The sequence below is a fragment of the Sorex araneus genome, chromosome 4 (assembly GCF_027595985.1).
Source record: "Sorex araneus isolate mSorAra2 chromosome 4, mSorAra2.pri, whole genome shotgun sequence".
Classification (NCBI taxonomy): Eukaryota; Metazoa; Chordata; class Mammalia; order Eulipotyphla; family Soricidae; genus Sorex; species Sorex araneus.
The window spans coordinates 54,578,314-54,650,402 of NC_073305.1; the positions used below are offsets into that span (position 1 = coordinate 54,578,314).

The following is a 72,089-nucleotide window of genomic DNA, read 5'->3' on the forward strand; positions in this document are numbered from 1 at the left end:
GGCCTCCCGCCTTCTCCCGGGATCCCAGGCCCGCTCCTTCAGGCTCCAAGAAATCCACCGTGGCTGCAGCCTCCTTCCCGCCCAGCCCCTGGAGCTCAAGGTCTCCTTGGCCCGTTCTCAGCCTGCCAGGAATGACCCCACCTGGTCTGGCCCGTCCTTCCTCAAGGGAAAGCGCTTTGTGCTAAGAGGTCATGACATTCACCCAAATCAGCAAAAATAAGATTTACTTGTGCTCAGGGGCAGGAGGGTGGGGGGTGGGGACAGTGTGGCCTCTGTGGCCCTGACTGTCCCTGCAGGACAGCATGCCCTTCCCGCCTTGGCAGTCCTGCCCACCGCTTCTGGGGGCGCCGCCTTCTGGGGAGGGTTTTGGTTCCTGAGAGGGCAGCTGGCAGCGGCCAGGGGCTCGGCAAGGCCCCCTCTGCTGCCCTTCTCTCTTCTCTCGCCCCAGCTGTGGCCAGCCGGGAGCTCCGGCTCCGCTCGTCCACCAGGCGTGAGCTCTGCAGGACCCGGCCCAGGCCGAGCCATCAGTGGCCTAGAACAACTTTCGGGACACACAGCCCTCTATCTCCACCAGCTCGGGCCAGTCTGCGTATTTGTTCTCTTTCGGGTTGTTCTTTAAGAACTAGAGAGAGAAGAGAGAGAAATGCTGGTCACAGGAAGAAGGGCTGATGAGGAGTCACACCTGCATTACATGGGCATCCAAACTTAAATGTCTTCACCGCCGCCAGAGCCTGGTCCCTTGGGAAATGAGTTGGTGTGGGATATTACCAGCCCATTTCACAGAATGGGAAACTGAGGCTCCGAGGGGATGCAAGTTGCCCAAGATTTCAGATGGGATCAAGGCCTAGTCATGGGGGCTGGAGTGATAGCACAGCAGTTAGGGCGTTTTCCTTGCACGCGGCTGACCTGGGTTCGATTCCCAGCATCCCATATGGTTCCCCGAGCACCGCCAGGAGTAATTCCTGAGTATATGAGCCAGGAGAGTAACCCCTGTGCATCGCTGGGTGTGACCAAAAAAACAAAACAAAACAAAACAAAACAAAATAAAAACCCCAAAAACAAGGCCTACCTAGTCATGGCCTCCTTTGCCACGTGTGGGCGTGGTTTGGAGAACCAGCCCTCTCCTCAAACCCTAGCACCCCTCTAAGATAATGGAAACAACAGCAACAATAAGAGGAAAAATCCTAGCCATCACTATTATTTTTTTTCAGTACTAAGTACTTTACCTACAGAGTCTCCTGCCCCCGTGCCTGGCTGTCTTCACCAGGGCCCCTTGGAGGGGGCGGGTTGAGTTTCCCTCCCTGCCCTGAGCAGAGCCCTGACAACTGAAGACCTCCAGAACCCAGCCACAGCCATGCTCAAGGCCACTCTCCACATGCTCAGATGAGCCTCATGCGTGAAGGAACCGGCAGAGGAACCCAGGTGTGCGAGATCAGGGTTGAGACTTCCAAGCCTTCTTGGATCGGAACTGGGCCTCTTCTGCCCAGATCCCCTATTTTCCAGTAGCTAGGCGGTCACACCCACAACCTGCTCCCTGTGCCGTGTAATCCCATCATTGGCCAAGATCCAGAGATTATAAAACAAAGCTCCTGGAAGCGCACAGCCACAACCTCTTACTGTCTAGTTCTCCCTCTCAGAGAACCCTGCAAGCTACTGAGAGTATCCCACCTGCACGGCAGACCTGGCAAGCTCCCCGTGGCCAAAATAGTAACTTGTTTGATATGCCAAAAACAGTAACTATGATGGGTCTCATTCCCTTGACCCTGAAAGAGCCTCCAATATGGCACCGCTTGGAAGGGCGAGTAAGGAGAGGCTGCTAAAATCTCAGGGCTAGGACGAGTGGAGATGTTACTGGAGCAAATCGATGAACAATGGGAAGACAGTGACAGTGATACAGTGAAGTACTTTACCTAAATTCTCTTTTTAGGAGGTGGGGTGGGACAAGGCCAGATTTGGGTCATACCTAGCAGTGCTCAGGACTTACTCCTGGCTCTCTCTCAGGGGATCACTCCTGGCACTGCTTGGGGACAGCACATGGGGCTGGGATGAATGAGGCAAGTGCCTTAACTCTGGTGCTCTCTCTCAGGCCTGCCCAGCAATTCTTTTTTTTTTTTTTTTTTTTAATTTTTGGGTCACAACTGGTGATGCACAGGGGTCACTCCTGGCTCTGTACTCAGGAATTACCCCTGGTGGTGCTCAGGGGACCATATGGGATGCTGGGCATCAAACCCGGGTCGGCCGTATGCAAGGCAAACGCCCTACCCGCTGTGCTATCGCTCCAGCCCCCCAATAATTCTTGAGCAATGCTCATGTCTGTAGTTAAGCTTCACATTAAGTTCTAAGAAGTAGATACTCATCAAGTGATTTCACTGATGGGAGAACTGAGGCATGGAGGGCCCATATGATTGCCCATGACCCCTCAGCAAGTGGTGGAGCCGCTGTTCAATATTGTCTGATATTAGTCACCGCGTTACTCGAGCGGGCACCAGTAACATCTCCATTATGAGACTTGTTATTGTTTTTGGCATATCGAATACACCACGGGTAGCTGGCCAGGCTCTGCTCTGCGGTCGGGATACTCTCGGTACCTTGTCGGGCTCTCAGAGAGGGATGGACTACTCAAACCCGGGTTGGCCGCGTGCAAGGCAAACGCCCTACCCGCTGTGCTATCGCTCTAGTCCACAGAAAATACATTCAGGTACAATGAAAGGGCTCAGGCTCAGGGGTAAATGGCGAAACCGACTGTTGGAATAACTGGATCATGCGTAGGAGGGAAAACCACCTACACATGCAACTTCTTTACAGCCTGTCCCAGGGTCCAGGGCGAGCCACAGGCCGAGCACAGGCCCTTGCTCACTGGCCCTGAACACTGTTGGGAGTGACCCCAACGTCACCAGCGTCCCCCTGCAGAGCACCAGCCTCTGAGCATGGTAGGGTGTGGCCCCCCAACCAAAAAGCCCCCGATTCCCGTGAGTGGCTTTAATCACATCACGCTGCGTTTCGGGTGATGGGCCCCAGTTAGCGGATCTGGAACATCGCACCCGAGTGTGGTGCCGGCGTTCCCGGGAGTCTGCGTGCACAGTTGCAGGACGGGGCGCTCCGGGGAGGGGAGGCGGGCAGAGCTGATGAGAAGCACGCTGGCGTCTGCTCGCCCCGGGATACCCGGACCCGAGCGGGCCGGCTCCGCCCTCTCCGGACTGGGCTGTCGGGGGTGGGGGGGGGGGGGAATCCCGCGGGAGCCCGCCCGGCTGAGCCGGCCCAGAGCGCGCACCACCGCTCGTCCTCCCCTCCAACCCGCTCCTGCCAGGACCGAGCTGGCCTCCCCCTCCTCTCTGTCCCAACAGAGTCCGCCTCGGGGGCATGCTGAGTGCAACCATCACTCCGTTCCTTCCGGCCCATCTTCCTCCCGGGTGTCAGTCCTGCACCCAGCTGGGGAGCCTTCCCCGGCACCCCAACCCCACCCGGGGAAGCCAGCTGCTCCGGACAGAGAAGGGCCAGCACTGAGCTGGGGGCTCTGACCCTGCAGCAACCTCCTCCCCTCCCCCATCTTCTCCATCTCCCCTCTGAGCACCTCCCAGCCGCCTTGTCCTGGGTCATCACTGGGTTGTAAGCATGGACCCTCATCACTGCACCCGCTCCCACGCACTCCAGTGCAAGAAGTTCATCCTCTCCACAGTGAACTTGGAAGGGGCTTCAGGGCCCCCAAGGGAGATGGAGAACCCGAGGGAGAAGGGGCTTGACCAAGGTCGTAGTTGGAGCCAGAATCCTAGGCGCCCGATCTGCACCCCCTTCCTTGTCTCCCCTCCATCCTTCCTGTCACCTCCTCCTTTCCCTCCGCGCCTGTCTCTGCATTTCCATGGGACCCGCCTCCCTCGGTGCCCTGGTGGACCCGGTGCTCTGCCCTCTGGGCTCACCCCATGCAGCGGGGGATGGGGAGGCAGAGGTGGGCCCGAACCCACCTTCTCGTAGGGGCTTTTGCTCTTGCCATGCCTGGCGCCCATGAACACCCAGCTGTCCCGGAAGCCCAGCTGCTTTGCGTAGTTGCTGCCCAGGTCCGAGAAGAGCTGCCGGATGCTGTCGTCCATCCTGTGGAGGCGCCGAGAGCAGGTGAGAGGGATCTGGGCACCCAGCCCCTGCCCCGCGCGCGCGGCGGGGGGGGGGGGGGGGAGGCGCAGTGATGGGGAGGCGCGGTGGAGGTGGGCTGCGGGGTCACTTCTCAGAGGCCGCCGAGGGGGCGGCGGGGAACAGCTGCTCATGAGCAACTGGAAGTAGCTGAAAGGTGCAGTCTCAACCCTTGACATAATCATTGTAAAAACTCTTGCTTTGCGGACCGGGACCCCGCGGCGACTGGGGCTGTCCAGCCAGAGGCTCAGTGCTCAGTGCTAGATCCGGAGGTTGCCACCCTGGCTGGAGCCACAGTGCCTGGGATTACTGTGCCACCCGGCCGTGCCACGAGGTGCTGTATTGTCTCCTGCCCGGCAACAGTTTACTGATTGATTTTTGTTTGGGCGTCACACCTGGCAGTGCTCAGGGGCTACTCCTGGCTCTGCTGGCAGGAATGAGTCCCAGCGATGCTTGGGAGACCAGGAACTGAACCTGGTTGTACAGGTTTGCCATGTCAGGACAAGCGCCCCACCTGCTATGTATTATAGCTCCCTTCGCACAGCCCCCCCCCCCAATTTAAATCTATTTCCCCCATTTTAATCTATTTCCTCTCCCCATTTTAATCTGTTTCCTTCCTCGTTCTGCCCCATGGACTGAGGGGTCGTACCTACTTCTTCCCCTCTGCTCACTTCACCCCAAAGGGGTGAGCCTTCTGCATGTCTTCAGAGGAGGCCTGGCCTGTCACAGACCCATGACGTGTGCCACTGTCACTGTGAGGCCTAAGACCTGCTACACGCTGACCTAATGACCTAAGTGGACAGAGACACCGTTTCCAGCTTCCCATGCCTGAGAGTGAGTCTGTATGGAGCACCCCCCACCCCGAAAGTCACTTACTTGGTTCCAGGGTCATCGTAGGAGGCCACCAGCACCAGAGCATCCTCTGGGATTTCTTTAAGGAAGACCAGCAGGACCTTTGGGTCTGGGATGGGGGAGGAAGGCAGAAGGAGAGGTGGTCATGGAGAGGAGACCCTACTTTGCACGCTCGTTCAGGTCGGGGGATGGGGTTGGATGTGTCTCTTGTGCTGAGGAGCAGCTGAGGTGTGCCCTGGTCCACGGAAGGCCACATGCAGGGCTACAAAGGGACCCCCTCGGGCTCCTCCGGCCCTGTTGGAGGCTCCCGTGGTGGAGGGTGGTGGCCAGAGAGTGGCATAGTGAGATCAGCGCCACCCCATTAAGTTCTGAATGCTGCCCAAGGCGGCCCCTGGTCCCTGTCCCCATCCTTAGCTAGGCCTGCAGCAAGGAGACCCAGCCGGGCCAGCTTCAGCACAGGTAAGTCAGTGCCCCGTCACAGGATTGTGTGAAGGTGTGCCCACGTGACCAGAGCAGCTCAGGAGCACATGTGTGTGGAGGGGAAAGAACCAGAGAGCTTGTAAGCTCTCGGAACTGTCCTGTGTGGGCCCCTGGGGGCTTCTGTCTTTGGGCCGGCCAGAAAATACCTGTCCCTTCAAACAACCGGAGTACCGGAGAACAGACGACTGGTTAAAGAAACTTTGGTACATCTGCACAATGGAGTACTACGCAGCTGTTAGGAAAGATGAAGTCATGAAATTTGTTCCTAAGTGGATGGTTATAGAGAATCTGATGCTATGTGAAATGAGTCAGAAAGAGAGAGACAGACATAGAAGGACTGCACTCATTTGTGGAATATAAAATAACATAATGTGAGACTGACACCCAAGGACAGTAGACACAAGGGCCAGGAATATTGCCCCATAGTTGGAAGCATGTCTCATGAGCTGGGGGAGAAGGCAGCTGGAATAGAGAAGGAATCACTAAGACAATGATGGTTGGAGGGATTGTTCAGGATGGGAGATGTGTGCTGAAAATAGATAAAGGACCAAACGTGATAGCCTCTCAGTATCTATATTGCAAACCAAAATGCCCCAAAGTAGAGAGAGAGTGTGGGGAAAATTGTCTGCCATAGAGGCAGGGGGAGGGTTGGAAGATGGGGGGGGGGATACTGGGGACATTGGTGGTGGAAAATGTGCACTGGTGGAGGGATGGGTGATCGATCATTGTGTGACTGAAACTCAAACATAAAAGCTTTCTGTTTCTCACAGTGACTCAATAAAAAAAAAGCCACACACACACACACATACACACATACACACAAAACCACCCAATGACCTTTACCCCATGGGGAAAACCAGACTCCATGCCCTCATCCATAGCACTCTGATTCACACCTGCCCCGTCTCCACTGGCCATTGCTTTGCCTGAAGGTCTTTTTGGACCACCATATCCTGCTTTGCACTCAGGGACCATCAGACAGCTGGAGGATGCCCAGGGAAGAGGGTTAGGAGCACCCCAGCACCCCTGTGCCCCCGGAGTAGCTCCAAGGCATGCATTTGACATTGCTCCTGCGTCCTCAGCAGTCCATGGCTTGGTAGCTGATGGCCCCCAGAGCCACTCTGGACTTGAGCCCATTTCAGCATCTGTGCACTTGAACTTGAGCCCATCTCAGCCTCTGTGCACTTGAATGCGTTTATGTCTGGGAGAACCCAGGCAGCAGGATAACCTCAGCCCCCACAACCCTCCTCTTTCCTGCTGCTCTTCCATGGAACTAAAGGAAATAGCACAGTCCGCTCCTCAGCGTGCCTACCTCCAGAATACATATCAAAAGACTTGTACCTCAGCGTCATGCCTGTGGATCCTGGGGAGAAAGAGCACAATGATTATTTCCTGCCATGCATTGCTCCATCTGTCATTTTTGTGGAAAGAGGATCCTTTTTTAGTTTAAGGCATACGAATAGAACAATGATGGACTAAAGTCCGGTCTTGTGGAAAGAGCTCAGGAGTTAAGTAGATGCTCAGTAACTGTGGGGCTGATGGGAGAGGCCCAAGGCTGGAGCGAATGATGGTGGCTCTGGAATGGTATGGAACAAAATGGGATCTAACCAATCTGGGTATTCCTAGCATGAGAACCAATGATATTTATTTATGTACTGGGTTTTGGGGCCACACTTGGTGGTGGTCCAAGGCTGACTCCTACTTTCGCACTCAGGGATCACTCCTGGTGGTGCGTGGGGGACCATATGCAGGGCCATGGATGGAACCTGGGTCAGTTCTCATTCCCCAAGCAAGCGCCTTAATCTCTGGACTGTCTCTCTAGTGCCAAACGATATATATTTTCAATAGGTGAGCTATATAAAAATTTTTTATATAAAAATAATTTTTACTAGAATAATTGCAGTGAAAGTTTCCACACCATCGTCACGATTTCCACCTAATCATGGAACCTACAATTTGAGCCTTCCACTCTCTTGAAGGCAAAGGTACTTTCAGTGGGTCAGATTGTACTCAGTGTCCTGAGTTCAGCGATTGCAAGGAGTTTGTGGCCATTCTAGGTCCTAAAGAGAATCAAGTGTTCTAGAAGAAAGTCGCAGTTCCCACTTTCTACCACTAGATGGAGGTGTTGTAGAGGGGATGACGACGCTACCCGTCCCGTTTTCTGCCTTTCCCACCCCAGACTCTGGATTCCTTGAAGCAGGTGGGCATAGGGTCCTGGGCAGTGGCAGGCCTCTCCCTGCTGGTGGGTGGGGACAATGCTCACCTTGCAGCCCCCGCCCCCCCTGAGAACCACCAGTGTCTGAGCACCAGGGGCATTTTGTTTGGATCCCTAATAAATCTTGACCTTGTTTATTTGTGGCCTTTTCTGGAAGTGCTGGTGCAAACGCAGTTTGGGCAGTTTCAGGGACAGCTCTGTGCCTCTGATGAAGCAACTGTCTTCAGCAATCTTTTCAGATGAGACCCAGGTGTCCCCGAGTGGCAGCCGGGTGCCGTGTGCTTGCCTAGAAACACATCTAGTTGGGGAAGGTCGTTGAGCTGAAGGAGTGAGGCCTGGAGAGCCAGATCTAGGTCATCATCATGGCTGCGTATCCTTGGGCTCATGGCTCACCCTCTCTGAGTCTCCCTCCCCGTCTTCCCTGGAGCACAGGTGTACTGAGCATGGCTCCATTCCAGGTCACCCTGAGGCTGACACTAGCCGGGGCCCAGGAGATGCTTGGACAGTGCTGGCCATCAGCGTTCTGGATGGTTGTTTTCATCAGTGGCTTTTGTGCAGGGGAGCTCCCGCTCACTTCAGCCAGGTCAGCCCATTCCTGCACTCTCCCCTCCTCTCTCGGGGTGGGGGCGGGGGCGGGGAGGTGGGTATTGGGAGGGAAACAAAAGCTCCTCTCTAAGTGTCTGGTGTCCAGCCTGCCTCCGAGTGCTCTGAGCCCTGCTCCCCACAGGAAGGAGGACGTGGGCTTCTCCTCAAGGGTCCAGAGGACAGTGGCCCAGCTCAGCCGCCCTGCCTCCCAGCCCAGCTCCTCCCTGGCTCCCGGGAAGTCGGCCAGCTTGCCCTCGGGCCCATGAAGACAGGGCTGTGTGTGGGCTCCAGTCCTTGGGGAAGGGGAGGGCTCCTCGAGAAGCAAAGAGCAAGGCTACGATGCTGGCCAGGTTGTGGTTCACTTCCCAAGGGGGTTCACATCCTCTACAAAAGCACCTTGTTTCACCTGAGTATTCATGATCCACCCCCTCCCCTCTCTCCTGGGAGTCTCTGAGCTGCAGGAAATGGGGAAATGGTTCTTAATAGTGTTTAAAAGCCAAGGCAATGAGGCGAAGAAGGGGGGTGGGGTGGGGTGGGGGTGTGGAAGGATCTTGGGTCCTGAGCCTATGTTGATCCTGGTAGGTCACCCTGTCCCACATGGTGTCCCTGACCCCTCTGCTGATTACCGTGGGGACTCTGGGGCTCTCTCCTATGCTTCCCTACCTCCTGTGCCCTGGCCTGGGGAATGGAAGTTTCTGGAATGGGAGCTGGCCTTCAGGCCCCTCTCAGAGCCTTGTGAAGTCTTCCTACTACCCTGTTTTCCAGGTCTGTCTTCCCGGAGGGACATGCAGCCTTTTGTCTGCCAGCCCTGCTGCTACCCCAGGCCTGCTCTCACCCCTGCCAGCTTCTGTGCTTCGACCACTTGAACCCGTCTCTGCTCCATGCACAGGGCTGCCCTCGCCTGGAAGGAGCCCCTCCTGTTCCTCAGGCCTCAGCCTCCCCTAACTCCCTCTCACCCCAGCTCCCAGAGCCCAGTACATTATGGCTGTCAGGGAACTTCATGGACTCCCCTGGGTGCAGTGAAGCCGTGTGTGTTCTTCTGGCTCATGGCTGTTCCAAACCTGGCCCCCAGGAGCTGCTGTCACTACTGAATGACTGACTGACTGCATGAATGCATGCGCTGCTTGCCCTAAGCTGTCCTTGTGTATAGGTCTGAGCCGAGGCCCGAGGCTGCCGTCACATTTCAGGGTCCTGGGCTGGGACGGAAGCACATGCACGACCCGGGCCTGACCAGAGCTGCAGGCAGGACCCTTCCCAGGGACCCTCCCTAGGAGCACTGGGATCTTGGGGCACGCTGGGGGCCGGGGCTGGTGGGAACTGGCAGCTCACCATTCACCAGGGCAATGTTCAGGCCTCGGCCCACGTTGTTTTTCACAGGACTCATGATCCTGAGGAAGAAAGACAGAACACACGGGTGGGTCCTGGTGTGGAGTGGACGCTGACGGGGATTTGAACTTCCCAAGCTGTCGGGGCTACCCACTGGCTCCTGCAAGGGCGGCCTGGGCTGGGTTCTTGCGTGGGTCTCAGGCACATGTGGCTCTAGAATCACTCTGGGAGAGGGAAGGAGGTTTGGCCTGCAATGGCCCGGGGGTGGGACCGTCCACCTCCCCAGATGCTGCCTGAGAGGGCAGGGCCTAGAGAGTTGCTGCCATCCGTGCGTCTGGGCCCTCGCACCCCCACGGGCAGCCCGGGCCCTGCCCTCCCCCCCTCAGTCCCCCCGCCCTGCAGGCCGGCAGTCCTCAGGGCTGCACAGCAGAGCAGCCCGTGCCCCTGGCTCTGCACCTACGTGGGCGCATTCCAGTGGGTTCCATCCTGGGCGCTGTGCAGGGAGATCCAGAGAGCAAAGCTGTCTTCTCCGTGCTGAGTCTTTGTCCATGCAGCTAGTGGCCTCTCTTCATCATGTTTGTTTTTTTTTTCTCTTCCCAGCAGAGAAAACAGAGTTGAGTGGCAGAGGAAAGCAAAGCTGAAGCTGAGGTGTCAGGGAGTTCTTGTGTGAACTTCTGGATCCCGCTCATCCTGGAGCCCACTGCGAACCACCAAGCTTCTGGTTTTGCCTAAGTTGGTTGGTGTTAGGTTGAAAGGACGGAGACATTCATTTCTGCCTTTTCTTGTTGGATGAGCTTCTCTTGGGGCCTTTCGTGCGTGGGTTGGAGGATGGCGCAGTCTTTTTCAGGCCAAGCAGAAGCCCTGACACTTGGTTGTATCTCAAATTTGTTGCCTAGACCTGAAGCTTTTCCTTTCTTTTTAATTGTAGTTGAGGTAACATAGTTGCAATAGTATTAATGTGTGCACTTTTGGTGTGCCAAGTTATTGCGCCTCTACCAATATCTAAGTGCCCAACCCCCTCCACCACTGTCTAAGCTTATGTCACATCCAGTTGACTTTTTTTCTCCTTACCCAGGCCTCCTCCACCTTTGCCAGCTCGACTAGAAAACCTCAGTTCTGTAGTTAAGGTCCAAGGGTTTATTTTCATTGAAACTGTCAATTTCCTTGCTTTGTTTCTTTACATACTACAGATGAGGGAGATAATGTGGTATCCATTCTTCTTCTTAGGACTTATTTTGCTCAACATGATACCCTGTAGCTCCACACACATTTTAGCAAAAGGCAGGTTTCATCTTTCTATCGAGAGTATCCCACCCACATGGCAGAGCCTGGCAAGCTACCTGTGGAGTATTTGATATGCCAAAAACAGTAACAAGTCTCACAGTGGAGACGTTACTGGTGCTCACTCAAGCAAATCGATGAGCAATGGGATGACAGTGCTACAGTGCTATTTTTAAAAGTTCAGTACTACTCCACTGTGTGTATATGCCAAAGCTTTGTTACCCTCCCATCCAACGTTGGGCATTTGACTTGTTTCTGTATCTTATCTAGAGTAGGGTTCTTAGCCCTGCGAAGAACTTAAGTGTGTATCTCTTCAAGCTAATATTTTTGTATTCTTGTTATAGATGTCAGTGAGTGGAATTACCAGGTCATATGGGGGCACGGTTTTTAATTTGGGAGTCTCCATGGTGGTTTCCACAGAGGCTGAATCAGAAGACACTCCTACCAATAGTGATGTGGGTTCCTTTCCTATTCCATCTCCCACCACACCCCCAATGCTGGTTGTTTCCTTCCTTTTGGACATTGGCCATTCTTATTTGTATGAGATATCTCTTGGACTGGAGCAATAGCACAGCGGGTAGGGCGTTTGCCTTGCATGTGCTGACCTGGGTTTGATTCCTCTGTCCCTCTCAGAGAACCCGGCAAGCTACTGAGAGTATCCCGCCCGCATGGCAGAGCCTGACAAGCTACCCGTGGTATATTTGATATGTCAAAAACAGTAACAGCAAGTCTCACAGTGAAGACGTTACTGGTGCCCGATTTGCTCGAGCAAATCGATGAACAATAGTGCTATAGTGCTACATGAGATATCTCATTGTTTTGATTTGTTTCCTCCTGATAATAAGTGATGATTAACACCTTTTCATATTCCTATTGGTCATCCCTATATCTTCTTTAAGAATTTCCTGTTCATCTTCTCTCACTTTTTGGATGGGATGACTTTTTGTTGTTGCTATTGTTGAATTTTGTGAATGCTTTATTTCTCTTAGATGTTAGCTCTTTTTTTTTTTTTTTGGATTATGTTTTATTTTATTTTGTTTTGTTTTGGAGTCATATCCACCAGTGCTCAGGGGTGTCTCTTGGCCCTGCATTCAGGAGTCACTCCTGGTAGTGCTCAGGGGACCATCTGGGATACCTGCCGAAGATCAAACCTGGGCTGGCCATTTGCAAGGCAGACAGCCTATCCATTGTACTATGGCTCTGGCTCCGGATATTTATCCAGCTCTTTACCTGACGTGTGGTGTGCAAATATTTTTCTCCTATTCAGTTTATTTTATTCAGTTTATTTTAACCCGTTTCTTCTTTTCAGTACAAAAAAATGTCAGTTTGATGCAGTCCTATTTATTTTGTTGTTGTTGTTTTTTGTTATTGTTTCTGTGGTTCAAATCAAGTGGGTTCAAATCAAGACATATCTGAGGTCTATGTCCTCCCAATATCCTGGAGAGTTCTGCCTGGTATTTTCCCCCTACTATATCTTTTATGGGGTCCAGTCTACGATCAAGGTCTCTAGCCATTATGAAAGCCAGAGAGATAGTACAGTGGGCAGAGTACTTGATCCCTGGTGCTCCATATGGTCCCCTGATCCCTGGAACAGTGATCCCTGAGTGCAGGACCAAGAGTAAGCATGTAGCCCCAAAGCCAAAACAACAAAAAGACCAAAGACCATTATGAACTAACCTTTGTGTGCAGTGTGAGAGATGGGTCCAATTTCATCTCTCTCTCTCTCTCTCTCTCTCTCTCTCTCTCTCTCATGTCCCTATTTAGTTTTCCTAGCACCATTGTTGAAGAAGAGGTTTTCCTTGCTCCACTTCATGCACTTGACTCCTTTGTTATTGACGAACTGTCAGACATCTGAAGGCTTACTTCTGAGCTCTCAATTCTATTTCATTGTGGACCTTAATCTCGAGCATTCCGTGTGGGTAGACCCCTCCTTAGGAAACCCAGCAGCCTCGTCGTCAGCAGACCTGCTTTCCAATCTTGGCCATCACCAATTAGTGCGGTGGCTCTTGTCCTAGCTTCAATTTCTTCAGCTTTAGGAAAGAGATAATAACAGCCTGACTTCTGGAGTGCTGGGGGATTGAGGCAGTCAAGCATTTACCAAGGGCTTCACAGACGCAGAAGCTGGCAGGACGGGCCTTTCAAGAGCAAAGGAGGTCCACGGAAGGCACTGGCTTGTCTCTGTGACCAGCTTCCCCAGCCCCTGAATTTGCTACTGAGTGGCTAAAGGAGTGAATGAATGACAGAATCGAAACCCAGGACCCTCCCCAACACTTACATCTCATTTTCGAAGCAGATGGAGGGGCCCACCACATTGGCGGCCCCGCTTAAGACTTTGAATGCGAACTTGTTGCCTGGGCAGGGCTTGTTGAGGTCACACTTGTGTTTCACCATCTCTGGGGAGGAAACAGACCAACCTTGGTGGCTGCCACTGCAGAGGGAGCTCAGGGGATGAGGGCTGGGGAGACCCAGGGTGCAGGCAGAGGATCCCCGTTCCCAGGCCTCCTCCCCGAGCAGCTCTCTTGGACCATCTAAGATGGGAGAGGGGCCCCTTCCAGTGCGCTCACCCTGCCTCCAGCAACCCCGCCACACAGCTCTGTGGCTGCATAGCCAAAGCAACTTCCGGCTTCTGCATCTGGACTCCAGCCCCATGTGGCCTGGCTCTCACTGGCCCCAGGGTAATGGGAGGAGGAGGGTGGGGCAACCTCTGCCCCAGAGTTACTGTGATGAAAGGATTCTCTTAAGAACCTCCCTCTTGGGCCCTAGTAGCCTTTTGAGCTCCCAGAGGCCCCTCTGACAACCTCTTTGGGGGCGGGGGACAAGCAAGTGGGTGGGGTGTGGCATCAAGTGTTCAGCCACTTTGTACTTTAACTTCCTCATCTGAGAAATGGAACAATTACGGTGCCTTCCCTCTGGATTCTTGTGAGGGATAAAGGAGAACAGGCCAAGGCTGTTGCTATTCTCATCCATTTGCCCCTCACACCCTGGGCACTGCTGTGGCTGGACCTCAGGAGACAATAGGAGTGGCCAGTCCTGGCCCTCTTGCTTACACTTGAACCCCACTGAGAAACCCGTGTTGCCCCTCTGATTGTGGGAGCCTCTTTAAGACTCATGTTCTTTCCACGAGGCCCTCACAGGGCACACCCAGGAGGCCTGCTAATGAGACCCTCTCTGGATGGAAGCCCCAAACAGCCATGGGTCTGCATGTCCTGCTCAGGGTCTTGGCCAGCTGGGACCATCCCAGTGCACTCAGCCTGCCAGGTTTGCATTAATGTAAATGCATGTTTCCCACCCCCTCCACTGGAAGGCCCTGGGAGACATGGTATAGGGCACACCCCCCTGAGGAGTGGGCACCAGGCAGCCCCATGCAGGGCCTCTGCATGAGCCCAGCCTGCATGGCTCAGAGCAAACCCGCAGCTCTTCATGGAAGCTGGTGCATGTCTCGCCTTACCCCAGCCCTCAACAAGGGTTCTGTGTCCGGGACCTCGCACACTCCATGAAGTCTGTGTACATATGGACCTGGGCGGGCCTTGGAGGCCTCCCGTGGCCAGGGGCACCAGGGTCTCCGGGACCCCTGCCAGCCTGGAGGGAGTCAGGAGAACACAGGGACACAGCTCCAAGGGAGGTTTGGTGAGTGATTGGCACCTGAGCTAGTCAAGGTGCCCTGACTGAGTTGAGTGCCACCCATGCGGGCAGCCGCTAGAATTGGGCCCCCTTGGAACATGCCTGTCTTGGGCTCACCCTCCAGCCTTCCCCCAGTCTCAGCCCATCGCCAGGCAGTGAGATCAGCGCGAACTGGGACTTCTCCCGGGGAGACGGAGGGAGTGGAGACCCCCGGGAAGGGCTGTTCAGGAGAGAATGGGCATCAGGCCTTTCTCAGGAGAGTGGGGTGGACTGGGACAGAGAGAGCTGACTCTTCTGCCCCACTCCCCGCCCCAGACCCCCAGCAAGGAGCTGGCTGAGGAGGGATCATCCTCTTCATTTTTTTTTTATGGGGTGGGGGTGGGGGGGTGGATACCCAGCAATGCTCAGAGCTTACTTCTGGATTTGCATTCAAGGATCACTTCTAGTAGGATCGGGGGACCATTGAGGGTTCTGGGGATGAAACCCATGTCAGTCACTTGTCAGGCAAGTGCTTTACCTGCGGTGCTATCTCTCTGGCCATAAGAGCCTCTTTTATATGCTATGGGGCCCCCACCTATGGCCACAGACCCGTAAATTGGGGAGCCAATTTACTCTTGGGACCAGAGCTTGCCACCAAGGCCAGAGGGATTACTCCAGGCCTCAGGAACAGCCTATGCCGAGTGCCAGCGTCTAATCAACCGCAGCTAAGCCTGCTAAACCCAGTGTCAACAGGTCGGCTTAAGCAGACTTTTCTGGAATTGATTTTCTGACCAACCAGCCTTCACAGTCAGGATGTTGGGAACTAAGATGATGCCCAGGGTTCTTAGCCACTGGGAAAAAGACTTTTTTGCTCTGGGTTTGGGCTCAGAGGGTGTCCCACTCACTGCCCAGCTGCTCTGTGAATACTGAGAGGTATTGCTCAGAGTACGTTGCTGAGTGCTGGTGTGATCTTCAGCGATGTGCTCTGTGACTTAGCAGGAATCTCTCCACTCAGCTCTGCCAACTTTAAGATGAGGGGGGTGGTTTCCCAGAGCTGTGAAGCAGGGTTCCTCCGAAATGTCCACAGAACCACTGAGGCTTCAAGAGACAGTGTTTGAGGCTTGCTGTGGCTCAGCAGGCAAGTGCGAGATTGATTGGTGATGCCTGCCATGGGCTGGAAGGCCACCTGTGTGCTTGGACTTGGGACCCCCTATGGCAGATAATGCCTGCATATTTCAGCAGAAGATGCTATCACTTAGTGTCTACTTCAGAGAGGGTGTGGGTGAGAGGTTTGTCTTGATTCTGTAAGCAACCCGTGCTCTGTGGAGTCCCACAGTGCACTGGGGCTCCCACGCCCATCTCGGTTGGATGAGATCCTGTCTGCTCCCCTCCTCACACACCATCAGGTGGTGAACCAAGTTGGGGTGGACTGGGACTGTTGTTACCTTTTCAAAGAGGTGTTGGGAGAGTGGACTCTGATCTAGAGAAGTTGACTCCTGCCCCACTTGAGCTGGATTCTGTGGCTCTGAGCCTCAGTGACCCCAGCTATAAAACGGGCATACTTCTAGCACCTACACAGGGTTTTGGGGAGGATAGCTCGAGAGGCCTGTGGGATTATGAATACAGTGTCTGGCCCATAGTAGGCATCACTCATCATCATCATCATCATCATTGTTATTATCGTCACTATCATAGCTCTCCTTCTTTTCTGCCTTCTCTGCTGTTGGTGGCTGCGGTCCAGGCTGGAACCTCATTCAGAAGCCAACAGTGGTGGACATTCTGCACTCCTCCACCTCTTCTCCCCTCCCTAACTGCAGCCGAGGCCCCCTGAGACCCATATTTCAGCCTCCCTGAAGCTGTCCCTGAGCTTATCTCTCTGGCAGCCCATCCTGGAGCCCAGAGATGAGAATCCCACCTTAGTGTACATGGCATATCTTCCTGCACAGACAACCAGCACCCTTTCCTGCTGACCTGTGGGGACCCTGTGGTGCCCGTGCGGCCCCTGGCACCATGGAGCAGACCTGGGGTCAGAGCAGTAGTGAGGAGCCCAGGCCCCCCTCAGAGCCTGCGGGGCGCCAGTGTGGGATAGTTCTGTGACAGAGAGGGCAGGGGTGGCCCAGATTGTAGTCTGGGGACGGTCACGTCTGAGCCTTCCATGCTGGTCTGGCAGGCTGAGAAGGAAGGGACACCCCCACCACAGGGCTCAGGGGCTTCGAAGGGTCCTGACTGGTCATGGGAGGGACAGTTGGAGGACTCTGGAATACGAGGGCCTGGGGGTGTGCAGGGGCTGGGGATACTCACTGATGTCCTTGCGGGATGAAGCTGTGGGAGAGATGACAGAATTTGGTTAGAGAGGAAGAACACCCCACTGCCCCCAGCCCCTACAATGGAGCTTGGAGGCTGGGAACTGGGGGTGGGGTAAGGGACCTAACAGTGACACTTACTGGGCCACTGTAACCAAGCAGGGTCCCCCACGTGCTGGTGTGGTAATGAGCAAAAGCCTCATGACGTCTGGGAGTCCTCTCTTCCCACCACACCTCTTTTACACACAAACATGCACAGATACATACATGCATACATACATACATGTAGATGTGTGCATAAACACAGAGACATACAGACAAACATGTATATACAAACACAGATACACCGATGTGCACATAGACTTATATGACTTATACATATACATGGGCACATGTACACAGGCACACAAACACACAATTACACCATCATAGACACATACACGTGCACATATACACAGATACACAAACACACAGACATGGGTACATGTACACAGACATAGGCATGCAGACCCACGTACAAATGCCACCCAGCTCCCTGACTGCCAGTGGGGGCCTTTGCTGCATTCCCCCAGGTGGAGGGGATTGGGTGGGGAGGTCACCCCTCAGGGACCCAGCTCTGTGCTGTTCCCCCACCCCACCCCCTGCCTCAGTAAAGGGCAGAATTCTGCTGCTGTTGTCCACAGTGAGTTGGGGTGCCTCTTTCCTGATCCCCACTATCTCCCTGGGTTTGGTGCCCATGGCCACTCCCTTCCTCACTTATCTTTCCTCTTTACCACAAGTTCCTGCAGTTCTTGGTCACAGTCTCCCTGAATGACAGTATGTCCCTGTGCACGCTGAAAGGTTGGATGGATTTACCTTTCAGGGAGAGCCCCCGCCTAGAACCTGTCGCTTGATCCTCCAGGCAGCTAACTTGGAGGGCCCCCCACTGACTCCAGGCTGAGAAGCCATATAGGATTGCCGGTCACGGTACCCCATTTCTTGAGATGGCCTTTCCTGGGCGCCATGTAGAAAGTTGGGTGCTGTCATGCTTGTCCCAGGGGAAGGGGCTGTGGAATGAGGCCAAGGAACAGACCGCAGAGGTGGGGATCCAAGAGACAGACTCTGGGGACTTGGTGGGGGCCCCTGATCCAGCCACCCCTGAAACCCACTACCCATGTATGACCTGCCTATATGTTTCAGGAACCCTATTTCCTTGCCTTCAGTTTGAGTTGGGCCTGTAAACCCCACCTGAAAGAATCTAGCTTAATTTGCCTGGTAAATCAGGAATTCGTAATCTCCTACCTGTGCCATGATCTCTTTGTGGCTTGAGAACTTTCTTGGAATGAATTTATTCCCAACTCTCTTGAGACACTTGGCACTTCCTACTTCAACTTATTAAATGCATAAAATAAAATAGATGGTTTCCTTTATAGGAAACAATATATCAACATAATTAGAAAAACATTAAAAATAAATTTGTGTTGCCATGATGTATGTGCTTCTATAGGAATGCACTAAATAATAAAATGGGTGTAGGTGCAAGCAGGTTAGATTCTGTGGTGCGGGGAGTGGAACATGGCCCCGGCTGCTAAACCACCTTCCCATCCTGTATGTCTGTGTTTGTGTTTCCTGAAAGAATCTTCTTGCTTCTTTGGTTCAAATCATAGCAGGAATCACGTGATCCTCATCTTGGGGTCCCTGGCACCTACTCCCAAATAGCCATTTGATGATCTTTGTTAGGGGCATGGATATGACAAATCCCAAAGAGTTGATTCCTGAGAGGGAAATGATTTCTGGGCCTCCTTTCCCAGTCTCTTGTCTCCTGGCTTGAGCTGGGGCCCCCTCCGTAGGGAACACTCTGTGAGCTGCGCTCTTGATGATCAGGGATCCTCTACTCCTGGAGCTGAAGATGGGGTGACTGGTTTCTCCCTCCCTTTGTAGACTGATGAAATGATTCGGCCACTAATTTTGACTATCTCCATCTTTGAGATCTTGGTCTTTAGGAGGAAAAAAGTGGGATTATAAAATCCTTCTCTTCTTTCCTTGCATTCTTTTTCTTTTCTTTTCTTTCTTTTTTTGTGATTTCAATAACCAAACCCAGGCTCTTACACACTCATGGCAAGTGCTCCATCACTATAGATTTTGGGTTCCCATTCTTCTTATTATTCTGACATATACAAACAGGATTTGGGTAAGTTTTTCAATCTTTCTGAGCTTTTCTTTTCTCAGACCATAGAAAACTGCCCTGTTAATCACCCATGGGACAATTATGCAACTTAAATGAGACTATGCATGTAAAGTAGTTAGCATCACTTATCCAACACTAACCCATGCACCCACATTCATCATCTCTCCATCCATTCATCATCCATCCACCACAACCTGTTCATTCATCCATTACCCATCAGTCCATCGACTGATCCATTGATTGATCAATCATCTACCTATCTACCTATCTATTCATTACCCATTCATCCATCCATCCATCCTCTATCTATATATCCATCCAACAAACCAACCACCATTCATCTATCATGCATTAACTTTTCTTTCTTTCTTTCTTTCTTTCTTTCTTTCTTTCTTTCTTTCTTTCTTTCTTTCTTTCTTTCTTTCTTTCTTTCTTTCTTTCTTTCTTTCTTTCTTTCTTCCTTCCTTTCTTTCTTTCTTTCTTTCTTTGGGTTATACCTGGTGGTACTCAAGGACTACTTCTGGCTCTGTGCTCAGGGATTATATGAGGTTCTGGGGACCAAATCTGTGTCAGCTGCATGCAAGGCAAGTGGCCCTACCAGCTATTCTATCTCTCCACCCTCTAATTTTTCTTATTAAATGCTTACTAAGCATTTTCTCTGTACCAGGTGGTTACAGAGATAGATTTACACAAGATAAAAGTCCTGTCCTTGCTTTCAGGAAACTAATATTCTAGAGGTTGGAGATAGGCAATAACCAAGTAACCAAACAAATAAACAAGATGAAAATGGTTGATACTGATGGGGTAGCACAGCGGATAGGGCTTTTGCCTTGCATGCAGCCGACCCGGGTTCGATTCCTTTGTCCCTCTTGGGGAGAGCCCGGCAAGCTACTGAGAGTATCCCGCCCGCATGGCAGAGCTTGGCAAGCTCCCCGTGGCCTATTTGATATGCCAAAAACAGTAACAAGTCTCACAATGGAGACGCTACCAGTGCCCGCTTGAGCAAATCAATGAAGAACTGGACGACAGTGCAGTGCTACTGATGGGGTGAAGGAAACAGGCTGACCTGAGGGAGGGTATGATAGGAGAAGGGGACATGCTTAAAGCTGTGGAGGCCTAAGGCCTTTGAGCAGGAGGTTGAGAGGAGTTGGCCTGCGGAGGTCTGTAGGGGTCTTCTAGGCAGAGGAACGATCCTATGTCATTGGGTTCCCTCAATTCAGAGGCAATCGTCTCCCTCCTTTCCTCTCTCCCACCCTCACTTTCCTCTCTCTGTGCTTTTCTTATGCCTTTCCTGCTGGGGTCACACTTCTGAAAGGCTTTGGTGCAGGTACGTGTTTTGGAGTAGGCTTTGGAGCACTTCTCTGTTCTCCACGGGCTCTCAGCAGTTGGGGGGACTCTTAGTCATTTAGTTTTGTTTTGGGGCCATATCTGGTGGTGCTCAGGGCTTACTCCTGCCTCTGAGCTCCGTGATCACTCTTGGTAGTGGGACTCGGGGGACCATATGGGGTGCTGGGAATCGAATCCAGTTCAGCCGCATGCAAGGCAAGCGCCCTACCAGAGGTACTCTTGTTCCCACTGGGGGAATTTCTGCTTCACTCTCTCTCTCTCTGGAGAATTCTTCTCTTGCTCTCCACCTCTCCTCACCTCAATAGCTGAGGGACCAAAGACAAGCTCATCCTCTGCCATGTCTGATTGTCTCCTGGGCCCCCGAGGGTGGTGGGATGGAGGGAGAAGAGATCCTCGCCCCTTGCTCCATCCACAGGCCCTCTCCCCACTCACCCATCCAGCGGGGCAGGCGGATCTCTGTTGTCTTAAACTTGGGGTAGTTGAGGATAAAGACCCACAGGACGCCCACAGCTATAATGAGGACCAGGAAGCGAAGCAGAGCTGCGGAGCAAGGAGAGGTGGCCGTGACTTCCTGGTGCAAGGTCATGGACAAAGCATGGGGGAGGCTGTGCCGAACTCTCTGGTCCAGTGAGGTGGGGTCGCCAGGCCCCATGTGACAGGGTCAGATCCCGCCTGTACCCTAAATCATGTGGAGAGACCACCTGGGAATCCACGTGGTGATCAAGGGGTGAGATTGTGCTACATTAGTACACGCCGACATCCCCCAGAGTGAGACCCAGGAGGGGAGAGCGTGGACTTCACGTGGCCCTCTGGAAAGGATCTCTAGGGGGTAGGCCTGGGACTTGGCACCATGGCCCTGTGCGCTGCCATGAGGTGGGGGAACTGCATCTGTGCTGTGGACAGCCTGGAAGGTGAGCCCTGGCCGGGAGCTGGAAATGCCAAGCCCAGAGCATAAAGACAGTTTCTGCTGCTGTGCAACTTCAGACAGGAGCTTGACCTCTCTGAGCTGTGCTTCTTAATAACAGAGTGGGCATGTTGTAGCTGACACCAGGGAGCAGCCTCAGGGTGGTTTGGGGGAATGTGTTGCACCCCCATACTTCACTCAGCGCCCTCTGGAAGCCACCACAATGTGATTCACAATGTTGCCCGCTACAACACACATTGGCCATATGAGGAGAGGGGGAGGCCTCCCAGGCCCCCAGCCCCACTACACGCTGGCTGTCTAGATATTAGTGGATGGGCCCGATGGGGTCTGACCACTCAGACTCCCTGTCCTTCTCCCCTTCTTCGCTCCTTCCTGTGCCTGGAGCCTCCAACCCTTTTCTCAGCTCCAGCCTCTTCAGAATTCATTCCAAGCTTCCTCCATCCTTCCCACAACCCTTCTTGGCTTCACCCTTTTCTATTCTGAATGCAATGCAGCCTTTGGCTACATAGGAGTGGGCAGGGGTGGAGAAGGTCCCTTGGACCCTGTGGCATGGGGTTTAGGTATGTGGGGTCCCTCCTCTTTTGGGGCTCAGCATGACTCCGGGCACTCTGAATCCCACTGGGGTCTGTCCCAGTGCCCCTTTCATGCCAGCTGCTGGCTGTGTGAACAGCCTGTGTCACAAGGTCAGTCTCCCTCCTCATGGCCACTCCATGAGCTGGATGTTGTCAGTGCTCAGAGGAGGACATTGAGGTGCTTGGAGAGGTGCTCATTTGGCTGGTAAGGGACTGGGTTGGTTATCAACCCAGGGAAGCTCACAGATTCCCAAACTTCTGCTCTTCACTCTCTCATGGGCTATTTGGGACTACAAATGAGGTGCCTCGATTTACCTGTACTAACAGGATATGTGGGGATGGGTCAAGGCCTCTTCTCTCACCCAGGCCCCATGAAGAGTCTAGGTCTCTTTCCTTCTGGCCAATATTTTGTCCCTTGCTTCCCATAAGAATCCTTAGTTTCCAAGATGGGCCAGTCCCTGTGGTCTCTCTAAGTGGGGCATCTTGAGCAAGATTTCTTCAGTCCTTCAGCTTATATTCTAACCCGACCTTTTGAGAACAGGTCAAGTCAAATGACTTCCAAGTCCAGCCATATTCAGACCTTCTTGTGACCTAGGTCCCTTAGAGATGCTCTTACCTGAGGCCCTCATCCTGAGCAGGGGAAGAGCAGCTTAGGGTCAGCGTGAGCCTGTGAAGAGAGGAAAATGGAGTTGGGAAGTTTTTTGTGGAGTCTGAGAGTGCATGGAGCTGGAGTTTAGGGTTAGCCATTCAGTTTAGCTCCTCACTATCTGTTCTTTGAAGCAGGGGGCACTCTCCTTCTTTCTTTTCTGCTTCTACCTTTCTTTCACTTATCCTCCTGGAATTTTAGACTCAATTCAACATATCTGTTTTGAGTGCTGAGACTGAAAAGGAAATTTAAATGGAAATGATGGAAATTGGAGAGTTAGAGGGTTCTATCTAGATCAAATATTTTGTTTGACCTACCCAACTCTATGTTCACCCACATGTCCATTCACCTACATGTCCATCTATACATCCATCCATCCATTGATAGATCAATCAATCCATCAATCTATTGATCCATCCATCCATCCATCCATCCATCCATTCATCCATCCATCCACCCACCCGTCCATCCGTCCATCCATCTGTCTGACCGTCCGTCCATCCATTCGTCCGTCTGACCGTCCGTCCGTCCGTCCATCCATCCATCCATCCATCCATCCATCCATCCATCCATCCATCCATCCATCCATCCATCCATGCATCCATTCATCCCTCCAGTCAGCCAAGAGACATCAAGCTTGCTAGTCCCAGCAAAAGTACTAGACAGCAGATGCTCCAGTGAGTTCTGCTGATTAATGGAAATTGAGAGCAACCATCTCTCATATACTAGATGATTTTGTGCCAGACTCTAATACCCCACTTTAGGGGCTAGAGAGAGACTGAGACTATCTAGAACTGAAACTCACCAGCTTTAAGTTCAGGGATAGTCATCTTGCAAAGGTCCGAGTCGGAATTTGGGGCTGCTGCCCACTCCCCATAGGGTCCTACTGCCAGCACTTCTTGTCTCGTTGGAGGGTCAGAACCAAAGTCTACCCGTTTCCTGAGTCTCGAGGTCCTGGGGTAGGTCCAAGAGTAGGCCCCTTGCCAGCCCCATCTCTCCTTTGTGCCACTACTTGGGACTGGGAAATTCTAGGCAGTCTAACAGCTATGACCCCTCCCCCTGTCCTGAGGCTTCTGGAGACTCACACAGAAATGGGTGGTAACTATCCAGGTCTTGGACCCTTCCCAGCCAGCTGGAAGTTCTCACTAACTGCAGTGACTTATTCCATTACTCTCCCTGCCTCCTCCGCACCCCAGAATTCTATTTATCTTAAGAATCTATCTTAACAGACATGGCCTCTGATGCCCAACTGCCAAGGACCAGGTCAGAGACAAAACACTGGCTTTGATGCCAGACGTAGAGGTCATGGCAGTGGGTCATTGCTGATATTTAACTAACAGCAACTTTGTGAGCAAATTGACTTCTCCTCAGGAGAATTCTAAACCTTCTCCCACACACTTTGTCCAGAAAGCTGAGAAAATTGAGCTGTCCCCAGGCTCCTATCACTGAGATTTTGCAAAACTTTAACTTTCTGAAATTCAGATATTCACTGTCCCCATTCCAAATATGTGAGCATGTTGGGCTTTTGAATGTTCTTGCGATGGGACCTATAGTCCAGGAGCCAGGCCTCTCAAGGAAACTCAAAGGACATTGTGAGGGAAAGGGGATTCCTTTGTGTGGATGACTCACACACAGGAGAGTTGCAGATGGGACAGGAAGGATGGATGTCGACAGGTGACAGTAATGCAGACAAACAAGAATATTCACAGAAAGTGCACAGAGATAAAGCTAGAGACACAGAGACAAGGGCATGGGGACTGGAAGATAAGGGAGAGGGGGAAAAAGAGTGAAAGAGAGAGAGAGAAGATGGGGAGAGAGGGAAGGAGATAAAGGAGATGGAGAGAAGAGGAGAGTAAGGGAGGGAAAGACAGATTAAGAGACAGAGGGAGAGGGGCTGGAGCAATAGTACAGTGGGTAGGGTGTTTGCCTTGCATGCGGCTGACCCAGGTTCAATTCCCAGCATCCTATATGGTCCCCTGAGCATTGCCAGGAGTAATTCCTGACTGCAAAGCCAGGAGTAACCCCTGTGCATTGCTGGATATGACCCCAAAAAGAAAAAAAAAAGAGACAGAAGGAGAGAGAGAGATATATAGAGGAGAGTAAGGGAGGGAAAGAGAGACTAAGAGACAGAGGGAGAGACATATAGAGGGGTCAAGAAACAGGGGTAGTTAGGTAGGAAGAAACCAAGGGAGAAAGAACAAGACAGAAGCAGGGGTGGGACTGTGACAGAGGACAAGGACAGATATAAAGAACAGATGTTCAGTACACACAAGGGAGAAAGACGATGACCTTAGGAGGAAAAGGAGAGGGGCTGGGGAGATAGGCCAAAGGGCTGAAGCATTGCCTTTGCATGCACAAGGCCTGGGTTTGATTCCCAGGACTCTAAGGACCCCTTTGCATCATCAGGAGCAACCCCAAGAGCAGAGAGTCAGAAGTACCCCCAGCACCACTCCCCTGGCTCACTCACCAAGCAAAGGGGTAGAGGACAGAGGTGGAGAGTGGGTACATACCCGGGCAGAGTCCTCTTATTGTCATGCTCATGGCACAGAGCATCTGGCTTCAGGGAGGGGTGGGGAAGGGTCGGATAGCAAGGGCTCTCCCTGCCTGATGCCCCGTAGTTGATCCCCACATACCCAGTCAGCACCTAAGCGGCTTCCTGTGTCCCGAGTCCCCAACCAAATGTTACTCTGGTTGGGGCAGCCAGCCCGTTGAGGGCTTGAGCAGGACTGGCCTTCAGCAGGGGGAGGAGGAAAGCAGAGTCCTGGTGCTGGGTGGGAGGGACAGATTAATCCTTTTCCAGCCACTCACCCCCACAAGGAAGAAAGAAACAGCGTCTTCCTGGATCCTGTTGGGGCATTGGCACAGCCTGTTTTTCAGGTTGTGGGGCAAAGTTATTGGAGAAAGGTCTATGTGCTGACCTAATCGGACCAGACCCAGGCACAATGGTGCAGGGATGCTTGTTTTCACAAGATATGCAAGGCGGGGTGCAAGGATGGGGAGATGGGTGGGGAGTGGAGCAGCAGGCATTGTTGAGAACCTCTTCTCTCCTCAGTGACCTGAGGTGCCCAGGGTCCACCCACCCTCTGTCCTTGGGTCTCTTCCTGTCCTGCTGCTTCCCCAGACCCTTCTGATGGCTGGCTTCCACGTGCATACCATGCTTTTTTTTTTTTTGCTTTTTGGGTCACACCTGGCAATGCACAGGGGTTTCTCTTGGCTCATGCACTCAGGAATTACTCCTGGTGGTGCGTGGGAGACCATATGGGATGCTGGGGATTGAACCTGGGTTGGCCATGTGCGAGGCAAATGCCCTACCTGCTGTGCTATCACTCCAGGCCCCCCCCTTTTTTAAATTAAGAACATTTTTTTAGAGACTTACAAATTTTCATGATTACATTTCAATTAAACAATGTTCGAGTACCCATCCCTCCACCAGTGCCCATCTCCACCACCAATGTTCCCAGTGTTCTTCCCACCACCGCAGTTTCTTTTCCCACTGCAGGGTCACTACCCTTTTCCTCCTGCAGAACAAAAGTAATGCTGAGCACTGAAGAAGTAACAACTTGGATGCATGCCTGTTCCTGGAAGGTTAGGATTATGCAACCACCAGACTGAGATGGAAATGCAAATTGCGGCTTAAGGCCACACAGCCCTCTACAATTTAATTTAATTTCACAAACTCTCTGTGTGCCTTCATGGAAGACTGCTCTAGGCACAAGAGTATGTCTGTGGGTGAGACATGCTTCGAAGTGTGTCCAGGCCTTTGCACGGCTAGTCCTTTTTCTGAACACTGTTCCATAGCTTCTTTGCCTGATCTATGCCTACTCCTCCTCTTCTAGGTCTGAGATGTCATTTTCTCTGAGACATCTTCTCTGGTCCTCCAAAGAGAGGTTAAACACTTCCCTGTACTCCCAAATGGGGGGCAACCACCACAGATGTTCCCCACCCTCATTGATATCAAAGCATGGTGATTTCCATGCCCTGCGTGCAGGAGGAAATATGTAATCCATGCAAGACCAACCATGGTTCTTCCTGAAAGAGTTTCTCCTTAATGATGTAAGAGGACATTTTAGTAGGTGTGGAGTGACATGAGTTGCTTTCTTAGCCACTCTGCCCTGCCCCTGTGGTAGACCCAACAGAATGTGCATGCATCAGGCTGATCAGCGGGGCCTGGGAAGGTGTTCTTGGTCTCCAAAGAACCGTCTAGTGGAAGTCTATGATGTCAGGCTGAATGACAGACTCTGGGATCAGACAGAACTGGGTTTGTCACTTATTGGAGGCACATTGTAGGCTTCCTTCTTTTTAAAACGAGGCCCATGCTACCTTTCTGACCTGAAAGGGGTGTTGGGCAGGAGGCCACCTGTCTAGAAGGACTTGGGTGCCTCACTGGCCCCACCTCGTCCCTGTTTGATAGTGAGCACTGCCCACCTGCATCCTGGAGGCACACCTGCTTTGCTCAGTTCCTAAACGGATGTTTGTTCTCTCTGCAGAACCCAAGTGCCACCACCACAGCCACTCTGTTTGCTTGGTTGTGACATTTCTTAATTCACCTGTTAAAACAGGGACATTGACCTTTCAGTTTTCTGCAGCCCTCTGTACTAAGGTGCCATTGCACGTGACCTTAACTTGGTCCTGAGCCAAGATGTATGAAGAAAGAGGAAGCTCTTTCCAGGCTGGGATGGCAGGGAGAACTTCTGATGGAGGAATAAGTAGGTATTGGCCCTTGCATCAGTCTGGTTCACGGTGTTTACTGCTCTCAGGATAAAGGCCAATCACACTTCTTGTGTGCTTGTTCTGTTTTTGGTCCACACCCGGTGATGTTCAGGGGTTACTCTTGGCTCTGTATTACTCAGGAATTAGTTCTGGCATGCTCAGGGGACTTTATGAGATGCTGGAGACCGAACCCAGGTCAGTCGCAAGCAAGGCGACCTCACAAGCAACCCTACCCACTGTACTTTTTTTTTTTCTTTCTTGGGTCACACCCGGCAATGTACAGGGGTTACTCTTGGCTTTGCACTCAGGAATTACTCCTGGTGGTGCTCAGGGGACCATATGGGATTCTGGGAATCGAACACGGGTCGGCTGTGTGCAAGGCAAGCATCCTACCCACTGTGCTATTGCTCCAGCCCCTTATCCACTGTACTTTTGCTGTGGCCCAAAGATCAGCATACTTAATGCGATTTGTAAAGCCTTTGTAGGATTTGATCTTTGGCGGGCAGTTTGCCTTGCCAACCTCATCACATGCTGCTCCTGAACTGCCCTGAAGGAGCCTCTCTCTCTCTCTAGCTTTGCAAAGACTGTGGTCTCTGCACTGCCCATATCTCCTATATCAACTTGGGCAACTTTTGATCTTCAGGTCCTTACTCAAGCAGCCTTTGTTGGAAAGACAGGTCTTAGGAGCTACTTCCTGGCTTATACAGATCTAGGTCACCCAACAGTCACCTTGAAATCAGCCCTTAATCACATCTGAAGTAAAACTGGGCACTTTGAACATGTTTTACACTTTCCTTGACATTGACATTAGCCACAGGATCTCCATAGCTATCTGTTTACCAGGTCATTTCTAAGGAAACTTGGAAAAATCAGATTGCAGTTGGCACTAGCTATGATTTTATAGCTGTACGATCATAATCCAAGGTCTCCAGATTTGCCCTTTCCTTTTCTTTTTGTTTCCCTCCTTTCCCCTCCTTTTCCCTTTCTTTTTTCCTTCTCTTCCTTCCCTCCTTCCTTTTTTTTTGGGGGGGGGCCCACACCCAGCAATCCTCAGGGGTTACACTTGGCTCTTTGCTCAGGAATAACTCCTGGTGGTGTTCAGGAGACCTTACCGGATGCAGGGGATCAAACCAAGGTCAGTCATGTGCGAGGCAAGTGCCATACCCACTGTACAACCTCCTTCCTTCCTTCCTTCCTTCCTTCCTTCCTTCCTTCCTTCCTTCCTTCCTTCCTTCCTTCCTTCCTTCCTTCCTTCCTTCCTTCCTTCCTTCCTTCCTTCCTTCCTTCCTTCCATCCATCTTTCCTCCTGGTGATGTTTGGAGGGACTATACCTTACTGAGGATTGAACCTGGGTTTGTTTCTATGCAAAGCCAGCATTCCAATATTTTAAGCCATTTCCCCTGTCTTAGTCCTTCCAGTTTTTTTTTCTTTTTGGGTCACACCTGGCGATGCACAGGGGTTACTCCTAGCTTTGCACTCAGGAATTACCCCTGGCGGTGCTCAGGAGACCATATGGGATGCTGGGGATTGAACCCGGGTCGGCCGCATGCAAGGCAAACGCCTTACCCGCTGTGCTATTGCTCCAGCCCCTTCGTCCTTCCATTTTTATAGCATATCTGGCAATAGAGTTATCTCCTCTATTACACAGAATCACACCTCAAATCATTATTACAAATTTCAGAGCTTGGGATCTATAACAAGTAAAAACTCTTTAGATATTTCTAAGAGAGAAACGGCAGACATGTGCCACTTGATCCCCTTGTGTCCTTGGCAGACATCAACAACTGACTATGAACTTGACCTCAGCCAATGAATAAGTAAAAGTTAAGGGGCCCCCTAACCATTAAGAAAAAAATAAACCTGCAACGTGGTTATCAACCCTAACTCACATGCTACATTTCTGTTTTCATACTCATGGCAGACATAACTAATCAATTGTGGAATCCATTTTTTCTGAGTCTCCACAGAACTTTAGAGCCTTTATCACAGTCTACCATTAATTGATCAAGCTTGGCCTGTCAGAAAAAAAAAGTATATGCCTTCTTTAGTCTGATCCAAGAATGTACTTTCAAAAAAAATGATGACCTTTCATTTTCTTTTTATCATTCTTTCTGTCTCCTTTACTCCTATTTTCTACTCCCTCCACCTTCATTTTCCTTTCTCTGAATTTTCTGGGCCCAGAGCTAAACCTTTTCCACTCTGATAGGAACATACCTGATGGCTCAGAGCTCCCTCTTGCCTGCTTCAGTGGAAAAGGTGTCTTGGATCCCCGCGTCTGACAAGCCCTGGCCTGTACCACTTGCTCACAGTGCTGCTTCCTGGGTCTCTGAGGTGTTGGGGCTTTCTGGTGGATGCAGCAGGTAGAGACAAAGAGGCTTCGTCAGGGGAGTCAAATCCTCTCAGCCTGAAGTCTGCTTTTCTTTGAGGAGGAAACTTTCCCTGTAAACTCTCCTGCTGCTGCAATCTCACCAGGAAGAAGGAAGCTAATATACATTCCTCTTGGGAGGAAATGAGTCTAAAGTTGTTGCCTGGCTGAGCTGCTACCCGGAGCCTTGGTTGAGTGTCTCTTCCCAGGAAACTCTCCTGGCCCTGATGGGAGCCAGGGCGAGAGACTTAGGAGTTTAGCACTTGGGTCAGGAATGAAATTGTAATTGCTGCTTTGAAAATGAAATAAAATAGCACAAACCACTTCTGGAAACACACCAGGGTAGTCCCTGTGCTAGTATGACAGCATCTCTGGATCCTGGGGGAGAAGTGTGCTGGTACAGTGTGTGTGTGTGTGTGTGTGTGTGTGTGTGTGTGTGTGTGTGTGTGTGTGTGTGTGTGTGTGTGTGTTGGGGGTGGGTGGGATAGGGGGTTGAGGATTGGCTCTGTGGCTCGGGGGCAGGTGGGCAGGTGGGGCCTGTGGGGGAGCCGGGTGCTGACCACAAGGTCTAGAGAGTTTGCCTGGGTAATAGCAAACGGGTCCCCTTGATCAGGAGTGAGGAAAGTGAGGAGAGGACGTGGTCTGGAGAGAAGATTCTGGATGTGGCTTGGGGCCCAAGGTGTCAGTCCCTAAAGCTGGAGTGTGGGAGTGAAGGATGGCATGGGGTGGAGGAGATGGAGGAACACTATGTGGTCACATTTCATGCCACAGTGAACGCAGTGTGGACTTCTTTTTCTCTCCATGACTTGGTGCACTTAGAGGGCGTCTGTGAGGAATAGGTCTGAAGTGGCAGAGGGAGACACAGATCTTACTGCTAAGGCTTTTTGCTCCTAGGATGGTATTTTCCCTGTGCACCTTGCACACAAAGCTTCCTGGAATTCTCCTCGCTTGTTTGCAGGCGGGGCTTCCTGCTGTGCTCCGTGATATCTACCCCGATATTCCCTTTGATGTTAACATCCAGGAACATGAGGTCCAAGAACTGGTCAGGAAACAAAGATGAGCTGCCAGAGCAGGTGGGAGGAAGTGGCCCAGTGAGAGGCCCACAACTGATGTGCGTGCTCCACTGGCCAGAATGGGCCTGGGACACACCAGACTTTCCTGCCTCTGCTCAGGTCTGAGGCCCAGGTCACTGGCTGCTCCTCTCTCTGCTCCTCTTCTTACCTGAACAATTCTGTACATGGTTGGCACCTTCTTATCACTCAGATCTGCTGTCTGATTGGTACCTCCTCAGGGAGGTCATTCACCCTGCTTCCCAGATAAATAAATTATTGAGCTGATCTCGTAATAACGTCTTCAAAGGAACCTGGAAAGTGAACAGCAGAACTTTCTTCTGAGGGTGGTCAGGGAAGACCGCTCAGAAGAGAGGAATTTATACTAAAGTGCTCCCTGTTCCCCAGCCCTAGAGCTGTAATAAGTCATCATGAATTTGTGATTTTAAACAACACAGATCTACTATTTCACAATTCTGTGGGTCAGAAATATGACCTGGTCTCACTGAGCTAAAATCCAGGTGTTAGCTAAGCCCTACCTTTTTTGTTTGTTTTTGGGTGACACCCATGATGATTAGGGCTTACACCTGGCTCTGGGCTCAGGGATCTCTCCTGGAAGGCTCAGGGGTGTAGAGATGGAACCTGAGTTGGCTGGTTTGCAAGGCAAATGTCCTGGATACTGTTCTCTCACACTCCTCCCCAAACCTCCCGGATTCCTTGACTCCTGCTCCTTTTATCCACTTTCTTTTTGCTGGGGGAGGGGAGGTAGTGTGGGGGCTACCAGAAGTGCTCAGGGGCTACTTCTGGCAAGCTTCCTACTAAAGACCAGCTCTCAGGTTCTTTGTTTCTACTGACTTTGAGCTATTCCTGTTGTGTTTTTCTTTTTTTTTAAATCTTGTTTTCAAAGAGTTGGTGGCCTTGAGTACCAAATTGTGGATATTACGCACCGAAGTTTCACCTGAGTGTCACCAGGAACAGCACCTTAAGCCCTGATCACTTTTGGCAGGGGTCCTATAAAAATGAATGCTGAATATGTGAAAGTCACTTCATTTTTGCATTGATCAAAACACATAGCATTGTTTTGACCCCTCACCCCAATATTCTACCTTAAGAAGTTGTATGATCCTAGACCTCCCTTTTTCTCCCCTGCCCTCCTTTGCCCCCAACTTTTGGTTTTAGATATCTTCCTGATTCTTGTTTGATTTCCTGTGGGGAACATTTGGTACCACATGCTGGCACTCTGACCCTGCATTGCTGTCATTGCAGGTACCTGGAGAGTCATCCAACAGCACAATGGTGGTTTTTTTTTTTAAATTAGAATGAAATTGGCTTTTATTTATTGTCAAATAACATACCTATACAGTTGAATATTTTTTTTCATGAATCTGTCAGATACACAGATACACAGTTAACAAAGTTTTCATGATCAGGTTTCAGTCATACAGTGTTACAACACCCATCCCTCCACCATTTTCAACCACCAATGTCCCTAATATCCCTCCCACTACCACCTTCTCCAGCCCACCCCCAGCACAGAGGCAGGCACTTTTCTTCTTTCTCTCTATTTTTGGGCATTATAGTTTACAATACATACGGTGAGGCCATAATGTTTTGTCCTTTACCCACTTTCAGCACACATCTCCCATACAACAATCAGACAATAGTGTTTTAGTCTTAACTAATTATAAAAATAATAAAATTATAGAAACTTTGCTTTATGCAGAACAACATAAAGAAAAATAACAGCAACACAAAAAACAGGCAGGTGTAACCTCTCCTTGGGAATTCTGTCAATATTTTTATTATTTTATCTTCAGTTATATATTGAATCTCTTAATATGTTCAGCTTTGTACCTTTCTTTTTGCAATTTTTCATGTTGGTGAAAGACATAATTTCTTTTTTCCACATGGTTGGTGCTCAGGTCTTGCTCTTGGCTCCGTGCTCAGGTGGTACTCAGGGGACCATATGCAGTGCTAGGGACTAAACTGGGGCTGACTACATGCAGGTCAAATGCCTTGATCCTTGTACTTTTGTTATTTCTTTTCTGTCTTTCTTTTAAAAAATTGATTGATATTCTGTGGTTTACAATGCTGTTAATAATGGTTTCTCATGCATATAGTTCCAACACCACACCCATCACCAGAGTAGCCAGATCGCTCCCCTGAGAACCCCAATGCCCCTTCCTTTCAACCTCCCCAACTAAATTGTGCAAATCATTTCTCCCATTATTCTGCCTTTGGACCTTTTTTGCTAGCTTGCTGGGTGTCTTTAAGTTCTGCTTATGAGAGAGACCGTTCGGCATCTATCCCTTTCCTCTGACTGATTTCACACAGCCTGTATCCTCCAGTTCCATCCATACTGAAGTTTGCATGATTTTGATCTTTCTTAGAGCTGCATAACATCCCATTGTCTATCAGTCAATCTGTCTATCAATCTATGTATCTATGTGTCTATGTATGTACCTATCTATCTCATAACTTCTTGATCTATTCATCTGTAGTTGGGCATTTGGGTTGCTTCTATATCTTGGCATTGTCCTAAGTGTAGTGATGAACATAGGTGTGCATAAAGTTTTTAATGTTTTTGTGTTAGAAGCCAAGAAGTGTCAGATGTGATTTCTTAATGACTGCATACTCATACGCCATGCGAAGCACCATTTTTATTTACTTTCCTTGGCTGATGGATCTTGCAGTCATCTATAAGGATGAAGCTATAAATATGTAGCAATGAATGTTTTTTTTTAATAATTTATTTATTTTTAATTAGAGAATCACCGTGAGGGTACAGTTACAGATTTATACACTTTTGTGCTTATACTTCCCTCATACAAAGTTCGGGAACCCATTCCTACACCAGTGCCCATTCTCCACCACCCGTAAACCCAGCGTCCCTCCCACCCTCCCCAATCCCATCTCCCCCCCAACCCACCCTGCCACTGTGGTAGGGCATTCCCTTCTGTTCTCTCTCTCTAATTAGCTGTTGTGGTTTGCAATAAAGGTGTTGAGTGGCCGCTGTGCTCAGTCTCTAGCCCTCATTCAGCCCGCAACTCCCTTCCCCCACATGGCCTTCGACTACAATGTAGTTGGTGATCGCTTCTCTGAGTTGACCTTTCCCCGGAACGTGAGGCCAGCCTCGAAGCCATGGGGTCAACCTCCTGGTACTTATTTGTACAGTTCTTGGGTATTAGTCTCCCACTCTGATATTCTATATACCATAGATGAGTGCAGTCTTTCTATGTCTGTCTCTCTCTTTCTGACTCATTTCACTCAGCATGAAACTTTTCATGCCCATCCACTTAACTACAAAATTCTTGACTTCCTTTTTTCTAACAGCTGCATAGTATTCCATTGTATAGATGTACCAAAGTTTCCTCAACCAGTCATCCGTTTTGGGGCATTCGGGTTTTTTCCAGATTCTGGCTATTGTAAACAGTGCTGCGATGAAAATACATGTGCAGATGTTGTTTCGATTGTACTTTTTTGCCTCTCTGGGATATATTCCCAGCAGTGGTATTGCTGGGTCAAATGGGAATTCAATATCTAATTTTTTGAGAATCGTCCAAATTGTTTTCCAGAAGGGCTGAACCAGTCGGCATTCCCACCAGCAGTGAAGAAGGGTCCCTTTCTCCCCACATCCTCTCCAACAGCGGTTGCTTTTGTTCTTTTGGATGTGTGCTAATCTCTGTGGTGTGAGGTGGTATCTCATGGTTGTTTTGATCTGCATCTCTCTGATGATTAGTGATGCAGAGCACTTTTTCATGTGCCTTTTGGCCATTCGTATTTCTTCCTTGGTAAAGTTTCTGTTCATTTCTTCGCCCCATTTTTTGATGGGGTTGGATGTTTTCTTCTTGTAGAGTTCAACCAGTGCTTTATATACCATTGATATCAACCCCTTATTTGATGGGTATTGTGTAAATAAGCAATGAATGTTTTTTGGCCTGTCTATTTTTTCCTTTGAGGGAAGTTTATTTTATTTTATATTTTAAAATTTTTTAAAATTTTATTAAATCACCGTGAGATAATTACAAACTTTTATGCTTGGGTTACAATCTCACAATAATCAAACACCCATCCTTCCACAGGTGCACATTCCCCACCACCAATATTACCAGTATACCCCCCTTTCCCACCCTCCTCCTGCCTCTATGGCAGACAATATTTCCCATACTTTCTCTCTACTTTCGGGCATTATAACTTGCAACATAGACACTGAGAGGCCCATTATCTACTTTTGGCACACATCTCCCATCCCAACTGGTTCCTCCAGCCATCATTTTCTTAGTGATCCCTTCTCTATTTCATCTGCCTTCTCCCCTCCGCTCATGAAGCAGTCTTCCAGCTATGGGGCAATCCCCCTGGCCCTTTTATCTACTGTCCTTGGGTGTCGGCCTCATGAGATGTTATTTTATACTCCACAAATTAGTGCAGTTCTTCTATGTCTGTCCCTCTTTTTCTGACTCATTTCACTTAGCATGATACTCTCCAAGTCTATCCATTTATAAGCAAATTTCATGACTTCATCTCTCCTAAAACTGCATAGTATTCCATTAATGTACCAAAGTTTCTTTAACCAGTCATCTGTTTTAGGGCACTCGGGTTGTTTCCAGATTTTGGCTATTGTGAACAGTGCTGCAATGAATATATAGGTACAGATGTCATTTCTACTGTACTTTTGTGCATCCTCGGGATATATTCCCAGAAGTGGTATTGCGGGGTCATATGGATGCTCAATTTCTAGTTTTTGAAGGACTGTCCATATTGTTTTCCAGAAAGGCTGGACCAGTTGGCATTCCCACCAACAGTGAAGGAGCGTCTCTTTTTCCCCACATCCACACCAGCACTGGTTGCTTTTGTTCTTTTGAATGTGTGCCAGTCTCTGTGGTGTGAGATGATATCTCATTGTTGTTTTGATTTGCATCTCCCTGATGACTAGCAATGTGGAACATTTTTTCATGTGTCTTTTGGCATTTGTATTTCTTTTTTGAGGAAACTTCTGTTCATTTCTTCTCCCCATTTTTTGATGGGGTTGGAGGTTTTTTCTTATACAATTCTACTAGTATCTTGTATATCCTTGATATTAATCCCTTATTAGATGGGTATTGGATAAATATTCTTTCCCATTCTGTGGGCTCTTTCTGTATTTTGGTCACTGTTTCTTTTGAAGTGCAGAAGCTTCTTACTTTGCTGTAGTCCCATTTGTTTATGTTTGCTTCCTCTTGCATGGTCAGTGCTGTTTCATCCTTAAAGATGCTTTTAGCTTCAATGTCATGGAGAGTTCTGCCTACATTTTCTTCTATGAACCTTATAGATTCGTGTCTGATATTGAGGTCTTTAATCCACTTTGATCTGACTTTTGTGTCTGACATTAGACAGAGGTCAGAGTTCATTTTTTTTTGTAGGTAGCTATCCCGTTTTCCCAGCATCACTTGTTGAAGGGGCTTTCCTTGTTCCACTTTGCATTTCTTGCTCTTTTGTCAAAGATTAAATGTTGGCCTGTTTTTTGACCTTGTGCATCTTTATTATTTTTTTTGGTTTTTGGTCACTCTTGGTGGTGCTCAGGGCTTACACTTGACTCCGTGCTTAGGGATCACTTTACTTCTGGTGTAGCTCAGGGGATGATATTGGGTTCAGGGGATTGAGCCCAGCATGCAAGGGCTGTACTGCTGTACTATTGCTGTGGTCCTTTAGTTATCTTTTCCTTTAAATGAGATTAATAATTAGATGGACTGGAGCGATAGCACAGCGGGTAGGGCATTTGCCTTCCGCGCGGCTGACCCAAGTTCAATTCTTCCTTCCCTCTTGGAGAGCCTGGCAAGATACCGAGAGTAACCTGCCTGCATGGCAGAGCCTGGCAAGCTATCCGTGGTATATTTAATATGGCAAAAACAGTAATAGCAAGTCTCACAATGGAGACATTACTGGTGCCCACTCAAACAAATCGATGAACAATGGGATGACAGTGCTACAGTGCAATAATTAGAAATTCACTTTCTACAAATACTGTGAATTATAATTATTCATGCATTGTCTCTAGCCTTATCTCTGTTTCTATATATATCTCCTGGAACTTTTGAAATTTCTTGGCAAGACCATTAGGGGCATCTCTTATTCCAAAAGCTCATCTTTCATCTGAGTTCTTGAAAGAGAGCTCCTGAAACCCTTTTCATTTCCTGGGTGAGAGCAGCACTCAAGGAGACACCCTGGGTGGACTGGTGGACACTGGCCATGAGAAAGACTAAGCCATGATTAGAAGATTTAAAATTTCAGTCTTGATTTTTGGCACCAGAGCGGATTCTTGCAGCCATGCATTTTGACTGTGAACTGAGCTACAACCTCGTGCAGCCCGGGAAGGGATTTTTCCCTCTCCACCCCATTTTTCTGAGTGAAAATGGCGGCAGCGGCAGCGCCCACATGGTGAGAGCCACCCTCTAAGACCCCTCACCCTGGAGGTAGGACTTTCTTTAGTGACGTAGTCCGTAGGTGGCCCTGGGAGGGGGGCGTTCCCGGCGTGCCTTCCGCCCAGAGATGACCCAGAGCCTCGGCACGAGCAGACCCTCTGCGCCTAAAGACTGTGATCCTGAGGTCTCCTAACCCATTTTGGCACCAGAGCGGATTCTTGCAGCCATCCATTTTGACTGTGAACTGAGCTAAAATATTAGAAACCCAAAACTGCGCGGACTCAAAGTCTTCACTCTCAACAATGAAGGGAAATTATTAGATGATGCCTATTCAGCAGGCCTGATTGTTGGGGAAAATTTCCAATCAATAATAGTGAGTTCTTCTACAAGAAGAAAACATCCAACCCCATCAAAAAATGGGGCGAAGAAATGAACAGAAACTTTACCAAGGAAGAAATACGAATGGCCAAAAGGCACATGAAAAAGTGCTCTGCATCACTAATCATCAGAGAGATGCAGATCAAAACAACTTTGAGATACCACCTCACACCACAGAGACTAGCACACATCCAAAAGAACAAAAGCAACCGCTGTTGGAGAGGATGTGGGGAGAAAGGGACCCTTCTTCACTGCTGGTGGGAATGCCGACTGGTTCAGCCCTTCTGGAAAACAATTTGGACGACTCTCAAAAAATTAGATATTGAATTCCCATTTGACCCAGCAATACCACTGCTGGGAATATATCCCAGAGAGGCAAAAAAGTACAATCGAAACAACATCTGCACATGTATTTTCATCGCAGCACTGTTTACAATAGCCAGAATCTGGAAAAAACCCGAATGCCCCAGAACGGATGACTGGTTGAGGAAACTTTGGTACATCTATACAATGGAATACTATGCAGCTGTTAGAAAAAAGGAGGTCAAGAATTTTGTAGTCAAGTGGATGGGCATGAAAAGTTTCATGCTGAGTGAAATGAGTCAGAAAGAGAGAGACAGACATAGAAAGATTGCACTCATCTATGGTATATAGAATAACAGAGTGGGAGACTAACACCCACAAACTGTAGAAATAAGTACCAGGAGGTTGACTCCATGGCTTCGAGGCTGGCCTCACGTTCCGGGGAAAGGTCAACTCAGAGAAGCGATCACCAACTACATTGTAGTCGAAGGCCATGTGGGGGAAGGGAGTTGCGGGCTGAATGAGGGCTAGAGACTGAGCACAGCGGCCACTCAACACCTTTATTGCAAACCACAACAGCTAATTAGAGAGAGAAAACAGAAGGGAATGCATTGCCACAGTGGCAGGGTGGGGTGGGGGGGAGATGGGATTGGGGAGGGTGGGAGGGACACTGGGTTTACGGGTGGTGGAGAATGGGCACTGGTGAAGGGATGGGTTCCAAACTTTGTATGAGGGAAGTATAAGCACAAAAGTGTATAAATCTGTAACTGTACCCTCACGGTGATTCTCTAATTAAAAATAAATAAATTAAAAAAAATAAAATAAAAAAAATAATAGTGAGTTCTGCATGGAAATATGGAATGTACTCAAAGTTTATAGAGAATAAAGGGAATATCATTAGCTACTTAGATGGGGGTGGGGTGGGAGGGGGGTGTATTGGGGTTCTTGGTGGTGGAACATGTGCATTCGTGAAGGGATGGGGGTTTAATCAGTATTTGACTGTGACTTAAACCTGAAAGCTTTGTAATTTTTTTTCATTCTTTTTTGCACGGTGATTCAATAAAATATTTCTTTAAAAAAAATTTCATACTCTTGACCTTCATACTCTTAAGATGGGAGAAGGGCTGAAAAGGAGTTACTGCACAATCATGTTCCTGTGAAGGAGCCAGACCACTCTCAGTCATCTGGGTTTGGGGAGTTTGTGGTGGGTGAACAGGCAGAGGAGTTGGGAGAGTGACACCCTCAGGGCTTTGGGTCCCTTCTGTACGCCTTGCCCTACACTTGTCTTCCACCTGAATTCCCGTCTGCACTGTTTTTATCTCATCCTTTCATAACAAACTGGCGAATGTATGTGGTGTTTCCTTACATCTTGTGAGCTGGTCTATGGAATTTATTAAACTCAAGAAGAGGTTTGCTGGAACCTCTGGTGAAAAATCAGCTGTCAGGGCCTAGATGATAACTGGGCTTGTTTCTGGTGACTGAAGTGTGTGCGGGAGGGACAGTTCTTCCCTGTGGGCTCTCTGGTGGCTGATAGCGTCAAAATTGAGTTAGACTGTCATGGGGAATTGTGAGGTCTGGGGAAAAACCTCTACACATTTGGTGATAAGAAGTTCCTGATGTGAAGTGTCATGTATGAAAGTAAAGGAGACACACAGGAGATAATTAGACAGTATGGGAAAAACTAAGGTTTTCTCCACAAGATGTTAGGAGGCCAAAAGGAGAAAAGAGCTATCATGGTCCTTTTAAAAACACTGGGAATAGAAGAGGACCAGGTTTTGTTCATTTTGTTTCTGTTTTGGGGTCATACTCGGTGATGCTCAAGGGTTCCAGTTCTGTGCTTGAGGGTTTTTCCCAGCAGTGCTTGGGGGATTGTGTAATGCTGGGGATCAAACCTGGGCTTCCCACATGTGGGAAACCAGATTTTGAGCGCTATTGAGAGAGAGTGGGGGGGGAGGGAGGGAGAGGGAGAAAATGAGAGAAAGGGAAAGAGAGGGAGAGATAAAGAGAGAGGGAGAGAAGGAAGGAGGGAGGGAGAGAAGGGAGAGAGAGAGGGAGGGAGAAGAGAGGAGAGAGACAGGATATTAGATGAAGGTAAGGGTAGGATAAACAACATTGACATCACCTCAACAGAATATTTACTCTCTGCTTGGAACTCACTTGAAAATGGCACATTCTTCATTAGAATTATCCAAGCAACAGTCTTTCAAGGCAGAAGTTATTATTACTTGAAATTTACAAACAAGAAAACCAAAGCCTAAAGAGGCTAAGGAATTTTCTCCTAAGGACATAGCAGGCAGGAAGTTGAGGACACACACACACACACATACACACCTCTGAGAGCTACCAAGCTAGCATTGAGGACCCAGAATGCTGCAGCAGTTCCTTCCCCGAGGTTTTATAAACCCCAGGGGTTCCCAGTATTTCCACAAATGAGGGACTTTCAAAACATTGAGCATAGTCCAGTGTTCTTGGCAGGCAGACAAACTAATCTGGAGATTATTTCCCTAGAGCCGGAATAGCTTCTGAATGACAATGTTTCATTCAGAAGGAAAAGCTCAGAGGAAAGGCAACCCTGATTTGCCTGAGATCAAACAGCATGGAGACACTGAATTGTGTAAATGTGTATATCTAAGTGTTGGGTAATCTGTGAGCCTGAGTGTGTGTATATGTGTACCTGGTGTGAATGTCTATGAGTATGTGTTTGTAGATGTGAGTACCTGTGAGCCTATGAGTGTGTTTCTTAGGGTGTCATAGTGTGTGTGTGTGTGTGCGTGTGTGTGTACTCTTTGTGTACCCATGCTTGCACAGGCACACACAGATATTTGCACCAGCTGCACTTGACCTTCTAGGTTCCTAAAGTTAAAAGAGTTGGCTCATTAATGAAATAACTAACCTTTTTAGTTCTAATGTTTGAGAATAAACTGGACCAGGACCCAGGCAGAGTTTTCTTTGTACTCCTTCCAGCAATAAATCAGTAGCTTTTTCCCCTCCCACAGCAAGAATGGACCTTGCTAACAAAAAGGAAGCCAGGTGTGTGCTGAAGCCAAAGGAGAGAGGCACAAAGCAGCATGACACCACGTGGTGCCATCAATAAACTATCAACAGTTTACCATTTTCCTCATCCTCATTAATTGACCAAATCTAGTGTGGGCCCCATGTGCCTGGTGCCTTGATCTGCTTTGTAATAGAATCGGTGCCTTGGCATGAGATATGCAGCAGATGACAGAATGCTAATAGGGTTAGAAATTTCTCGCCAGCATTAATAATTCATTCCTCCATTCATTTCTTTTAGTGCTGCCGCTGTTCCTTTGAACAACGCTGACATCAAACAGGGGAACAAAAGTCTTTCCCTGGATGCCAGGACTGGAGCAGGCAGGGGCAGAGCGCCGAGGGTAGGGAGGGCAGCATGGTTCACAGCTGGGCTCTGCAGCTCTGGTGTTGGGCGGGAGGGCGGCTGAGTCAGGTCACAACTCTGCCATGGATTGCACTGAGTGGACACATGTTTCAAGCTGCATCCCTTTCGAGAAGTTTCAGGAAGAATCTGTTCCCTTTTATTTGCGTTTCTAGAGACCTTCTACCTTTCTTGGTTTGAGACTTCTTCCCCCATCAAAGGCTAACCATGTTTATTTTTACAATGCTTTCCCCAAGGGGGCACATCTCTCTCTGGTTTTTATTCTGCTCCTCTCTCTGACTCCTTAATAGAAATGCTGATGAGGCCACTCCCAGTGATAGCCCAGTGCTGTGGGCCTAGTTCAGTGCTTCAGACCCAGCAGTGTTTAAGGGGTCATAAGCACTACATTAAACAGTGCTTGGGGGACCATGCAAGCTAGACATGTGCTCCAATTGGGTCCACTTAGATTATTCGGATAATCTGTTTCATGATCAGGAAGCTGGTAACTCTTCAGTTCTCCTGTAGCCTTAATTCTTTTATGCTATGTAACCCAACATTTAAAATAAAGAGTGAAATAACTTCAAATGTTTTTAAAATGATAGAACTGATGTGCTCATGCTAAATTATTTAGAACAGTATAGTTATGACAGCTGTTGACAGGTCACCTTTCATCCACTCCCAGAGATAGAAAACTTTAAAATTTCTAAGTATTCCCCTAGAATTTTCTATACTTAAACAAATGTATATATGTATGTGTGTGTGTCTCTAGCCCTTTCCCTTTCTGGCATTCTTTTTGCTTCTCCCTCTTTTTTGCTTGCTACTGAAGAAAGTATTTGTCATTCCACCCATCCATTCAACTAGCATAAATTTTATTCCACACCCTGGGTATGAGAAATGTGATTTTTAAAAATTTTTATAAGTCATGTTAAATTTCACTCCAAGCCTCTACTTGTCAGGGTGGCAAGAACTTCAGTATCAATCATAATTCAGCTTTAGCACCAATCATAATTCTGGACTTTTCTTTATCCCTCCTGGTTGCCCAAATTTGGAACCAGCAGAGGCTCAGAGATATTGCAGTAATGAGCTCTGGCTTCTTCTTTCTTTACCTTCCACATAATCATGAATTCCCAGACAGTCTCTGCCAATGAGTCCAATGCCAAGAACCTAAAGAAATAGAGACACAGATGAAAGACTACAATGCACGTAGAAAGTTCCAACAGTGCTGTGTTTTGGAAGTCAACTCTAATGATTTTAATTGTCTTCTTTTCACGACTCTTCTCTCCCCAATACAGCTCACAGATATGACTTTATAACCATCACAACATGGTCCATTATCAATATGTGGTTACCTCCTTTTGCCGCCAGTTTTCCTTTCAGCCAAGTGACCCCCCCACCCTCCAGGACCATGGAGTCCCCCTTGGATGTGTGAACAGTTTAACAATGCAGACAAAGCCCTGGTATGTGATCTGGAGGCTGCCTTGATTTTCTGGGCTGGCCTGCAGGGAGGTCTTGGTGGGGACATGTTTGTCCCCACATTTCACATTTCTCATACCCAGGGTGTGGAATAAAATTTATGCTAGTTGAATGGATGGGTGGAATGACAAATACTTTCTTCAGTAGCAAGCAAAAAAGAGGGAGTAGGTGGACTGGGACAGAAAGCAGCTCGTCTCCCCACTCATCGCATGACTATTGATTATTTGCTTTGTGGGTTACACCCTATGATACTTAGGAATTACTCTTGACTTGGTGCTCAAGGATCACTCATAGTGGTGCTGGGAGACCATATGGGGTGTTGGTGATGGGACCTGGGTTGACTGTGTGCAAAGCAAGCACCTACCTGTTCTTCATGACTTTGAGGCTCACAATAATGTTTTTTTCATGCCTTCAGGAAGGTCTCATCCCTCCCAGTTCCCAAGTAGCTACACTGGCCATGTTTTCCCTTCTGCAATGGGACCTGCCCTCTGGGGAAGTGAAGGAGGGGAAGCAGAGGTCCAGGGAATGAGGTTTGGGATGAGAGACCAGGTACTTCTCCCCTAGGAGCTGAGCTTCCTGAGATGGGACAGGCAGGGCTGTTGCTGGTGGTTTTTCTCTCACCTTGAGGGTGGGGTGGGTCGTAAAGGTAGACACTGGCTGGACACACAGTTTCTAGGCAGTTTTGGAATAGGGAAAGTAAGGCAGCACTTAGGTATAATCATTTGGTGGTGGTTGGGGGGGGGGGGCGGATGTGGGAATCACGCCCAGTGGTGCTCGGGGGTTACTCCTAGATCAGAGGACCAGCCAGTGCTGAGGGTTGAACCCAATCCTCCTGCATGCAAAGCATGTACTCTAGGCTTCTGAGCTTTCGCCCTGGCTTCAGGCATGGCTGTCCTTTAAAATTTTTAAAAATTGAATCACTGTGAGATTATATATATCATTACAAAGCTGTTCATGACCGGGTTTCAGTCACACAGTGTTCCAACACCCACCCCTCCACCAGTGTACATTTCCCAGTACTAGTGAGGTGTGACTGTTCTTATGGCGCTCATCCCATTCAGCAGATCATATGCGAATAGTTAACAAACATTAACTATTTGTTTCTGGATACCAGGAAAGCCAACCTAGATTTGCTTCCTGATACTGCTTGGGTGAATGCCTTCTGAGAGGCTCTGCCATTTGTTTCTTCATCTTATGTCCCCCACCCCCTCTGTAATTCCCATCTCTAGATTATAGGAAGAACTCAATACAACTTTGGTTTTTTTTAAATTTTATTTTATTATATTGAATCACCATGAGAAAAAAATACAAAGCTTTCAGATTTAAGTCTCAGTCATACAATGATTGAACCCTCATCCCTTCACCAGTGCACATGTTCCACCACCAAGAACCCCAATGTACCCCCTTTTCACCCAGCCCCCACCTAAGTAGCTAATGATCTTCATTTTATTCTCTGTACTTTGAATGCATTCAATATTACAATAGAGAACTCACTATTATTGTTTGGAATTTTTCCCCAACAATCAGGCCTGCTGAAAAGGCATCATTTAATAATTTCTTTTCATTGCTGAGAATGAAGATTCTATGAGCTCGGTTTTGGATTTCTGATATTGTAGTTCAATTCACAGTCTAGATGCATGTCTGTAAGAAGCTGCTCTGGGTGCCAAAATGGGTTAGAAGACCTCTTGGATCATAGTCTTTACGAGCAGAGGGTCTGTTTTGAGAGCAGCAGCTCCAGATCCAAGAACTCAATAAAACTTTGTGAAAAAAAATCAAACATTTGTTTTTTTGTTAGTTGGAGAGAACAGTCTAACAGCAACTAAATTTGAAAGCCAAATGAAATGAGAAAAATTTGCTATCAATTCATCATGAGTATCATCATCAGTGGGGTTATCTTCGTCACCATATCATTATCACCATCACCACTACCAACAGCATGTCATCTCATCATCCCTGTCATTGTTATCATCATCATCATCATCATCATCATCATCATCATCATCATCATCATCACCATTGCAATACGCTGACTGATGTCATATCCTTCTTGACTTTTTTTTGTCATGCTCACATTTCACCTTCACTGGGAAAGTCCAGCGTCACCCATCATGCACATGGTCCTACCTGGGTTCCAATCCTGGCTCCAGCCCTGACTAGCAGTGTGGGCTTTCTTGGCATGTCTCTGTATTCTTAGAGTCTTAGCCACTGCCTCTGTATCATTTGGAAAGTGAGATGCTCTCAAGGGGTTGCTTGGCATCTTGAACCTTGAATGAGCTGATGTAAGTAAAAACTCACAGCAAGGGGTCAGTCCAGGTCTCAGAGCAAAGTGCTTCCTTATTACCAATTTCTGTCTATGCCCTTCTTTAGGAACTCTTAATCCCATTGTCCTCTCCTCTGCAGACTTGATAGACTTGATGCCTCAGAAGGTGAGACCCCCAGCTCCCAGGATCCCTGACCTCGGACTGCAAAAGGTGTAGGAACTAGGACTCTGATAGGGACTAGCAAGGACAACTCCTCAACTGACACTACTAATTCCTAAATCCCTTTTCTTTGTGAAGCTGGAGGCAGGTGATCCAGCACTGGACTAACTTGTGAAGCAGGGAAAGTGGAGGAGCTGGAATCTTACCTCGGCAAGTAGAACCACATCCTATCCAACCCAATTGAGAGCAGTGACCTGGCTCAGAAGTCACTGCCTCACAAAAGAAACTGAGAACTGGTCTTCAATAGGAAGCTTATCATGGAGGAGTGGGGAATAGGATCATGGTGGGGAGGGGGACACTGGGGCGATGGTTGAGAGCTGCAGACACGCTGGTGGAGGGTATGGTGCAGGAATATGTTATGCATGAAATCTGCCATTAAAAGTACTGTAAATTATTGTGCTTAAAATAAAATAATTTAAAAAAGGAAAAATGAAAGAAATCATTGCCTCACTCTCAGATAGATGCTCCTGACTCAGCCTTTGTACACATGTTGATGCTGGCCCTTAACTCCCAATACGCATCTGTATCCATCTCTGCTAGGATGATGCTGTTACATGGCATTGCCAGCCCTCCATGTCATTGTCACTGTCATCCCGTTGCTCATCGGTTTGTTCAAGCGGGCACCAGTAACGTCTCATTGTGAGACTTGTTGTTACTGTTTTTGGCATATCCAATATGCCACGGGTAGCTTGCCAGGCTCTACCATGCGGGCGTGATACTCTCAGTAGCTTGCCGGGCTCTCAGAGAGGGGCGGAGAAATCAAACATGGGTCAGCCATGTGAAAGGCGAAGGCCCTACCGCTGTGCTATCACTCCAGCCCAGCCCTCCATGAAAAACTGTATTCATAACCATCACACACAAGTGTATTACAGTTTTCTGGCATAAGGGATGTGTAGCTATAAAATACTTGTTTATCTACTTAATAAGAAAAGATACTATGCTGTAAGTTTACCATATTGTAAATTTTGCATAGTCCTTCACACTCACAGAAAGCATCCACTTCTTTGTGATGACTTCTTCCCAAAATATATTATACTCAAAATGACAAAACCTAAAGATAGAGACAAAATATTAAATGCAATAAGATCAAAAAGAGACTTGTAGATAGGAAAGCCATTCTATCAAATGAAACCCTATGAACTTGAAGAATATGAAGCATATAATACAAAAATTCAATGAAATGAACACCATACTAAGGATAGTCTCTCTAGCTAGATTATTATTCACATTTGAAGAAATTATAGAAAGATTCATGGACAGGCAACAGCTTACGAAATTTCTAGACTTGAAGCAAGTTTTGCAAGAATCTTTAAAAAGAGTTCCTTTAACAGACAGGAGAAACTTCCCATCATGTAGCATTGAGTACGGCACTCACTAAGGGTGCATATGGTTGCATATGCATAAGGGTGTCCTCTGCTAGATTAAGAAAGGTTTAAAACATAGAGCAATTCATCATCACTTATTGACTTTTATTGATTTATTTTCTGATAATTCTATTTGATGACTTCTTGCATTAGCCAACTTAAGGGTCGTGATTCCACTGAGAGATGACAAAATTGGACTATAAAACCATACCTGATTACTTTTCAATTCAGCAAAGATGTCTTTCAAGTCCCTGAATGGGTAAACGTAGTTCTGTCAGGAATATTGGGTGACCTGTTTTTGTTTCTGTAATAAGATAAATGTGAGGCAGTGAAGATGTTTGTCAAGCCTTCTCTTAATTATCAATGACATGAGTCACTTCTTTGCTAAGAAGATAATAGGTTTTTTTTTAAGAGTGTAAAAGATAGTATCTCCAATTTTGTTCAAGTTGAATGTAACAAATGGTTCCAGACATGACACATATTCCTACTTACAACCCCCCCTTTCCTTATTTGTGGTTTCTGCAATAACAGAGGACACACACTCTTAGTTGCACATCAAATGGCCAGAGAACATATGCTTTGTTGTGGTGATAGGGGTCCCAAAGAGCAGAGCTGCTGAGTTTGCACTTGGCATGAGGGGAAGTGCCAGAGTGCCACAGTGCTGGGATGGAACTCATAGTCTCAGTAGTCTCATACTCCAGGCACTGGGCTATCCAAGAACTCCACATTAAAGATGTTATTAGTATGTCTCCATCACTTTGTTAAGCCTGGGTCAAGATGATAAAGCTATAAATTATGCTTAAGTTTGTAATATTTACTAATTTCTGTTTAGATATGCAACATAACAATACACCACTGTGAAATCACTAAATATAGAACTTATATATAAATATAAGACATAGCACACCTATAACATTTCTGACACACATAAAACATACATACCAATAACTTCAATAGCATGGCTAGTTGTAAAATGGAGAAAATTATTATTCTGATTATTCTGAAGTATTTATTACCTTTGCTTTAAAGACAATTTATTAAAAGATTTATTTAATTCTAATGACTGTTGTGGCAATGGCATTAAAATATTATTGAATGTTTAACAATTGGCTCTTATGAGCTGATATGGGCTGGCTCCATTTCCAACTCTCTCTAATCTGACTGACACCTCAAGCTAAACAGATCTTTATACTTCTCTGGCTACGGTGCTTGGCATGTGTCTGCCATTCTGTCAGCTGTCCATAAAAATGTGCCAATGAAGGTCTGACTTGCTTTATTTGTACTCTTAGTCTGAGAATTCCTTGAAAGAAAGACAGTATTTTTTCTTTTATTAATTTATTTGGTAAACAAATATATATTAACCATTAAGTATTTATTACATATAAAGCCTATGTGATTACAATATTCTCAATGTTCAGAATACAACAGTAAGTACAAGATACCAAACATCAAACAAATAGACAAAAATCATTGGCTATTTTGAATTTACATTCTACCTGGAAGATTAAATGACAAACTATAAAAAGTATGAATAACTCAAATTGTGTAGTATTTTTTTGAAGGTTATATGGGAGTGGTCTTATTTTTTTATTTTTTTCCTTTTAATTTTTTTATTAGTGAATCACCATGAGGTACAGTTACAAACTTACAAACTTTTGTGTTTGCATTTCAGTCATACAATGATCATTTGCCCATCCCTCCACCAGTGCCCATTCCCCTCAGTCAATGTTCCCAATATTTCCCCCACCACCTACACCCCATCTCCCACCCACCACTTCCCAGATTCTGTGGCATTCTTTTTTTAATTTCTTTTTATTAATTAGTGAGTCGCCATGAGGGTACAGTAACAGACTGAATCCTCAGTCCCCCATCACTGATACATAGTAGGTGCTCAGCAAATGAATGAATGAATGACCAAGTTCTCATCCTTGAGAATACCTGAGATGCCTTTTCTTGGGGAGGATAAATAACCCATAGTTACCACAAGTAGGCATTACAGAGGGAAGCTATAAAGGATTCTTTGGTTATTTTTTTTGGGGGAGGGACATTTCTGGTCACTGCTTGTATTCATTATTTAGTATTGCATAATCAATGAGTACACAATTAATATCTTAAAACATATAATTATTATCTTGATGATAATCTAGTCAAATTTTCACAATGTCTCACAGATAGTAATCAAGGTATCAGTTGGGTTTAACTCTTAAATGGAGGTTCAAATGAAGATAAATTCACTTTTAGACTTATTTGAGTTACATGCCTTAGCCACACATTACTTGAAGGCTGTGTGAATGAAGGTCCTGGCTGAGTGCTGGTTGTTGACTGCATGAAGCCTCTGAGCTCCATGGAGATGCTTCATAGTTCTTGGTTATGTGCATTTCCTCACCACATTTGCACACTTCAATACACGCAAGAAAAATCACTAGAGATTCTCAAGATGGGAGATTGTCTCCCCTTTAGGGACACAAATGCAATTAAGTCAGTCTCACTGAGGTAAAATATTTCCTTTAAGTAAACTCAAAATACACTGATTTGGGACCTTTGTAGTCAGCGAAAGTCCTTTGTCAATGCATTTGGCTAGAAGTTAGTCACAGTGTCTGTCCACTCATGACAGAGGATTATGCAGTTCACCTTAGGGCTGGTGGGTGCTTCATGTTCCTGTTCCTAATCCCATCATGACATACTGCTGTAGAAGGGTCATCACTGATACTTGTACTCTCTCACCTGCCCTTCCCTCTGAGGTGGTTGGGCTACATAATTTTGATATTTATCTGAGGCCGTTGAGGATCATGTGGGAAAAGTCAAGTGATTCTGTAGGTGCCAGGATCTCTGGTACTCTTAAATTCTTCCAGACTTCTGAGGTAAGTTAAAGTAACCTATGACTTCGGTTAACATCACAGAAAGGAAGAGGTCATCAAAAACCAAACCTCAGGCTTAGCAGGAAGCATTACAATGGCAGGCAGACTTTTCCTTGTTTTTTACCCTGGGATTGCCATGGTGATGAGATGAGACTGTTAAATGATGTAGTTGAAGAAGTGGGTTCAGGAATTTGAATAAATCTCCTTTAAAACATTAACAACAGAAAGTCAGGAAGGCTTGTCATTTATTTCCCAGGGGTTCAGGAGAGGCTTCATGATATAGGTGAAATCATCCATGCTATGAGTTTGATGGTTGGAATTAAAAAGATCTCTAGCCTTATGGAAGACTTAAAAAGGGAGGGTGTTCTGATACCACTCACAACTATAAAATTGTGTTATTTACCTCTTTATCTAATGTTTCCACAATAAGTACTAATTAATATCAAACTATGTGGGTATCCAGGCTATGTGGGAAGCATGGATAATAGAGATGAGAACAAGCTTGTCTTCATGGAGTTAAAGAAGTCAAGTTAAAAGAAGAAGATACAAAGAATTATATAATAAGGTATGAAAGGCGCTTCGAAGGAGACAAAGTGATAAAGAAAACAAAAGTGCTCTTTGAAATGGGGTAGATCATCTGGGGAGGTCTTCTAGAGAGGTGATGTTTAAGTTGACACTTGAAAGACTTAAAGAAACCACTTCCTATTGATGGAGGGGGTGAAGAACTTCCCAGGAGGATGGTCTAGAGAAGAGGTTTCTAGACTTATTTGCTCTACTGCCCTCTTTTCAGAAAAAGATCACTCAGAGCAGCCTTGGAAATCAACCTTATTTAAACACAGGAATAGGAAGCAGCCTCATTTGCACCAGAAGCTACTGCCATCTCCCTGGACTGTTCTTATGGGAGTGGTATTGATCACTTTGGTTTAAGACATGCAAAGTGCCACTGCAAACTCCTTAGTGTGGATAGAGATTATTGAGTGACAAATGCAGAGTGAGGGGGCCAGAGATGAGGACCTATCTGGGAGACAGAATTGAGAGGACTTGATGGGTTGGCATTGGAGGATGAGGGAAAGGCATTGATCATGAATGGCTATTTCAGATATTCACATGGGAACTGGGTAAAGCCAGATACGAACATGGTTTTTCAATTTCACATACTTGCAGCCTTCTTTTTCATAAGCCAGTGATTTGCTGGAAAACAGATTTCCCACTTCTTCCACCGAAAGCCCTGATTTGTAACATTGACTGATTCCCACACCATAAATACTTTCACTGTGGCCCACTTCAAGCTGTCCACTAGCTCAAGAGAATCCTAACTATTCAAATCAGATTTCAGAACCAGATCACCAATCACTCGACTAGGTACAGAACTTTCTTCCCTTGGGAATGGTTTATAGGTGAGTCCTGTGAGAGGCCCCTCTTCCCTCCCCACTACCCCCCTTGCCTCTAATTTCTGGCCTTTCTGGTAGAGTAGTGACTAAGGTGGTAACCACAAAGGAAAACTCATCACCTCATGCTGACTGCTCTCAGGGAGCTGTAACTTAGGTTTTAATGATAATAGTCTAATTATATTTTAGAAGCTCTTCCCAGAAAAAGCTGATAGATACATTAGTGCAATTAACTGGGCTTTATAAAGCACTTAAGAAGAGCCAGGCTTCCCTAAGAAGCCCTCATTTGGAGATCACATCTAGTGGAACCTGTGAGAAGTGAAGAAAAGCAGCAGGATCGTGGTGCCGCAGGAAACAGAGATGAGGCTCTGAATCGACTCTGCTATACCATGAATCTCCTGGACAACGCGTCATTCAAACCTCAGCCACAACATGGTCCAAGTCAGGCCCCATTGGTTTCCCTGGGGAAGCTCTGCTGTTTACGCTTCCTGATACCACAACCAAGTGTCTGGATCTCTAGTGCCCAGAGACTGAGCACCACAACTGTGTGTGCTAGGACCACAACCTCCTGTGTGACTTCCTGTCATTGAAATACCACTACCACTCTCAGAAATAAGAAAAAAGGGAAGGAGGACAATAATTTTTAAAAATAGCTCTTTTTTTGGTGAGCTGTATTTGTTTTTCCTTGGGGTATATGAAATATTGGTCTTAGATGTGCCTTAGGTTCTTTGACAAATGATGTGAGTTAATAATAATTAATTATTTATGTTTTTGATTTAGGGCCACACCTGTTGGTGCTTAGGGCATGCTCTTAGCTTTGCACTCAGGGCTCACTCCTGGCGATGCTTGGGGAATCATATGGGGTGCCAGGGAACAAGCTGGGTTGGCTGCATGGGAAGAAAGCACCTTACCTGATGTACGATCGTTTGGCCCTCTAGTAACTGATCATTAATAAACCTTATTTTTGCCACTTAACGGACCAACACCTCTGGTAAGTTGTTCTCTGCTGACATGTCTCTCATTTCTCAAAGCTTTTTGTTAAATTGAGGATGAAAATTCAAATCGAGAGTAAATTCTCGTAGAACAAGCTGACCTTGGCTATGGTTCTTTATCCGACAGGCATCCTTTCTCTCTTATACGCACACACACTCTTTTTCACCTTCCTTGCTGTAGCACTAGCACGTATTAGTTGTTAAAAAATCAATTGTCTAAAATAAATAAGAATTTTAAAGCACTGACAATGTGCTCTGCCAGTCTCCTTATAACGTATTATCTCTGTAACCTGAAAAGTATTATTTCTTTCCCCCCATCTTCTTTTATTGTTTTATTTTATTTCTTTTAAAGATTTTTTAAATTGAATCACTGTGAGATAGACCCTTACAAAACTGTTCATGATTAGGTTTTAGTCATACAGTGTTCCAACACCCATCCCTCCACTAGTGTATATTACCCAGTGCTGGTGTCCCCAATTTCCCTTCCATCACTCCCCCATGAAGCCTGCCTCTATGGCAGGCACTTTCTTCTCTCTCTCTATTTCTCTCTCTCATTTTCTCGCTCTCTCTCTCTGAGAGGTTTCATTTCTAAGATGAGAAAACTGAGGCATAGGGAGATTTTTTTGTAACATAAAAAATACATTGACAGTGATCAGAGAAACTGGGATTTTACTGGACGCTATCTGATGAGAGACAGGGCCAGACAGTTATTCATATATCCCTACTTTATCTTAAGATGGTTCACAGCACATAAAACTGGGACAAAATCATCTTCTGCTCCCCACCCTCCAATGAATAGAAGAGGCTGTATTGGGATGACACTTTAAATTTTGGGCCACATCTGGCTGTGTTCAGGGCTTGCTCCTGGCTCTGTGCTCAGGGATCACTTCTGGCAGTGCTCAGGGGCTATATGTGGTGCAGAAGATTGAACTTGGGCTTGGCTGCATGCAAGACAATGCCTCATCCCTTGTACTATCTGTCCAGAACTTGGATTGACCCTTGAATGCCTTTAGCAAGCCAAATTCATCCTCAATTATCACTTTCATACCCAAATAACATCAAATTTTTCTGACCTTTGCCCTGCAGTGAAAGTTTGTTTTGCATTAACAGACTTTGAATCATGCTGAGTGGAGTCAGAAGAGCGATAGGTACACTATGGTTTCTTTCATAGGTAGGCTATAAAGACCCATAGTAAGGTAGTAACAAATGGTCAAAGGTGACAGAACAGGAAAGTTGGTCTATAGGCCAGAGCTTACTTGCGGGGCAGGAATGGGAGGGGTCTTTGGGTCATTGGTGGAGGGAGATAGGCACTCTGGTGGTTGGTGTGATGTTGGAATGATGCATGCATGAAACTATCAATGGCTGCATTATAAATTACTGTGTGTGAATCAAAATGATTATAAAAAAAAAACCAAACCACAAAAACAGCCTTTGCCCTTTGCAACGCTATCCTAACCTAAGCTAGTGCTCCCACAGTTCTCTTTTGGATAGCCCCACTCACATCGCATTATCTCTCCGTGATCCCATTCTGATCAGCCCATCCAGCTGTTTCAGAGGCATCTCCAAGACAGCAGCTGTTAGTATTGGATAGCTGCCAATAGCACAATAAAGGAAGAGTACACTTTGTTTCTGGAAACGACTAGAGTGTCATCCCCTTCTCACCTCAACCTATGCCAGTTGCTGCTTCTGATAGCCAGACTGCTGCTGCTGAGAAAGTTTTCCCTTATCTAAGATCTCTAGATGGGCACATATGAACATGGAAAATCAAGCCTTGCCATAAGCAGTGAGAGGTTGCATACAGAGCTGGTAATTGAAGTCAGATTTCCCCATAAAGGACAAGGGGATAATATGGCAGTATTAATGACCATGTTAAAAATAGCCTCCTGTGGTAAGTCTGGTGGGGATTTCTACACACCTCAAACGATGTTCACTCCCTGGCCGGCAGTCTTGATGAGCACAGATGAATTCTTAGGAAAGAGGGACAGAGAGATTGAACATTCAAAAGTACATTTGCATAATGCTACAGATACTTGCACACCTACAGACACACACAAACGGATGTTATTCATTCATTACAGAAAAGGAAATCTTGGGGTTGGAGCAATAGTACAGCGGCTAGGGCATTTGCCTGCATGCGACTGACCTGGGTTTGATTCCCAGCATCCCATCCCATATGGTCCCCTGAGCACTGCCAGGGGTAATTCCTGAGTGCAAAGCCAGGAGTAGCCCCTGTGTATTGCCAGGCATGACCCAAAAAGAAAAAAGAACATAAAAAAAATCTTCATTTTTGACAATAAGAATGGACTGGGAGGGCATTATGCTAAGTGGAAAAATCAGACAGATAATGACAAATACTATATGATCTCACTATATATAGAATCTAAAAAAAAAGAACTTTGAGCTCACACATGCAGAGAACAGCTTAGTGGTTATTAGAAGAAAGGCTAAGGAGATGCAGGGGGGAAAATGGGCAAGGGGTCAAAAGATATAAGGTCTCAGTTATAAAATAAGCCCAGGGGATATAATGTGCTACATGATGACATGTTTAATAATACTGTCATTCCTGTTTGAAAGCTTCTAAGACAGTAAATCTGAAAAGTTCTCATCTCAAGGGAAAATATTTGAATTATGAATGATAAGAACTGTTAACTAGACTCATTGTGGTGAGTTTCTACAATAGACACAAACATTGGATCATTATGGTTTACAACAGAAAATAATATAATGTTAAAGTGCCTGTCATAGAGCCTCAGAGGTAGGCCTGGGGAGGGGTGGTGGTGGGAGGGAATCTGGGGTCATTGGTGGTGGGAAATGGACACTGCTGGAGGGATGGGTATTGGATCATTGACTGAAATCCGATCATGAACAGCTTTGTAACGGTGCATCTCACAGTGACTCAATTAAAAGAAAAAAGAGTAGAAGCAAGATGGCGAAGGAACAGAGGCCACAAAGTCAGTCAGGACTGTAGGTTATGGGTCAGAAATTCTGCCTTACTTGCTCCCCAACAGGTTCTGGAATGGTGCCTGTACCCCCGTGGGCCATGCTCTGGGCCCAGGCAGAGAGGTACCCTAGTCTCCACCTTTGCTTTTATCTCGTTCTTTTCCTCATTCACTTCTTGGTTTTTAATTGGTCCAAGAACATTTCCTTGGTCTTCAGGAATTTTGTGTAATTTTTTTTTTTCCTTTATTGAATCAGGTAGGCGGGGTGGTTCATATCCAGCGCATCCAGCACAGAGTCAGAGAGTGAACTTCCTGGAGCCAGTCTGTCTGTGGAGAAGAGTTTCAACTCCACGGAAGTCCTGGGGCCAAAAATACAAAGCTGTTGGGGAAGTTCCACGTCTCCAAATCAGAGGATAAAATTTTTTTTTCCTAGAAAAGAAGACTCATTGTGATGGCTGGTTTCATTGTTGATCTTCGTCCCGGCTCTCTCTTCACTCTTGGCTGCTTCGCTAAACATACGTGGCCACTAAAACAGTATTAAAGATCTGTTGTCGAGGCTAACCTTGACCTAAATTCCTAGAGAGAGCTAAGTAAGTTTATTGACTTGGATCCTGTTTAGAGTTTCTTGAAGACCGAGAGTTTGTTTGTTTAAAGACGCCCTCATACCTTGATAAGAAATGTTGTTCTGGGAGAATATCGATTGGGATCTTATTCCTATCAGAAGGCTTATCTGTATACAATTCACTAACATTCTCTTTCATGTCTAGATTCCAGGGATCAGTCAAAGTGACTCTGATCTCAACAGATGGGAAAATAGGACCTAGCTGAGAGGAATTGCAGTCTCTTTGCTTAACACTAGTCCTTCCATTTCTCTTTAGCTTTCATGTCCCCTCTTCTCAATATATAACAAATATTGATCTACTTTGGATTGTTATTTGCTAACAGCTATAACCTTAGCCTTATTAATTCTCTTGTTTTCTGTAGCAATAATAGTTCAATGATTGGTCCTGGTACTTGATCATCACTTTGTGGTTGGCATAGTAGTTTCTCTTGCATTAAATCAAATGCATTTCTCTTGCGTTTCTCTTCCCTTGTGAAGGAGGAGGTAGTGTGTCCTGTGGTTAGGAGTGTACACTTTAGGACCAGAGATGCCTGGGACCAAATTCTAACTTGACATTTGGTAAGCAGCATGGTCTAGGACAAGTTGTTTAACTTTCTTTTCCTAGCTTTTAAAGCTTTGGGCCTCTGATAAACTATAGTTAGCCTATGGCCTGCTATATTATTGATGCTAGAGATACAGGATGTTAGCAGGATCATCACTCCTGCTTTACATATATAAGCTGAAAGAGGATAAAGGACTTTCCCAGAGTGCTACACTCTCAGTTCTGGGTTCTTTCTTCCACATGAGGCTGACTGGCACCCCTCCAAAGCAATAGGCTCCCGATGCTTGGATTTTGTATCATGGATTGAATCCAGCACTCACAAGTGCTTTGGACGATTATCTTTACATGATCAATGAAATACATCAAATAAAATATAATGGTGGGTGACATACAGACTTCTCTCCAGATGCCTGGTCATTGGTTTAGAATATGTTCACCATCTGCCCTGCTGACCAAGGCCCACAAACGCTTGATGAGAGTATCCTACTCTTTATCCCACAATTGGAAAACAACTCTCTTGCTTCCTGCTCTGCTCCTGCGGTCTGCTCATGGGCACCAAGAGTAAGCACACACACAAAATAAATAAAAAGGAAAAAATGTTTGGAAGTGAAGCTGTTTAATTCTTCTTGAACATAAAACTCTCTCTACTTCCTGACTTGAGCAAGTTTCTGGATCTTTCTCTACCTTATTTTTCTCATCTGTATCTGGCACATCTGGTAAACAGCAAATGATATATGAATTTGTATTATCATTTGGTTCTGACTTCTATTCATGAGTGCCCCAGTACATAAAAATATCCCCGTTTAAAATTTAAAATTAATATTTATTTCCAATGCAAACAAAAATAATTAATTACGTTTTGGTGAATAAAGTATCTTTTTTGTGGGGAGGCAAACCCAGTAGTGTTGAGAACTTACTCCTGACTCTGTGCTCAGGGATCTCTCTTGGCCGAGCTCAGGAAACTATATGGGGTGCCAGGGGTTGAGCCCAGGTTGGTCACGTGTAAAACAAGAGTCTTACCCCCTGTTCTATCTCTTTGACCTTTGCATGAAGTATCTTTTCTCTCCTAAAGCAAAAAAAAAGAAATAAATGTTTGGGAAGGGCTTGGTTTTACGCTAATGCTTTAGCTTAGTGGCAAAAGCACCTGCCTTGCAGCATGAGATTTTGCTTTTGATTCCCAACATTACTCACACACATCAAGCATGGTCCCAGTATCTCGGCTGTAGGGGATCCCCAACACAGAAACAGAAGTGTGAAATCTCTTGTGAGCTCCACAACCAAGTGCATGAAAGACTCTCAGTCACCACAGAGGCAACAACAGCAGAAGTGGGAAAAGAGGGAGAATTCAACAGACCAATCAGCCCAAAAGTTTTAGAAGACATTTTATCATAGAGCAGAATGGTTTCTGGTAATAAGGATCAATCATTACTCAGACAAACTTTTGTCAATTTCCTTATTCTATATGAATATTTAGTTACTGGGTGTGTTTTCTCTACACATACCCTCCTTATCACCATGCTTTAGCAAGGGGTTATCAAGGCTTTCATAAGGACTCAAGTTTCACAAAAGCTAAAAAAACAAAACAAAGCAAAAACCAAAAACTCAACAAGGCAGGAGGGGGCCAGTGAGTTTGGACAAGGGGAGGGTTTCCTGTGCCCTTCATTTACTGCAACTCCTTTTGAGGGGTAGGAGGCTTTAAAGGCTAGGTGCTCTGGCGGGAAGCAGTCTGGGCTCCCATATGCAATGCCCTTTGAACATTTCCTTGTCCTGGATTGTAATATATTTTAAGTGTATTACTTATCAATAATTACCGGACTGGAGCGATGGCACAGTGGATAGGGTGTTTGCCTTGCACGTGGCTGACCCGGTTTGATTCCTCTATCCCTCTCGGAGAGCCCGGCAAGCTACCAAGAGTATCCCACCCTCATGACAGAGCCTGACAAGCTACCCGTGGCATATTTGATATGCCAAAAACAGTAACAATAAGTCTCACAATGGAGATGTTACTGGTTCCCGCTCGAGCAAATCAATGAACAACGGCGTGACAGTGCTTCAGTGCTTCAATTACCAAACACATACCTCAATATTAGGAGTTTAAAACAGAAATGCAATCATCTCCCATAGTTTCTTTCTTAAGACAATTCAGAGTTATTTAAGTGGTCTAGGTTAGGGTCCCCTTAGAAAGCTATAATTTTCTGAAGGTAATTTTGGGTTGGAGGATTTGCTTCCAAGATGGCTCACTGGCAATGCTGACACATGGGTGCATGGTAGGAAAGAAATTTCAGTTCCTGACAGTGTGGTCCTCTCATAAAGCTGTTTGAGTACTCTCACAACACAGTGTAGCTGGCTTCTGCCAAAGCAAGTAGCCCAAGGAAGTTACAATATTTTTCATGGTGTCATCTTGGAAATCACACCTCATGCTATATCATATTGATTATATTCATCGGCCCTATTTAGCTCTATTAGCCATCACACCATCATACATGACAAAATTTACTGTGTGAAAATGCCATGGGAGGAGGGAATCTTGAAGGTTGGTTATAGAATTATATAAAATAAATCATTGCATGAATATCCTTAAGTGGATGGTGAGAATTCTCATATAGCTAAGGCTGGATTATCTAGAGATTGCTCTTTAATTCCTTTCTACAAGAAAGGACATAATTCTAGGATCACAATTTCTACATGCTTTGAAGAGATTAAGTCAGCAACCTATGATCATGTTTGCCTAAACAAACATGACCATAGTTTGCCTAGGACCTTAAGGAGAGGGAGCTTTAGAAGTGAAGCATATCCTGAGTGCACAGCCAGGATCCAGATAGACAAGCACAAGTACGACTGTCTTGATTCATGACCAGACCTGACTATTTGACATGCATCCTAATAATTATTTTAAGTGGGGGCCTCGAGAAATTGCACCAGCCTGAACAGCAATTCTGCCCTTTGTTTGTTTGTTGGATAATGACTTCATTTCACATGCTCTACTAAAACGGATCAACTCGCCCGTCTAGCTTCTCCTCTCTGGTCATAATTCTTTCTGTTCCCATTTCACTTGGAGACAGGTGCCCTCCAAATCATACTCCCCACATTTGTCAAAGCTAAATAGCTTCCTGCCACGTCCTCCCATATTTTTCAAAGTAAGCTCCTCTTACCTTACACAGCCTAATCTCAACAAGACTCTTGATTAATGCACAATTTACTTCTTTCCTTGAGTTATTTATTTCCCAGTCAAAATTCTTGGTTGCCAGCAAGAAATGTTCTTCAACCATCTTCAGCATAAAGGGATTTATTGGAAAGGCATCAGAGTTCTCAGAATTGACAGGTGGCTTGAAAATCAAGCTTAGGAAATAGGTGAGAACAAGGTCTTTCTGTAACCAGGCTACAAGGACAAAGTGGTCCATGTGCTACTGTGGCCTGTGTGATGGATAACTTGCCTTCTGCTGCTCCCCCTCTTCTTATTTCTTAGTCTTATGATTCAAAATCCTGGGGAATAGCATCCATTTGGCTTGGTTAATTAAGGTCAATACTGCCTTCAGATTCCACGATTTGGAAGATGGCTTGATCCATTTTGACAAAAAAGAATTAATTAACTAGTAAGTATAAAGATAAATGTGTTGAACAAGAGAGGGGGTTCAGTGGGCAGGGCGCATGTTTTGCCTGTAGGAGACCTGGGTTTGATTTCTGGTACTAGATTATCCCATAACGCTATTAAAGAGTAACCTTTGAGCACAGAACACAGAGCACAGAGCTAGAGGTAGCCTCTTCAATACCTTCAGGTGTAGCACCTGAAACCAAGACCAAACAAACAGAAAAAGACAAATGTTCTATCACTTACTAATTCTCTAAATAATGCTGGTTGCTTGGCCACTTTGCCATTCAAACTGAAGTTCTCTATTGCTCAATAAAAAGTCAATTACTTCTCAGTCTTTGGGATACACCCAAGGTTTGTATTTTCCATAAATGAGCCCTCCAAATTGGCAAACAAGCTCAAGAAGTACTTCAATTGGATAGCTTGTTAATTTACCAATAATCATCTTTTCATGTCATCTATTACAGGAAATTAGATGAATTTAGTATACACAAAATTACTGATTGCTGTCCTCTGATTTCTAATATGCATATTTTATTTATAAATTAATTCTTCATTTAATTAGGCTAATGTGACAGGCTCCAAACTCATGATATGAAGTGAGGATTAGTATGAATTAAACTTGTGCAATTTAAAATAATTATGGTTCAGTAGGATGAATTTCTTCTCTGGTTTCGATTCTGTTATGTGCAAACAACAGGACCCAGACTTGCTGAGTTTGTGGTTACCTTTTCTGTGACCCTTCCCCCATCCTCTTCATTCAAGCTACGTATCCATTTCTGCTATCCTTTTTTCTAAGCATCTTCCACAGGGAAATGCTTAAACACTAGCTCCAGTATCCTACACTATCATCCAAAAGAATAGCTGATTCTAGTTGATGGAAACAACCTCTGAGTAGCTAAATATTTGTTTCTAAAATTTAGCCCCAGTTAGTAGGAATATTAATTACTTGCTGAATTATTAAAAGAATGGGTAAGTGAACTAATAATTACATATTTAAACAATCTTCTATAGTAAGTGTCCTTTTTGTTTATCTTTTGATCCTTTCATTCCCCACTGGAAGTAGAGAAAAGTAAACTGGGTTCTTTAGAGTTTAGGTCATAGACTTGGAACGAATTCCAGTTTTGCTCAATTTAACTATGTGAGGGAAGGTAAAGAAATTTATCCCTTTGATCCTGTTTCTTCATGAATGAGAATAGTAAGTTGTCCATATATTGTGGAGTTTACTTTGTGACTGTCCTTTGCAGAGGAAGACCCAACCTTTTCAATCAATTAATTCAGAAGTCAAGAATGATAACATCGCCATTTCTCCGCGCCCGCACCCCCAGAATGACTGACGAAGAGGATGGAGCTGCTTGGGACACCGGCAGCCCACCAGCAACCTGCAGTATGTGACTTGAGAGTTTCCGCCAGGTCCCCCGAGCGGGGGCCCGGCATTTCTCTTTTTTTTTTCTTTAATCTATCTCTCTTCCCCTCAACTTCTCCTGGGCACAGCACAGCATCTACCCCACTTCTCTGAGCACAAAATGGAGAGACGCACCCAAATGCGCGGCGCGGCTGGCGGGGGATCGAGGGCGGGGAAGTACCGGTCTCCGCCCACATCGGACACTTAAAGAGAGTGCAGCCACGTGGGCTTTTCCATTTCTCCGCGCCCGCACCCCCAGAATGACTGACGAAGAGGAGGGAGCTGCTTGGGACACCAGCAGCCCACCAGCAACCTGCAGTATGTGACTTGAGAGTTTCCGCCAGGTCCCCCGTGCGGAAATCTCTCTCTCTCTCCCTCAACTTTTTCCCTGGACTTTAGACAGAAACCCAAAACCGCGCGGCCGCAGACCTAATGTCATCTTAGTATCAGCAATATGTAATGGTTCCTTCTTAATGGGTCGGACTTTTGTGGGTGATCCTAACAAGAATAGTAAGTATTTTGTTGAAATATTGAAGGCAATCAAAATGGTAGCCATCTCTCTAGACTGAACTAAGCTATATCCCCACGCCGGCTGAGAAGAAATATCCTTCTTTCTCGGGAAGAAACGCGGCGTGGTGTCAAACATAGTGTGATGTCCATTAAGCAAACAGACCAGGTGGCGTGGGAATGGGATATAAGGGGAAAAATTAGGTACATGGACCAGCGGGACGCTGGTGGTATCTCGAGCCGGAGCCGATATCAGCGCAAGACCTTTGGTTCCAGAAACTGCTTGCAGACACTCTACTAGACTATCAACTAAGCCAGAGCCCCACGCCGGCTGATGACGGGAAATAACCATCCTCTTCGGTTTTTTTCCCTTTGTCAGACAGCGTGGCAATTACTAAACAGGCGTGAACTCGATGGCGCGGGGCAAGGGGGAAAAAGAAAAGTTATGTAACAAACAGCAGGACTTAATATCTCTATATTCTTAGTAATGGAGAACTATCAAATGCCTCATTGGCAATAGGACTGTCTTTTTCTTTTTTGGGGGAAACCCCAGCAACGGTAGTGAGTTGTGTGTTGAAACATGGAATGTAATCGAGATAAGCGCAAATGAAGTGAAACTTATCACGTACAAGGGTGGGGACTAGGGAGGTGGGAGGGGGCGGCAGATATACTGGGGGGGTTGGTGATGAAAGATGGGCACTGGTGAAGGGAAGGGTGTTTGAATATTGTATAACTGACATAATCCTGAGAACTTTGTAACCCTCCACTTGGTGATTCAATAAAAAAAAAAAAAAGAACCAAGGTCAGACAAAAAAAAAAAAGAATGATAACATCATCTTCCTACCAAAAGCTATGAAAATATTGATTGAATCCGGGACATTTCTGGGGTAGAGTAAAGTAGACAACCAAACTGCTCTGAAATTGACTTGTGGGGCTAGTGGAAATGAGAATGGTGGAGGCTTGAAATCTGTCAGTGAACAAGCATTAAAAAAGGAGTCTGGATCTGTTACATGGTGGTTATGGGAAAATATCTGCTTAAAGCACCTACCAAAATTTAGGAAGTCAAAAAATGTTTAATAAGTGGATTATTTATTTAATTTATTATTTTTTTGCTACTGTGCTCAGGGGTTGCTTCTGTGCTCACGGGACTGGTGGTTCTAGAAATTGGACTAGGGAAAGGTTTTATGCAGGCAAGTGCCTCAACTTTGATATTAGTTTTCTGATCTCAATAAGTGGATTATTTAATAAAACAAGTGATTTGATCCTTTTAGAAGCATTTATGGATATTGTAGATACTTGTACATGAGCATAAGAAATTGTGAAACTTGGCTAGAAGTAGATCTGCACAATGGAAACACTATCACAGTATTCATCATTACCAGTTTTTCAGTCAGTATCTTCACCCTCCACTACCATATTATTACCAGAATGACCACTATAATCATTACTCTTGTTACTGATGCCCTAATTACAAGCAGAATCTTCAATCATTATCATTATTATCACTGGTGCCTTCACCATTATTATTACCATCAATAATAATAAATCTCTTTTACCTTTATCATGATCATCACTATCTACTTAACACTTTTCTTAGATTATCCACTTTAGGTCAGAAAATTACATTTAGCATGCTGATGTAGATCAAATGATCTATTAGTAATAAAAAACCATAGACTCATCTAGCTCAAAATAAGGCATTTGGAGCTGGAGCCATAGCACGGTGGGTAGGGCGTTTGCTTTGCATGAGGCCGACCAGGTTCGATTCCCAGCATCCCATATGGTCTCCTGAGCACCACCAGGGGTAATTCCTCAGTGCAGAGCCAGGAGTATTCCTGAGCATCAATAGGTGTGACACAAAAAGCAAAAAATAAGGCATTTGGTCTCTCAAGTAGCAAGAAGTTGAAAAAATGTGATTCTTAAGGGCTCAAAGACATCTTGAAAGACCCTGGTTCTTTTCTTCTGTTCTGCCATCCATTTTGTATTTCCTGACACCTGATTGAATCATAGATATAAAGCAACCCCAGCAACAATATCTATACATAAAAATGTGTTGGTAGGAAAGGGGATTGGTTCTTTAATGTGGCTCTTTGTCATCAAGGTAAATCTTTTACTTAAGTGTCTCCTGTACCCCACCTTAGCAATTTCTCCTGATGTCCTATTGACCAGGATCATGACCCATGGTGCTAAGTCCCATCACTGAAAAGGGCATGATTTATCAAAATCCTGATTTATACTGTGGGGAATATGCATTGGGTCTGAGTCCTTTGAAATTTAAAGTGTTTGTGTCAGTCAAGTAAAGAAGAAAGGCGGAGGTAATCAATAGATTCTGTAGGAAGACATCGACTGAATTTCTATGTACATAGAAAGCATTTGATTGGTGCATCTTGAACCAATTCAGTCCACAGTGTCTCTGTTTCCATTGGCTAAGATTGGAGGTAAGGCCATGTGGACACCTGGTCACCTTGTCCATTCAGCCTGGTCTGTATGAAATGAGAATTTCCTCTGAGAGGAGGAGAAATGCTTCTCTGGAGGTAGTTCGACTGGGAGGAAATGATTACTGGTGGGAATTGGGGGTTCTCTTTATGAATGGCTCACTAAAAAGGTACCATTCGGCTCATTGCAGGTAGTAATCTCACCTCACCTGAGGAGCTTGTTGGCAGAATGGGGACTCATTTGTGTGTGTGTGAAGCCTAGAAAGCCAAATCCCATGTGTGTCACTCCCCAAGGAGTATTGCAACAGGAGCTGGAGTGATAGTACAGAGGATAGGATGTTTGCCTTGATTGCACTGACCCAGATCTCCACGATCCCATACAATCCCCCTAGCACTGCCAGGAGTAATTTCTGAGTGAAGAGTCAGAAGCAACCCCTGAACATCGCTGGGTGTTTTGTAAAACAAAACAAAACAAAACAAAAACAACAACAATAACAAGAGTGTTGCAACAAAGGAAGCCAGTCAATACCACCAGAAGTGCTTTCATAAAGCAATTTTTCTTCCGAGCACGCTATTAATGACAGTTCTCACTGTATCATTGAAATCTTGTATTATAAACCTCTGCCTTCCACTTTCTCATGCTGTACCAATGATCCTCGAACACAAAATGAAAAGCCTTCTTTAGAACATGGTCCTGCTCCTTGTTTCAGTCAATCTCTCAAATTTCCCATTACAAAATCTAAAAATCTCAGTTTAGCCCACCGCCGAGATGTGATCCCGGGGACCGCATGCATGTGCGGCCTCTCCGCAGCTGTACAAGCGTGAATCCAGACCCAGCAAAACCTCTTTCGGTGTGAGCAACTCCTCGCAGAATGTCTCCAGCCTGAGAACTAAGCCTCGGCCCCGTGACCGCCCGGGAGGGGAAAGGTATTTCTCTCTCTCGCCTCTTTCTCTCCGGGGATGAAGGGCGCGGTGGCCGCCATATTAAGACGACCACAGATTGGGTTTTCAAGCCTGCAATTATCTAATATCTGGAAGAAATCTCCCTGGACTTCTTGTTAAAGTACAGAAATTCAAAACCGCGCAGCCGCAGTAGACCTTATTTGTCCTTCACAGTAGGTCTGAATCTAGTGGGGTACTCCTAACAACAATAGTGAGGTTTGTGTTGAAATATTGAATGTAACCAAAGTAAACAGAATGGAAAATGAAACTTATCAGTTACAAGGTAGGGGGTGGGGGGGGCAGGATGGGAGGTGTACTGTGTGGGTTTTTTTTTTTTTTTTTTTTGGTGGTGGTATATGGCCACTGGTGAAGGGATGGTTGTTTCAGCATTGTAGCATTGTATAACTGAGACCTAAGCCCGAAAGCATTGTAATCTTCCACACGGTGATTTAATAAAATAAAATTAAATTAAAAAAAAAGATAAAAATCTCAGTTTACTGGGCCAGGCCCCTCTTGGAGGGTGGAGTCAGGAGTTGGCTGTGATGGTCAATGTTATGTTTCAACTTGCATGGATCATGATGACTGGTTAAGTTTTTGCTCAAATAGTCTAATGTAGATGGTTTCATCTCACCAGTTGAAGTTTTTAATAGTATATAAACTGATATTTTCTGAGCAAGAAGGAATTTAGATTTTTGGATGTTTGGATCTTAGGCATCTCTGCCCTAAGTCCCCATCTTGACCATCTATCCAGAAGATTTTGGATTTACCAAGTCTCCATAATTACACGATCCAATTCTTTATAACAAGTCTCTCCATCTCTATAAACACACATCTTTATTAGCTCTCTTTCAAAAGGCATCCTGACCAATGCATTAGGAAAAACCTGGATTTACTTATATGTGCCAAAAAGTCAGGAAAATCTGAGAATACATTTATAGTTAACTGTAATAACGTTACAGGTAGAAGGATTCTGAACATTTTCCCCTCCCTCCCCCTTCCCTCTCTCCCTCCCTCCCTCCCTTCCTCCCTCTGTTCCTCCCTCCCTCCCTCCCTCCCTCCCTCCCTCCCTCCCTCCCTCCCTCCCTCCCTCCCTCCCTCCCTCCCTCCCTTCCTTCCTTCCTTCCTTCCTTCCTTCCTTCCTTCCTTCCTTCCTTCCTTCCTTCCTTCCTTCCTTCCTTCCTTCCTTCCTTCCTTCCCCTGCACCCCCAGCCAACTGATCAAATGTCAGGCCACTGTGGCCTTTCAGGTCCTTGTATTTGGATCCCACTTATACTTCTCAAGGGTCCAATGCTGGCCTCCGATCACTGGTTCCCACTAGGGCCAGTTTCTCTCCTGAAGGCAGAGTTTGAAGAAATTTTCAGTTAATGCAACTTCCAAGCAGGTAGTGTCAGGAATTAAGTGGGTAGAAATTAGGGATGTGGCTAAATATCCAACAAGTTACATCCCCATGGCCACTCCCTGACAAAGAGTTATCTATCTTAAGTGTCAATAGTGTCAAGACTAATGAGATATTTGCATGTTAGTTAATGAATAAAATGGGTTTTCCTTTCAACCCTGCCTTCCAAGAACTGTTTATCCTCCTGTCTCCCTCTTTCTTTTCTATCTTTGCTCTCTGTCCTTGAGTCTCTCTCTTACACCCCCTCCCACATGCACACACACGGTGCCATCTTTGCAGCATCACTCTATAAGCTGAGAGAATGATGACACAGACTGAAGAGACAACATTTGATTTCACTGTGTCTCTGTTCTCTAACACATCAGAGCTCACAGCCTGGGGACTCTGGTGCCCCAGAATAAAATCTGTGAGATCTAAATGTACACCACGAGATGTGTTATTAAACATACAGAATATGATCTGACAAGGTCCTTTCCTAATGCCTTATTTAACACATAACCTCCCAGTGATATTTTAATTTCAGGGCTTTTCTTCTACTGAGACAGATATGTAGCACTGCTCAACCAGAGACTAATACACGGCCCCCTCCTTCTGAGTGGTAGATCTTATTTCACCAAGAATGAGCACAGGAGAGCTTCTAAGGCCACACCTTTGCTTTCAGGGATGGCTGTGTTTGCCTCAAAGATGTGAGACATTGCAGAATAATTAAGCTTCCCATTAACTTTAGGTTTGTTGTGGAATATTATTTTCCAATAACTTAAAGTTAATTTTTTCTGAACCTCCTCTTTCTGCCATATGTTTAAGATTTTCTTCTTCAGCATTAAAGACATGCAAATCAGAGACAAACAGATTCACAAAATACATTGGTTCTTATCTGTCCATCTATTTATTTAATCATTTTTGGCTCTCAAAAACCAATTTTATATAATTGCTGGTTTGCTTTGTGGAAATGGAATGTATTCAGTGTCATTAATTGAATTGAGTTCATTAATTTTGCTTTTGGTTTACACCGTGGTGCTCAAAGCCAAGCTCCCCCTGGCTTTGTGCTCAGGAATTGCTCCCCACAGTGCAGGAGAACGCTTATGTGGTTTCAGGGTTAGAATCTGAGCATCCTGTATGCAAAGCATGTACTCCAGTCCATTGAGCTATCTCTCTGCTATTAATGAGAGGAACTTGGTGAGCTTTTTGGAAATTTATTTCTGTGGGTTTCATAGCCTTCAAAAAGTGACTTTTTTTTTCTTTTTTTTACAAAAGTCTCAAGTTCCACCTGGTGAATTGTAATGGCTTTATTCACCAATGTAAAACCTTCTTAATTCGTTGGTTATTTATTGTGATTGTGGGGAATTAATCTGTTGAGTTGATGGGAAGGTTTCAGAAGGGCATTCAACAATCTGCCAGATCTGTCGCACGGCAGCCGTTTCTGGGGTGGTGATTTACAGTTCTGCGATGGGTTGGAGGAAATGTACAGCTTTTTGTGCTTCCTCCCCCTTATCCAATCTTTCTCCCAGCCCTCCTCTCTGTGGCGTGACCGCTGAGCATGACACTACTTCTGTGAGACAGAGACCAAAAAGCTAATTCTGGCCATGAAACAACCTACGCTCACCTGGGAAGAACACTGAAGTGATGAGGGCACAGACTGTAATCTTTTATTTTTGCTTGTTTGGTTTGATTTTGGGGCCACACCTGGTGATGCAGGGTGTGTGGTGGGCTATATATGGTGCTGGGGTTGAACGAGGGTCTTCAGCATGGGAAGCATAAACTCTAGCCCTTTGAGCCATCTTCCTGGCCCTAGGGTCTTACAATATTTGTATAAATATTTACTCACACACTCACACATTCACACATGTATTTGGGGGGTGGGGGCTAAACTGGCTGTGCTCAGGAACTCCTTTTGGCAGTGCTCGAGGGACCAATGTGGGGGCAGGCATTGTGCCGGGGTTGGCTGCTTTTAAGGCAAACATTATTATTTTTTAAATTTTTAAAAAACTTTTTATTAAATCACCATGTGGAAAGTTACAAAGTTCTCAGGTTTATGTCTCAGTTATACAATATTCAAACACCCATCCCTTCACCAGTGCCCATATCCACCACCAAAAACCCCAGTATACCCCCCGCCCCCACCCCCTACCCCCTACTGTATAACTAATGAATTTCACTTCATTTTCTCTTTACCTTGATTACATTCCATATTTCAACACAAAACTCACTATAGTTGTTGGAGTTTCCACCCAAGAGAGACAGACCTACTACCAAGGAAGCATTTGATAATTAGTTGTCCATTGCTGGGAATGAAGAGATATGTAGCCTCACTGCTACAAGTACATAACTCTTTTTTTTCTTTTTCCTTTTCCCTTCCCCCCCCCATCCCCATTCCCGTGCCTCATAGTATGGTGTACACCATGCCGTGTCGGCCAGCGTGGGGCTTTTGCTTAGTTCACAGTCCAGAGAGGTGGCTGCTACATTAATAACCTTCAATATTTCAACAAAAACTTACTGTTATTATTTGGAGTTCCCCCCCCAAGTCAGACCTGTTCAAAAGGAACCGTTTCACATTGCTGACAATTATAGATGTTAAGTCCTATATGGTGCTGTGTCCGCGTGGTTTTGGATTTCTGTATAAAGTCCAGGGAAGATTCTGCTAGAAATTGCATAGCCCAGCTCACAGTCCCAGTGCATTGCTGTAAGAAGTCTCTGGAATCAAAGTCTTTAGGTGCAGAGGGTCCGCTTCCCTCTCAGCAGCTCTGAATTTATCTGGGCCGAGGGTGTGCTGGTTACACCCCCTTCCCATGAGTCCCTGGGAGCCCCAAGTGTAAAAATCGAATACCTCTGGGTTAGGATTCTTAGAAGATAGCGCCTGCCACGTGGGTGCCTCCAAGCCGCCGTTTTCCGTGCAGGAAGACAGGGTGGGGAGGAAAAAAATCCACCCCCGGGAAGCACTGAGTTGTAGCCCAGTTCGCACCCCAGTGCATTGCTATTAGATGCTGCGCTGGATGCCCGAATGTGTTAGGTCTCTGGAATCAAAGTCTTTAGGCGCAGAGGGAAACATTATTTTTAAAGAAGTTTTATTGAATCACTGTGAGATACGGTTACAAAATTGCATGATTACGTTTCAGTCAAACAGTGCTCAAGCACCCATCCCTCTACCAGTGCACATTTTCCACCACCGTCATTCCCAGTGTCCCACCCACCACCCCTAGCCCACCCCACTCCCTGACTCTGTGGCAGGTACAATCCTTCTTACTCTCTCTCTAGTTTTGGGCATTATGATTTGCAATACAGATACTAAGAGGTCATCGTGTTTGGTCCTTGGTCTACTTTCAGCACACATCTCCCATCCTGGGTGATCCCTCCAATCATCATTAACTTAGTGCTTCCTTCACCATCTCAAACTGCCTTTTCCCCCAGTATGTGGGGCTGACTTCCAAACAATGGCGTGATACCCCTGGCCCTTATTTCTACTGTCCTTAGGTGTTGGTCTCATATTATGCTACTTTATATTCCACAAACGAGTGTAGCCATTCTTTTTTTTTTCTTTTTGGGTCACACCCGGTGATGCACAGGGGTTACTCCTGGCTCTGCACTCAGGAATCACTCCTGGCAGTGCTCAGGGGACCATATGGGATGCTGGGAATCGAACCTGGGTTGGCCGTGTGCAAGGCAAACGCCCTTACTGCTGTGCTATCACTCCAGCCCCAGAGTGCAGCCATTCTCTATGTCTGTTCCTCTCTTTCTAATTTCACTTAACATGATACTCTCCATGTCCATCCACTTATATGAGAATTTCATGATTTCATTTCTTCTAACAGCTGGATAGTATTCCATTGTGTAGATGTACCAGGGTTTCTTCAACCAGACATCAGTTCTAGGGCACTCAGGTTTTTTCCAGATTCTGGCTATTGTAAACTGTGCTGCAATAAACATATAAGTGCAGATGTCATTTCTACTGTATTTTTATTTCTTTTCATCTCTGGGATATATTCCCAGGAGTGGTACTTCTGGGTTATATGGAAGCTCAATTTCTAGTTTTTGGAGGAATATCTGTATTGTTTTCCAAAAAGTCTGGACCAGTAGGCATTCCCACCAACAATGAATGAGAGTCCCTTTCTCCCTGCTTCCACACCAGCACTGGTTGTTCTTGTCCTTATTGATCTGTGCCAGTTTCTGTGGTCAAAGCATACATTTTATTTATTTTTTTATTTTTTTTTCCTTTTTTTTTTAAAAAAAGAAAAGTTTGTTTTATTCTTGGCTTGTTTGTTTTGCTTGGGTGGGTATAAAACGCTGGGGAGGGAAATAGTGAGAAAGGAGGCAAAATTCTCTGACTCCTACTCAGAGATGCAGTCAGCTTAGCACAAGCACCATGAAAGGGTCTGTCTCTTAACTTTCACAAAGTGTTCCCTTCTCTGCTCCTTCGGATTGCACGTGTATTGTAAAGTGCCTCTGCCCAAGTGCATACACAAAGTCCCCATTCTATGTCTAATCCTGAATGGAATGGATTAAGCTATCAGCATTCTCTCACCTGGGGACTTTTCCCTGGGCAAACCTTTCTTTAAAAAGCATACATTTTAACGCATATATTTCCTCTCTGGACTTATGAAGTCCATATTTTTACAGTATTTAAGTCACAAAGTCTTGAGCTATAGGGTACAAAGATGACAAAAAAGAGGGGATTCCCAAACCAGGCTTGCAAGAAGCTGAGCTCTGATCTATCTCCATCCTTGCTGACCTTTGCCTGCACACAGGTGACACCTGGCATAGGTGAACCAAAAATGGTGGCAGAGCCTTCAGGGTAGTTTCTAAAATATTCGAGATTGTTCCCTCCTACAAATTTAGCAAATGAAATCTTGAAGCAAGGCCTCCGGCAGTGACACTTATACAAAAGAGAGTTATTTTAATCATGAATAGTTCATTTGATATTCTGTAAGCACAAAGATAATGTGATATCTTCTAGGGTACCATGCCCCATAAATTCATGGCTTCCAAATAGTCTAGCTCTATGCTGCTAAAAACATACCACAGGCAAAGGATTCCTGTTTTGTTTTGTATAGGGGTCACACCTGGCAGCACTCAGCCCTTACCCCTGGCTCTGTGCTCAGGGATCATTTCTGTTGGTGCTCAGGGGACCATATACAATGCTGGAATCAAACAGGGGTCAACTACACATGTGTAAGGAAAACACCTGCACCTGTGTACCGTCTCTCTGGTCCCAGGTAAGGACTGTTTCTCAGTAAATGTCATCTTCATTTTCCAGAAGCTTGGTCATTAACACGCTTCCAAGAGAACTTGACTTTCTTTGTTGTCTTTCCCAAGGGCTTCCTTGGAGAGGGAGGGGGAGAGTTGCAGGCACCACTCACCTTTCCACTGAACCCAAGACGATGAGAATGTCAGCTGCAGGCAGACGTGAAGCAGGTGTGAGGAGATGGCAGCAAGCACCTGGCTCCGAGCATCTCTGTGTAAGCCTGTTCAGTTCTAAGGCACTGAGCGAAGTCAGGTGTCGAAGATCCTAACTCCATGTAACAGAGAAGAGACTAACACTTGGGTCCCAGGTTTAGCATTTTCCACCATGTCCTTGCATACCTTTGTGCTTAAAACTTTAGAATTGGGAGCCTGGGGCCAGCTTTGTGGCACAGTGTTGCATTACAAGCACGAAGCTGTGAATTCTTGGCACAGCCTCACATGCTCGGAACATGATCCCAGAGGCACGGCTGTTTGGATGGCCAGTGCCACAACAAAGTGTGTTATCTTCACTATGAGAAAACCAAGTGTGTATAATCACTGCAACTACGGTATGCAACCCTCGGCGAGCACTGCAACCAAATGTACACAAGCGCCGAGCCCTGGTGAGCAAGGGCGCATGCTCTGCTACTGAGTCTTCAACTCCCGTAGCACCACAACCCAGTGTGCCAATACTTCAGCCAAGAGTATGACTACTGGTCACTGCCTCAAAACAACAACAACAAAAAAAAGGAAGGGAAAGCTATAAAAGAAACGTCCAGACTCAGGAGCCCGAGGGATGTGGCTCAGTGGCCTTGCAGGTATGAAGTTGGATCTGCAGTGCCAGCCCATGCTGAATGGAATGCTGGGCTCCTCTCTGCCACGCCAAAGCATGTGCAGTCCCTGGGAGCATGGCTACCAAAAGTATAGGA

General features: G+C 46.4%; 1 protein-coding gene across 1 annotated transcript; it reads right to left on the reverse strand.

The window, feature by feature from the left end:
• Window positions 1-532: 532 nt before the first annotated feature.
• FAM3D (FAM3 metabolism regulating signaling molecule D) lies at window positions 533-23,251 on the reverse strand. The gene is made up of 9 exons (XM_012934491.2): window positions 23,227-23,251; window positions 20,711-20,818; window positions 16,763-16,783; window positions 13,137-13,254; window positions 9,584-9,642; window positions 6,767-6,817; window positions 4,999-5,083; window positions 3,960-4,086; window positions 533-622 (listed from the first exon to the last, which is right to left on the reverse strand). The coding sequence occupies exons 1-9, from the start codon at window positions 23,249-23,251 to the stop codon at window positions 533-535; spliced, it is 684 nt and encodes a 227-aa protein (XP_012789945.1).
• Between the last annotated feature and the right edge of the window lie 48,838 nt (window positions 23,252-72,089).

Bases quoted from the DNA above. Each gene is read 5' to 3' on its own strand.
- FAM3D (XM_012934491.2), bottom strand. From the start codon at position 23,251: ATGACTATCCCTGAACTTAAAGCTG. The intron at 13,255-16,762 runs GTGAGTATCCCC...TTTCCTCCCCAG, and splicing joins TTCATCCCGCAAGGACATCA to AGATGGTGAAACACAAGTGT. The intron at 9,643-13,136 runs GTAAGTGTTGGG...TTTCTTCCTCAG, and splicing joins ATCTGCTTCGAAAATGAGAT to GATCATGAGTCCTGTGAAAA.